This window comes from Brachyistius frenatus, unplaced genomic scaffold, assembly GCF_029030835.1.
Source record: "Brachyistius frenatus isolate BFR_SWC_R1_liver_20210118 unplaced genomic scaffold, ASM2903083v1 Contig_2, whole genome shotgun sequence".
Taxonomy (NCBI): domain Eukaryota; kingdom Metazoa; phylum Chordata; class Actinopteri; family Embiotocidae; genus Brachyistius; species Brachyistius frenatus.
This window is the reverse complement of record NW_027210601.1, coordinates 11707618-11776145: the sequence shown is the minus strand read 5'-3', so window position 1 is coordinate 11776145 and position 68528 is coordinate 11707618. Positions and strand designations below refer to the sequence as shown.

The following is a 68528-nucleotide window of genomic DNA, read 5'->3' as shown; positions in this document are numbered from 1 at the left end:
CCCCCTCCCTTACTTGGCATCATGAGGCCTCCGCCTCCTCCTTCCTTTAGCGCTCTGATTCCGGGGCCTCCTCCCCCAGAGCCGCCGCTCTTCAACAAAAAGAAGAAGACGATCAGACTCTTCTGGAGCGAGGTGGGTCGAAACAAATACTATTTTTAGTAAAATATTATTAATTAATATTTAATTAATTATTATTAAGGCTCGTCAGATTTTACACGACATTCATCCAGAAAGCGATAACTGTAGTTAGAACTTGAATTAGTCATTCAAGCAGTCATTCAGTCAATTAGCATTCAATCTTTTCTAATCACGGTGAATGATTTCATATTATAAACCATTAATTTGTAGCAGCTAAAAATTCAGACTTTCAGTTTCTCGACAGGAAATATGATCTGTTACTGATGTTTTTGTTTCCAGAATTATTCAACTTATGTATTTATTTGTGCAGAAGATCCTGCAGAGTTAAAAAACAAAAACAAAACAAAAACCATGTAATGGCAGCATGTTTCCATCAGCTAGTTAAGATTAGGGAGTCATCAGAAACAATGAGTCACTCAACATGTTCCTGATGCTGCTCTTTTTTGTGGTTCGTTGTGTTCACAGTCTCTCATTTACCTGTTTTTATTGTAGGAAATGGGAGTCCAACACATGTCTCCACCTAACGCTAACCTGTTGTTGTTCTGTTTGTGATCAGGTGCGTCCGACAGACTGCCAGTACCAGGCTAACAAGCGCAGTGGAGACTCAATCTGGACCAAACTGGAATCAGTGAAGCTGGACACGGCCAAACTGGAACATCTGTTTGAGACCAAGTCGAAGGAAATACCAGTTACAAAGGTAAATAACTAAAAAGGGCTCAGAGAGGTTTGGGACTCCAGTTCATAGTTTTCACTGTGATACTGGATGTTTATCTCAACTTCAGCCATTAGTCCCAACACACGATACACAGAATACTTTGTAAATGAATAGCTCTTACAGTATGTTGCACAAAAAACACATTACTTGCTGGAGCTGGCAAAATAAATAAATACTCGTCACTCCATTCAATCTTTAATTGATGATATTTTACAATGAACTTTGGCTTTCAGACATTTTGAAGCTCGTTTTTAGCTTCGCAAACACAAGTTTCTCTGTGAGGCCTGACTCAGCAAATGGCAGGAGAGCGTGTAATCCTTTAGCTGTCAATCACACGACAAATCCACCTCCTCTTCAAGCTATCCTGTCGCCAAGGTTACCCACTCCTAATTACTTACATCCTTTTGTGTCTATGGTTCAAGTCTCAAAGTAGTTTAGAGATTTATACCATACTTTATTTATTACTCACTCAGACTCATTTACAGGCAACCGCTTCCGGGCCAATGAAAAATTTAAACAGCCGGTATCCGGGCTGGAAGTTCAATTTGCCTGCACTACATTATATATGTAATATACTTTACAGTTTTTTCAGCTCATGATGTAAACTCCTCACGTATGGCAGGTGTCATGTACTCTTTTATTTTGTCCTTTTGGCATTCTTAGTTTAACGGCTGCCACATCATCCCAGACACCTTGCTAGCCAAGAAGTCTTAAACGTTTTGTGTGGATTATCTGCAGCACCTGAAAGCCGACGTTTAAAGGGTTAAGAGAGGTCGTGTGTGTTTTGATCCTGATCAAACAGGGGAGTTTGGAATCCTTTGCAATTCTCAAAAAAGCCTTTTAAATGAGGAAGCTGTGGTCTGCAAAGACGGGGAGCTGAAGCCAGGCCTCTCACACTTTGAACTCCTGAGCTGCTGCTTTCTATTGGAGGCGAACCTGTTGGTAGTTCACTTCGCTTTGGCTCGGCTAATGTGACAGTATGATGGTGGTCTGCGGCTATAGTATTGAAACAGCTCATGGAAAGCTCTCGGTTAAGAAAAAAAATCAACGGTTTCAAGGACCACCAGTGCACCGAAGACATCAGAGGGCAAAGCGAACGTTATGATGTTTCTACGACTTCTTTTTGCAGACTCTTCTTTGTTCCCTTCTTTAGGTTTTATTACCTTAATTAGATACGTAATTTAGATGTTAACTATTACAGACCGCAAGCTTCAAACCAATTCTAACACTTGTGTATCGTGAACTGTAACATGAAACAGCTCAGTAGAGGCAGAGTTGCACTGTGGTGTGAGTCCACTGGTCTCCATATGGTGAGTGTATGATTTCTAAGTGGCAGTAACAAGGTCTTAGCACCTACTCTGTTACACTGTAATGTGGTGACAGATTATGACTTCCTTCCTTTAAGAGTTCATAATGGCCTCGAGTGCTGGTGAGGTCATCTGCGCACATACAGTGAGAGTGTGTCTACAGACTAATGCAAACACCCACATAAACACATACAGTGTATACCAACCTGTAATGCTATTTCTTGCTCCCCCTACCACATATAGTTCACACAGCTGCAGCTAATGTAACCTGAGCGACGAGCTCTCTAATCCTGACAAGCCCATAAAGGAGACCAAACGGGGAAAGGAGACGGGAAGGGGGAGGTGGGGGAGGGAGATCCAGCACTGACCCTCTCTGTGTTTTTGTGTCCTAGAAAACGGCGGCCGACGGCAAACGTCAGGAGATCATTGTTTTGGATTCGAAGAGAAGTAACGCCATCAACATCGGCCTGACGGTGCTGCCTCCGCCTCGCACCATCAAGACGGCCATCCTCAACTTCGACGAGTACGCGCTCAACAAGGAGGGCATAGAGGTGAGAGATTCAGACGGTGGCCAATCAGAAGTGAAGAATCCTTTCTCACGCCTACAGTATCACCGATGTACTGCTCCGTCTTCTCCTCTCAGAAAATCCTGACGATGATCCCGACAGAGGAAGAGAAGCAGAAGATCCAGGAGGCGCAGCTGGCCAACCCCGACGTCCCGCTGGGCTCCGCAGAGCAGTTCCTCCTCACTCTGTCCTCCATCAGTGAGCTCTCTGCCCGACTCCAGCTGTGGGCCTTCAAGATGGACTACGAGGCAACAGAGAAGGTCGGTTTAACTCCACCCGTTGTTCTCAGTTGAGTAGCGCAGTGAGTATTCACCACAGAGAGATGCAGCACACATCCTATGAAACTGCATGTCAGTGCCTCGTTTGTGTGACGATGCATTGCAGAGAAATTCAACTTTGAAATTGCACCGTCGTTACACTCTGCCTGAAGTGCTGCGTCCATCTCCACCTCCGCTGAATTTCTCCCAAAGTCCCGAACGCTTCACAACGTACCGCATAGCAAAATTAAACAACAGAATTCACCCTTTCTGATAATACCTGTTGTTTCTCTGTACGACAAAGCTTTTTTTTTTTTTTTTTTTAAGCTAATCTGGTTTTAAAATCACAGTTGACCTCTGTACTGCCTTCTGACATTACATCCCACTTTGTCTGAATAACAAACAAATAAATAAACAATGTATTTGTGGGCTTACACTACAGCTGAGTTATCAGCACATATCACAGGGCTGTATGCTCCGAGTGTGAGTTCCTGGTTCGGGCCCCTGGCCACCCGGAGTCATTCATGACCTTTATTTTCCATCAGGCACTAAGCACCTATTTTTTTCAAATTGCTGAGTCATAGTTTACCACAAACATGGTTTCATATATTTTCAGATTCTAGACAATCTCCTCGACACAATTATAAAGAGATATCTCTACTGACTATATTTTATGATGAGAGACATGTAAAAACATAAAAATGTTTGTCTTCCCTTGATATAAAAGCTCAAATATAAAATCTCTTAGTATTATTAAATTAAACAAGATATAGCATGAATTGTTAGCCCCAACAATGACCAAGATATGAACTTAAAAGTGAAGGTAGTGAAATTACCCTGAAAATAGGCTCAGGTTCATAGGATTAAACGTGTCACAGTACTTTTAACCGCTAAAAGTGTTCGATAAAAGTGTAGAAGTTTGAGTTAAAGTGGTGTGTGCTTTTCATAAGTATGTAGAGGAGGAAATTAGCAAGTGAAAGTGGTTTTATTAAAGCAGAAACAGACGCAGCTAAATGAAGGTTGGAGTCAATGTGCACAGCATGTGTGTCTTATAGCCGTGTCAGTAAGTATCAACATCCCTTTAGTACAAACAACATCCGCAAAACATCAACATAGTTACATCATAACATCAGAACAAAATATGCACGCTTATTAGCAGCACCTCACCTCACCTTCCTCCTCCTTCTTCTTCTGGCACACCATGTTTTACTGGAGCGAAGAATGCAACCAGCAGGAGAAGTTCAAAGCCAAAACACCGAGAATGAGAAACACGCTGCCCCTCCGTTTGCCATCCTGCAAATGTTTTATGGCCTCCAGCAGGATGCAGTTGTCTTTAATCTCTCCGTGTAAGACACGATTCACGCACGTTCGGCGGAGCGACGCTCCCGACTCGCCTCCGCGGGACGGTTTTAATGGAGGGCAACATACCGTGCAGGCACACAAACACAACAAAAGGTCCACGTAATCAGAAGCACGTTTGACGGCGGAGACTTGACCAAAGCAGCAGCAGCAGCTTCGAAACAACCTCTCATGACCTCGAACAACAGCAGATGACTTGTGGTGGGAGGCGACGTGCACCTGTTCTCCGCTTACACAACTAATGAAACACACGTTTTCACGGGCCTTAATTAACTCAAGTAATGATGTATGTGTGTTTCCCTCCTCCCAGGAAGTAGCCGAGCCACTGCAGGATCTGAAGGAAGGTATGGAGCAGCTGGAGAAGAACAAAACTCTGCGCTACATCCTCTCCACGCTGCTCTCCATCGGAAACTTCCTCAATAGCAGCAACGTGAGTCACGACAGGTCCACGTCATCGTAGTGGGACATGATCGCAAGCTTCCTCCGTTTGTCGCAGTGGTTTAGAGAAGTTGTGGAGACAGTCGGTGGTTTTAATGGAGTGTAAACTGTCCAGGCTTGTAATTTATAGATTAGAAATGACATCAGAGCAAACGTACCTAATGATGATACTCCAAACGTATGCTGTGTTCAATCTCAGCTTATTTGCTTGTTGAAACAAATGTATGTGAAAACCATTTCTTTTTAAGTTTCTTATCACATTGGAATGCTTAAAAAAGAATATATATAAAATGTGATTTATTTGTGTTTATGTTTGCGTGTCCAGGCTAAAGGCTTCGAGCTGACGTATTTGGAGAAGGTTCCTGAGGTGAAGGACACGGTCCACAAGCAGTCTCTGCTCCATCACGCCTGCTCTGTCGTGGTGGAGAACTTCCCTCAGAGCACCGACCTTTACTCCGAGATAGGAGCCATCACGCGCTCTGCAAAAGTACGTTCACTATCGGAAAGCTCGTGTACGTTGATACTTTTCATCCGCAGAAGATGCATCGAGTGGAAAACCTGAGTTAAGCTCACTGGACTTAAAAAAGGTTTTTACTCAGGTGGAAAAGTAGTTGGAGCCACTTCAGTTAATATACCATAATATCATCAGGCTTCACCCAGGGATCATGTCAATTTATTTTTTTCTGGAATATTAATTGTGTTCTAAGTTACTGGGAAAAGATGGACTCTTCAGTCCCTGTCCCTAAGGAGACAGGGACTGAAGCGTCTGCTAACTTACGCTGTGGTTTTGAGTTTTGAGTTTTTTTGTTTGTTAATTCGTTTGTTTGCTATTAGCTCGCTCTTAATTTGTTGTTTTAATAACACTCAGCAGGTTTTAAAGTCTCTGTGGCGTTTAAACATTCAAACAACACATGTAGGAAAGTCTCATCAGCCAATCGTGCTTCTTTAAAGCTCCCATATTTCACACTTTTATGGTGTTTAGTTTGCAGTCCAAACAGCACAGTCGCTGAATACGGGCTGTGTGTGCATGTGAGTGTTTTGACACTTTCACAGTGTTTATACAGCACCTAGTCCTGCTTTATAATCCAGAGAAATGAAATGGATATCTGAAGTTACATAATATGGGACCTTTAAAAATATGACTTGTTGAGTTTAATGAGCTCTCAGTATTACATGAGTCAAAATACCTGAAATTGTTTCAAAAAATGAAAACTAGAACTCCTACAGTCACATTAAGTTATTTCTAAGAAGTTTCCATTAAACCTTTTTGTAGTCATTTTGGTCATTTGGTTGTATCACCATCTTTTCCATCAGGTGGACTTTGACCAGCTGCAGGAGAACCTGTGTCAGATGGAGCGGCGCTGCAAAGCCTCATGGGACCACCTGAAGGTGATCGCCAAGCACGAGATGAAGCCCCAGCTGAAGCAGAAGATGTCTGACTTCCTCAAAGACTGTGCCGAAAGAATCATCATCCTCAAGATCGTTCACCGCAGGATCATCAACAGGTACTTCGCTGTTATTTTTAGTTTGATTCGTCCATTTTACCACACAGCATTATTGTAAAATAGTCAAATATGAATGTAAAAAAGTGATAAATATTTTTTTTTAAAAAGCGATAAAAGATTACCGATTACGTCGTCTTCCTCCCAGGTTCCACTCCTTCCTGTTGTTCCTCGGTCACCCGGCCTACAGCGTGAGAGAGGTCAGCGTCCACAGGTTCAGTAAAATCCTCAGCGAGTTTGCTCTGGAGTACCGAACCACCCGAGACCGCGTGCTGCAGCAGAAACAGAAGCGAGCCGACCATCGCGAACGCAACAAGACCCGAGGAAAGATGATCATGGACGTGAACGCTCCTGTGAGCATCACACACACACACAACCTCTCACACAAACACCTCCAACTGTGCTCTCTCTTTCTTTATTTGTTTTCCTTCATTTTCTTTGATCTGTTCTTTGACTTTCACTCTTTATTTCTCCTGTAGTCTGATGATGAAGAGGAGGGCGAGGTATCAGCCTGTGTGCCAGTCTGCCTGCGCGCGCGCGCGCGCGTGCGTGCGTGCGTGTGTGTGTGTGTGTGTGTGTGCGTGTGTGTGTGTGTGTGTGCGTGTGCATGTGCATGAATCCATTAACTGCAACTAGATTACTTTTCCTCAGTTTTCACTTAACATCTGAGTGAATCAATCATTAAATGCACTTTAATCTTCACAGGTGTTTTTTCTTGATGCTTCAACTTTGGTGTGTTTGAGTCCAAAATACATCCAACTCAAGCTGCCTGATTCTGATCGTCTTCCGTTCTGTCTCTTCACGCAGTGCGGTCGGTACGGCTCGAGCAGCAGCAACAGCGCCCCCAGTGGCAGCCAGGAGAGCGAGCAGCCTCAGGGTCTGGGCCACACCGAAGACGCTGCGGAGCACGAGCACATGAAAGCGGTGCTGAGGACCGGCAGCGGCAGCGGCGACAAGGAGGGCGGCGTGGTGCCGGGCCTGCGGACGCGGACCAGATCACGACCTGGACGAGGAGGTGAGGACGACAGGAAGTGCCAGACAGGAGTTAGTTCACCTGAAAGGGTTTAGTTTGCTCATGTATGAACGTTTGTCGCCTGCTGGTGCAGGTCGCAGTATGCAGGCGTGGACGCCACCCGTAGACGACACGCAGATCTGCGGAGACGACGCCGCAGATGAAATCATGGAGCGCATCGTGAGGTCGGCCACTCAGGGACCCGGAACCAGAGCCCAGCCCCGAGAGAGGAGGAGGTCCAGGGCCAACCGCAAATCATGTACGACCCAACAGAGCCTTCACATCTATCCCAAAACTATTTTATTTACTGATTTTAGGCTTTGAGTTTGTAGTTTGTTCAAACTGGAAACATGACGAAGACAGCAAGAAAAAAAAAAAAGACATTTTTAAGTTTTCACTTGCGATGCACCTCAGTTTGGATGATGGTGACACAAAAAACAAACATGGTGAATTAGAACCGTTAACTGTTCATCTCAAAGACGCTTAACTTCTAATATTTGACTGACTGCGTTTCGTTGAACATGCATGAATTAAAAATGGATTTCGATGCAAAGCCAAACAGCAGAGACAATTCTTCATATGTTGTACGTCCATTATCAAACTATGATTTGTCCTATTGTATAGTAGAACTGACAGGTGTGTGTTGGACAGTTCTGACTGCAGAACAGCTTTTAGTATGAACGAGGACATTTCAGTATGTTATGAACTCATACGGTCGGTATGTCGAACAGCGAATGACCGTTCCATAACTCTCATCTCTCGTCACAGTGAGGCGGACTCTGAAAAACGGGCTGACACCGGAGGAAGCTGTCGCTTTGGGGCTGACTGATTCTCCAGACGCTCCGATGTGATCGTCCGCCTCTCACCCGTCCTCACTGCCGTGGAAACACAGCCGTGAATCTGACGTCTCCGTCAGCCTTCGCCACAATCTGGAGCTGCGTTCCACCCGCCACAAGCCCCGCCCTTTTAAGGTTTTTGCCAGCTGCTAAACTTGCCTAATGTTTCTGAGTGAAGAAGCTGCAGCCACGGCAGTGTTTTTTTTATTTCTTTTTTTTTTTTTGTATTCAGTACAACAACAACAAAAAATCTTCCAGAAGAAACAGTGGAGTATTTGTCACACAGAGACTGATGTATTCAATTTGGCTAGGAAAAGAAAAATCGAATTCAGTGACGCTGCCGCTTTTTATTTATCTAAACATATTTGAAATGTTGCATCAGTCCAAAGGGATAATTTGCTGTGACTTCACCATTTTTAATTTATCAAAGCTGTGAATGAAGATTAAGAGGAATTTTAATTTGTTCTTGTAGAGTTTTAAAGGATCCCAAGAGATCACACGAACAGATGTTTAATAAGAACCGTCCTACGTGAACATGCAGGCGTTTTGCTTCTGCAGCTGCACATGTGGCACGTGTGTTTTGTAGGAACGTGAAAGGTTTTCAATCTGATGAGTGCCTTTCATTTTAAAGGGACAGTGCTGTACCTTCTTCCCATCTCTCTCTCTCTCTCTCTTCGTATTCACCTCCTACTTCTCAGATGACTCCCACATGTCACACTCACAGGTCTGCCGAGTGCTGAATACAGTAAACGTTCTCAGTATTTATTTGCAAAGCTCTGACATCTCGCACCTTAACTATCAACTTTAACAGTCTGTCATGCTGAAATGAACGACACAGAAAAAAAATATACATTTTTATCTCAGAGGTACTGTTTGTAAAGTGTAAAAAGATAAAAAAAAGATATGGAGTTGGTTTTTTTTTAATATTAATAATCTTATTTTGAAGGACTTGCAGAGATTTCTGCATCAAACGTGTAAATGCCCTCGTCAGCTGCCAGGTCCTGAATACTGTAACTCTACAGTGTGCATGTTTAGTGCGGTTCTTGTATTATTTTTGTAATTTCTGTAGAAACTTGTATTATAGTCTGAGAGAAAAAGATCAAAAGAGGCTTTTTTTTTTTTCTTTTTTTTTGTGAATTGTAATTAAAAGAGAAGATTCTTGAGAGATAGCAGAAATATTTTGTTTTTGAGTTGTTGCTCCTTGCTGAGAGAAGGGGACGTTTGATTTGAGCTCTGTGGTCTCGTTGTACTTCGTATGGACTTGAACAGGTCAGCAGGGACAGGGAAAACATCACTGCATAAATACAACACTTTCACTTGAAATGCTGTGTATACACGTTCTGCAATAAAACCACAAAACCCTCTGAGTGGAAAAAGTTCACGTCATTACTCGTTTCACCTGCGATTCCCGTTTTGACTCGGGAGGTTCTGCCGACCGACCTTTGGATTAATGAGGTGCCATAAAGTGCTCGACTGCTGCTCACTGTGCAGTGATTGTGCAGATCGCTGTTCCACCTGTTGACCTCAGGATTGTGTCTGAAGCACGGTGCGACCATGGCCAAGTCGATGAGCCTGCTGTGGGCCGCCGGATCCGCTCCGTGTTGGCGCGTCATGATCGCTCTGGAGGAGAAGAAGCTGCACGGATACAAACACAAGCTGCTGTCCTTCGAGAAAATGGAGCACAAATCTCAGGAAGTCCTGGAAATCAACCCCAGAGGACAGGTAGGCGTCGCAGCACGCACGTAATCCCAGTAAAATGTACAACCATGGTCAATACCGACACATTTTTATTCCTTGTTAGTTGCAGATATTCAGATTCTAGTTACTTGTTCTACTAATGTAAGTTAGGATGAGCGTTGAAGATCTGATTCCTACTAAAAGAGAAATGGGCAAAAGGCTGAAGTAGCCAATCCTTTATTAGTTGACCACAAGCAGAATGAGGGAGTGTAATTCTAACCCTTCAGACTGACATGCACTTTAAACTTATTCTTCTCTAATAAACTAAGAAAATATAACCAAAAATATTTACACATGCAAAAAAACAAAACAATACTCTAAACCCCTCAAATCATCCAATTAGACAGGAAATTGTTGCTTTTAGTCCAATAGGGAAGGGAAAGGACGCCTTTTAGTGGCCAAATAAATTGTAACACCCAGAGTGCATTTACAGGTAATTTGGTCAAGTGGTAGATTTTCTGTGAACAGACTGGTCACAGATGATGTTGGAGTCGAAGATCAATTCATCCGAATTCTTTATCGGACATGCAGCACGGGAAGAAGTGCACCGTTTGCTGGACTGCAAAGTTCTTCAGCTTCTTACGGAAAAGAGTACAATATTTATACACTCACTTCACATAAACGTGGGATGGGACGTACTTTTCGGAATCAGTCACGCCACTACCTTGGCTGCAATAGTTGCGTGTCAGCTGACTAAACATAGGTCCATACATGGATGTCAGCTGGACATATGTCCACACATTTAACAATCACTTACTGTTGAGATATCAATTCATTACACAAAACAACTATTATTCACTCCTAGAATAGATAATAGTCCATTGATAAGTACAGAGCGCATGCATGCAGGCTGCTTTTAGCTTTGCTCTAAGCAACACACCATTCGTGTCATCCGGTCAAACAGAGTTTACTTGTGAAATAGCAGTATTGTGCTTACGTTGTCAGTTTTTCGCAATCACGCGTGTAGTGTTGCAACACAGTGGAAATATATACTGATACGTTTTGCTGAGACTGCTCATAAGCTCCTATAATATTACGCATAATGTTATCAATCCTAACATGTATATACAGTAGATATGAAATATCTCCACAGTCACCATCTAACAAACATTATAGCTAAAACCCCTAAACATAGGATTTATAGCTATTTATTGCACATGTGATTCTCACTTATAGTAATATATTATACATTTATTGTGAAGTGGTACAAATTTACAGTCATTTATTTTATATTTATAGTCATTTCTTGTACTTTTATAGAAATCTAGCACATATATACAGTAATTTAATGTGCCTGCCGGTTTTCCCATGATTCACTGCGGCACAACAGGTGCATGACACGGCTGATTGGTCTTTTTGCTGGCATCTCTAACACCTCCAGTCATTATTAAACTTAGTAAAGTTTAAAAAGAAAAATTCTTAATATAGGTTTTTCTTTTCTTAAATGTTTTAATAATTACTGTAAAAAAATTAAAAAACAGTAAAAAACATATGCAATATCATCATTATAGAAGTTGCCCTTTATATAATGACGCACTTGTGGCACAAAGTGTACTGCACAAGGACCCGCCAGACGTCCTGCCTTCTCATTATAATTTAATTATCACATTTTCTTCCTGGCAGGTCCCTGCGTTCAAACATGGAGACAACACACTGAATGAGTCCAGTGCAGCATGTTTATACCTGGAGGTGAACAGCAAAAACAAAATACATATATATATATCTATATCTATATAGATATATAGATATAGATATATATGAAACACGTTGAATATCATCCAGGATATTGTGTCTGATCTTTTCTTTCTCTCTGCTGGGACAGAATCAGTTCAAGTCTCAGGGCAACAAGCTGACTCCTGACGGTCCTGCAGAACAAGCACTGATGTACCAACGCTTGATGGAGGGAGTCAACCTCACTGATGTACTCAGTGAGTCACTCGAACACCAGCACAGAGCGTAGAGAGGTAACAGACAGGAGACCATCACACCGTGCAGGGATGTTTACGTTGTACGTCCTGCCTCAGATTCAGTGATCTACTACGACTGGTTTGTCCCCGAAGGAGAGAGACACGACTTGGCTGTGAAGAGAACCAGAGACGCTCTGACCACGGAGCTCCAGCTGTGGGAGGGTTACCTGCAGAAGGTATGAACACCACACGAACACACACACAGCCACAGACACACAGTCTTCACAGCGGTGCTTCCTTTATTTTCTCTAAGGTGGCTGCGGGCTCGTACCTGGCGGGGGGGGCCTTCTCCTTAGCTGATGTGATCGTCTTCCCAAACGTTGCGTATGCGTTTCGTTTCGGGTGAGGAACTCAGTTCAGTACTTCCTGGAAAATAGAGCCCAGTCGGGCTTTTTCATCGTGACCTTGTGTCTTCCTTTCTAGGCTGTCTGCAGGCCGCTACCCCAAACTGGCCAAATATTACAGCCTGCTGAAGGATAGGCCGAGCATTAAGACCAGCTGGCCCCCGCACTGGACGCCCAGCCCACACGGCTATGAGATCCTGAAGGACATCTGAGACACAAGAAGCATCGCCTACATCATTGTACATGTATGCCTGTAGGTTTGTTTAACTGTGAAGTTAATAAAAAATAAATATTTTTGAAACATGTTGCTTGTTAAATTCTTATTTTTTTACATGTAAATTCTTTCAAATGGGCTCACAGGAGCAACAAAACAGTCAAATTTGTCTTGTTTTTTTAGGTAAAGCAATGATGAAAGGGGAATTGTGGTTCCTTCTTCCATCTAATAGGTAACAATATGGCTTCAGAACCACAGAAATTGCAGAAAGAGCGAAGTTCTGAATCTAAAACCACGACCCTGAATTCTGTGGCCTGAAGTGTTGGTCAGGTTTAGGCGTGAAGAGTGAGATGGTCAGGATGATGGTAAGATATCAGGGTGGGTCACAAAATCTGATAGGTCCCACATTTAGGTGGAACTTTTAGAGTTTTCCTACCTGCTGGAGGATGATGATGATCCAACTGGAAGGAGAAAGCTCTGCTGTAGAGATCAGGAGGAATCTTGTCCCATTGTATTTGGAGTGGTATTGTGATCTTATAGGGCGGCTGTCGCTCAGGTGTTGTAGCGAGTTGCCCTCAAACCGTAAGGTCGGTGGTTCAGTCTGTGGTTTCCTCCTGTCCACATGCTGAAGTGTCCTTGGGCAAGACATTGAACCCCACGTTGCTCCAGATAGCAGGCAAGCACTTTGCACGTCAGCTCTGTTGCCATTGTTGTATGAGTATGAATGTGTCACAGGGTTTTGCAGGCCTCTAGTTTCACATTTTATTTCCTCACGCAAATTCACTTTGCCAAGTTTAAGTCACCCCAAATAACAGGATAAGTAGCTACATGAACACAATAAAAAGGAGTGCTCCCTCGCTTACTTAGATAGATTCAAGTTGAGATTGGCCTATAGTGGCCCACTTAGCTGCATTAAGAAATGACATTGCTCTCCATAAACATGTACCATTGTTTCATCCGCAGAGCCCAATGCCGACAGTTACACTGGAACTACCTTGTTCTGAAAAAATAGACAACTCAAGAATTGTCCATTTGTGACTTCCAGCACAGAGTGGAGACATACAACGATCAGAATCCCTGAAAATCACATAATGCATAATCGCATATTTATATTGGATGTTCTGTCCCTGAAGAGGAGAAACAGGGAAGCGCTCCAAACTTGAACTCTGGTAGTTGTAGTTTCTTCTTCCACCCAGTAGGTGGCAATATGCGCTTTTATTAAAGCTTGAAAAACCCATAAACCTTTGCAAGAGAAATACTCAATCCGCTTCAGTGTCTTCGGTGGTAGACGAAGGTAAGAGGTTCTTGCTGTTGTTAACTCTATTAAAAAAAAAAAAACAACAACATGGCGAAGGACATGACTCTGCTGTGGGGCTCCGGCTCTCCTCCCTGTTGGAGGGTGATGATCGCCCTGGAGGAGAAGAACCTGCAGGGCTACAACCAGAAACTGCTCTCCTTCGAGAAAATGGAGCACAAGTCGCAGGAAGTGTTGGATATTAATCCCAGGGGACAGGTATCAAACTAGTCTGTAGAAAATCACACTATGACTCACGTTAAAAATAATTTAAAAAAAAAAAACCTCCTCAAAAATCCCAACCTGAGTAACTTCACGTACATTAACCTGATATGCAGGCGTCGGCTCTGCAACGTAGGTAGCGCCAAACCCCAGCCAAGAAATTTCAGATTTAATGATTTCTGATACTGCATAATAAGCGGAGCTGCTTTAACTTCGTTGAAGGCTTTTATCAAATAGCAAGGATAGACTGTTTAATTCGGTTTACATTCCGTTCATTAAGCAGCTTTATATTTCAGGAATTCCTCTAAAGGCTGGCTAAGTGCCTATCTTCCTACAGGTTAACTACAGCGCCACACATGGAGGTAAACTAACGAATAAAAACAGAATTTCTACAGTAGATGAAAAATTACCATGCCGAAGTATACAATAAGCTTCTGTGTTGCATTGCTATCTTAGTTTGTGATTTATAAGTCATGTATTATGCGAGTAAGTGTCCGTTTTAAATGTAGTTTGGTGCACGAGTTTGCCTTAAGCAAAAAGAGTACACCTGCTTTTATTGTTTTACAGCCTCAAAACCTTCAAACCACACACTGTTAACACAGTGTTTTTTTTTTTTTTTAACACAATGAGTTTTATTAAAATATTTTATAATTATTAAATAATTAAGTTAAATAAGATTCCCTGTAAGTTACTGCACAGCAGGTTTTAATTGGCTCCCTGCATCATTACCATTAAAACATGATATATGATGACAACACCAATAAAAGTTAACCTGTCAATAATCTGTCTTTAACTTTTTCAGCTTCCAACTTTCAAACACGGAGACACTGTCGTGAATGAGTCCTACGCAGCCTGTTGTTACCTGGAGGTGAGGGACCTAATCCATCAACTAATAATATCAATTAACACCAGCCGTTTTACACATGCCAACACTAAATCCTCATCCGTGTGCGTGTTTTCTCTCAATATAGAGCGAGTTCAAGTCCCAGGGAACCAAACTGAGCCCAGACAGCCCGGAGGAACAGGCGCTGATGTACCAACGCATGTTCGAGGGTGTCACGTTCTACGAAAAACTCAGTAAGGAACATCAAAGTTTGTCGACAGACAGGGCGGAGGTGAGCGGGGTGTGAGGAGTTTCTCCTGGTATCTGCCCGTCTATGACGACGGCTCGAGTAGATGTCCTTCGGGAGTGGCGAACTGAGACGAACGAGGCGTCCTCACTGCTCGCTGTAGCTCCTTCCTCCCCGCTGCAGTGCAGCCCGAGTGGCAGACCCTGCAGCAGTGTGTCATGACTCTGGGGGAGTTTGTCACGTCCTTGTTGGTAGTCAGGCCCACAGTGATCGTCTCATCTGCCATTATGGTAGTGTGGGAGCTGCAGGTGGGAGTGCGGTCGTTGGTAAAGAGGGAATAGAGAAGTCGGCTGAGGACACAACCTTTAGGAGAACGGGTGTCGAGGATGACGGCGGGGGAGATGTGATTACCGAGTCTCTGGATGAGAAAGTCCTTGATCCACAGACATGTGTATGTAGACCGAGTGTCTGCAGTCTGCTGGCCAGTTTGTGGGTTGATGGTGTTAAAGGTTTGAACTGAAGTCATCCTAACGCAGGTATTGGGGTTTTCCAGGTGGGTGAGAGCAGTGTGAAGCGCCGAGGTAGATGGTATCTTCCGTGGATCGATTGGCCCGCAGGATTCCCATAAGTCAGGGAATTTGAAAAACTCTTCTCCAGACAGGGAACGTCGGAGAGTTTAATTCTTTTTTTTAAGGCCAAGTCACGGAATATCAGGTAATTTTGTTTGCATGTTAAATTTTAGTTGCCGTTTCTCAAACCAGAATCAAACCTGTTGAAAAACAGGTTTAGTTCATCGGCCCATGCCTGGCCGCCTCCCACCACTGTGCTGTGGCCCGTGGTGGTTTTGAGTCCTCTCTTTGTTCTGTTAGAGACGATCCTCCAGCTTCCTCCTGTTGCAGTCCTTTCCTTTCCTTATTTCCACATCATTGTGTGTGTGTGTGTGTGTGTGTGTAATCTTAATGTGCTTCTTTTTTGTTTTTTTCCAGATGCAGTGATCTACTATGACTGGTTTGTCCCTGAAGGAGAGAGGCATGACTCCGCTCTAACGAGAAACAAAGAGGCTCTGACCACTGAGCTCAAACTGTGGGAGGGTTACCTGCAGAAGGTGTGTGAGTGAGCGGTACACGTGAACTGACTCGACATGCGTCGATGCATTCAAACTGGCTGCATTTTTCTTTCTTTCAAGCTGGGCCCCGACTCTCACCTGGCGGGGCCGTCCTTCTCGCTGGCAGACGTGGTCGTCTTTCCGACCGTCGGCACTCTCTTCAGATTTGGGTAAGAGAGGCAGAGACGGGAACATGAAATAAGAGACGGTCTGCAGAGATCGCAGCTCAAACGCCTTCTACCTTCTGGTCTGTAGGTTGTCTGCAGAGCGCTACCCTAAACTGGGAGAGTATTACTCTCTGCTGAAGGAGAGACCCAGCGTCAAAGCCAGCTGGCCTCCTCATTGGCTGGAGAACCCCAAGGGACAAGACACACTGAAAGACATCTGAGTCTCACTCACACACACACACAATGAGTCGAAAAAGAAAGTGTTCGATTACCATTGTGTTCGAAATATATCTGCGTGAAATAAGTCCAATTATGTAGTTCTTGTTAGTTTGAGTCAAATCTTTGGCAAAAATAGCTGTTTGAGTGAACAGTTGAAATTGCACTAGTATGTTTTGAAATATGTTAATATAAATCCCAAAACATGTTTAACATTGAGTGGAATATGTTCCTTGTATTGCTCTTTATTAAAATCTCGTGCTTCACATGGTGTGTGATCGTGGAAGAAGGCCTGGCCAGGCTCTACGCTGCTGTGATGGGTTGTGTCGCTGTCAGTCAACTGGTCCCTAACATAGACTTTATATAAAAAGTTGACGTAGATTCCGGGTCTGAAAAAATTCGGGCCGATGTGGAAGTACCATAATGCGCAATACTATCAAGGGCCCCTAGAGGTCAGCTCCAAAGCGGCTCTGGCTCCATAGACTCTCATTCAACTTCTCTCATCAAATATGAAGTCATTCATTTTTTTTTCCACAAGTCATTATGATGTCAATTGCTAAAGTCACTCAAAATGCATTGTGTTTGGGGGGGGCGTGTCTGTTTGATTGACAGGCCTGTGGTGCAGTCAGGTTTCCGCAATCGGTGGGCGGGGCATCGTGCCCTCGGGTTCCCAATCAGATTGATTTAGAGTCACCATTCGCTCCTCCCCAGCTCGTCCCTACATGGTCACTTCTGGCTCCAAAATCTGAACACAAGGCTTCACAACAGCAATTCACAAACTAATGGGTGATGTCACCGTTAGTTTCCGCTTGGTCTCTAACCTTTCCTTAAACTAAATCCTGACCTCAACCTTAACCCTTGTGGTGGACATTCTTTGCCGGCCCGGATGCCCTGGTCCCTTCACACCACTTGTAGTCATCATACTCAGAGTCGTTGAAGTCGGATGCAATGTAGGTTTATTGAAAATCAAAGGTTTCAATAGACCGAGCGTTCTCGCAAGAGCAACTGAGGCTGAAGTGCCAAGAACCTCCTTTTAAACGGGTTACGGTCTGGACTTTATCTTTGGGGTTCCACATCTGCTGTCATGTGCTGTGAAACAATGGGTCCTGTCTAACGGCCTACAGTCCTGAGACCACCTGACATTCAGTAAGCAACATGTACTTAGATTGTCTACTATCCAACGCTGTCTCATGATTAATACACAGTCCAGTTATTCTCAGTTTGTACACTTTGTGCTCCAGCATTACACAAATCAATATTCCTATTGATTAAACATTCAAATTTAAGATTCAACCAACAACTTCGATGGTGAGTCCAAAAAAAATCCACCACACCGCCCTACAACAACCAATCACAGGTGCTCGCCTGGTTTTACAGGTCCTTCCTATTTGTTAGCATAAATCGAGTCATTTTCAAGTCAATTATGATGAAAAAGTTTAGAAAATTCATTGTTAAAAATATGTGTGTGAACCCTGGTACAGTATATGTAACGTCAGTGTTTCCTCTGAAGTCAGTTGTTTTGCTTTAATAGGTTTAAGTCAGCAGACTGGCTCTCTGCATGCACATTGCTTCATAAACTGATGTATTTGGACGTTAGTTACATCACAGGCCTAATCAAATATGTCACTGCTAAAGGAAGGGTCAGATTAAGGCAGAGATGGAGTAAAGTTGGCAGCGTTGTGTGTACGTGGTTCGATGGTCACAGAGAAAGCAATCGGTGTGTGCTGTATGTTTCCAATCACACATCTCTCTGTTACCATAGAAAAATGTTAAGGCGTGTTTTCAAGGACGCACCCCTTGTGTTTGATTATTTGAATGGCCGTCCTGGTTTGCTCTGCACAAAGGTGACTCGATTACACTGGGTCGTCATGACTTTGCATAAATCAGATGTTATCCAATCTTGCGTCCTCTTTGCATTAATTTTGCATTTCGTGTTAAATTCACGACCTCTTTGAGACCCATTGACAAGTGCTTTTTTGATAGATATGAACATTAGACTCATGTAGTGGCTATGTAGAGGTGTTGAACATGGGTGAAGATCCTGCACAGACATCCCGGTCCTTTGTCTTGGCCCTTTTATCCACCCAGACTTCATTCTGGCACTGTGAAGTTTGAACTTCCCCCTGTTTTTCCCCATCAGCCGGTGATCACAGCAGCATTTTTTATTTAATTCAAAATGGTTAAAATAACTGTCCTGTGCTGCCCCATCCAACAAACAGGAGAACTCGAGCTATATATTTTTGATTGTGACCGAATATCGTATTCATATACAACAAAGACATTTCATTTATCCAACATACTGATAATCACGTTCTTAAAACCACCGTACAAGCATCGGGGGTTTTTTCATATATATTTGCAAATAAAAGCTAAATAGTGGGGAAAATGGTCAAAATATAACTTTATGGAGCTGAACCAGATGATCTCCGCTTTAAAAAAAATGCTCATGCTACAGAACTTTCATATTATAAAGGAGACATTTAACCTACATTTTGTGCTCTGCATTCATCCATTCATTCAGCCTTTAATTAACAAGCGCCATGCACACACAACACAAGACAATAAAATAAATTTAGAGGGTGAAAACGGGCTTCACGTTACGTGCTCATCAACAATTCTGCAAGTCATGCATGTAGTAAATGTAGCATGTAACAAAACCGGGTGTATCGGCTGACGTGATGAGAACACATATCATTTTAATACCGTCGTTTTTTTTTTCTTTTGTGCTTCACTACCGTACACGTTCTGTCAAAAGAAAGTGTTGATGTACTGCTAGTCAAGCGAAATGAAAATACAATACGTACTCGAACACACACAGGAAATACCAGAGACGTTAGGCAGCCTGCATGCTGATGAAGACACAGATACAGTAGCAGGAATTTTTAATAAAACAAAAACACTCTTTCAGGTTGAACTGTCTGCACGTCCTTGAAGTATGAACAAATTCTGCTTCGATGTTTTTTTATCAAACGTCTCGGAAACAAAAAATAACAGCATGTTGTGAACGTGTAGCTAGAAGAAGGAAACTTCAGAGGAACCACAAGTTGTTCTTGTTATTCCTGTTGCAGTCTTTCATCCAACAAGTTTTTTTATCGACCGCTACAAAAAAAAAATAGTTTACCTCACCGCCCTGCTGATACCACCAACCGCTCAATGCACATTGTCTCAATTTCAAAGATGTGTGCAGGGAAAGAGGCACAAAGGAGCTGTCAGTTGTGAACAAGTTGGCGCTCGTACTTTTCTATTCATTGTCACCTGAAATGTAGATCTGAAAATGTAAGGATCATAGATCGATGGTGTCACTTACACTCGGTAGAGATACTATTGTTTATTGCGAATGACTTGTGTGTGCAGAGGTGAAGGAAAAGTGCAGAGTCACTGTGAGTTGTCAGCAGTCACATTTCAGGATGCACCACGTTCAACAGGACAAACAGCAAAGTGCTGCGGGAATAGGTGAAGATAATAATAGTGACTATGAACAGGGACAATATTGATGCATATTCTCATGCAATGTCTAACAGTAATAGTAAAGCCTACATAAAATAATTGCAGCAATGAAAAGATGCTTGCTCGCTAAAGAGAACAACAGGAATACACATACTTTTAACTAAGATTTTATTTTCTCGCGTGTGTTCCTGAAATTTTCTTCACCATAAAACACTTTTAATTAATTAATTTATTTATTTATTTTTTTCTGACTTCAAGTAAAAGCCTGTTTACAAGTGAGAATTTCAGTGTGTAGATGTTTTTATTTTAAGTTTCCATAACCACTCATAATTATACTCTTAGTGCTGGATTCCTGTTTCTTTTCTTCTTTTTTAACCACATCTTGATCTGCATGCCTGAGAACAAAGAGTTTCTACACGAAGCAAGAGAAGTCACTCCTCCTCTCATGATGTTGGTAATCCCCGCAGATACAAACATCTGGAGGCCTAATTTTTTTTATCATAAAATAGAGAATAAATTCAACTGTGCGGGTACTGAAGTGTCAGTGTGTCGCCATGTTGCCCCGAGAAAACAAAAAGGGAGGTGTTTAAGCTACTTGAGAAGGGGTGTGAAACCATCTTTTATGAGTCGCATATCTTTGGTGATAACAGAAATGGGATGGGACTTAATTCCACCAATCCGGGTCTGGTGGTTGGGGCTTGTTATAAAACCTCTCGTGCGGCGCCACGGAGTCACTCGTCCACTTCACTCTCCCCGATCACTATTCCAGCTGTCAGGTGTCGCTGCTCTCTGTGAAAACATGGCCAAGGACATGACTCTGCTGTGGGGCTCCGGCTCTCCTCCCTGTTGGAGGGTGATGATCGCTCTGGAGGAGAAGAACCTGCAGGGCTACAACCAGAAACTGCTCTCCTTCGAGAAAATGGAGCACAAGTCGGAGGAGGTCATGAAAATGAACCCCAGGGGACAGGTAGGTTCATGGCATTTACCTGGAAACCATTCAGGATCTCACATTACTTCATTCTGCTTCATTTTCCTGAAAAGCATTGAATCCTTTTTTTTTTTTTTTTTTATAAGAGATCAGAATGCGTGCAAATTATTTTCCTTTTACCTGATCTTTCTTACAGCTTCCTGCCTTCAAATGTGGGACCAATGTCCTGAATGAGTCCTACGCCGCCTGCATGTACCTGGAGGTGAGAACTTGACCGGCGGCCCCGAGTTAATATTTAATGCTGCAATATGAAGTCGATAGGTGGGAGTGCTTCTTGTGCTTGTATGTTCAACAATGCCTCGCAGCCAAACCGACACCCTACACCGCCGAGGGAAAGAAACCGAGCTTCATCCTGCTTTTCATAACAGTTGCTCTTTTCATGTCTCCCAACAACAGAGCCAGTTCAAGAGCCAGGGAAACAAGCTGATCCCCGACTGCCCCGCTGAGCAGGCAAACATGTACCAGCGCATGTTTGAGGGTCTCACGCTCAACCAGAAGATGGGTATGTTGGACCTGACAGGCCAATCTGAAGTAAAGCAACACATCCCTGATCACTGAAAAAATGTTGCATCCTTAAAATAATAATGGCTGAGATGATGATCCTGCAAAAAACATTGAGTTTTAAAGCCCATCCAGGCTACTACAGCTTTCTCTCGGTAGTATGACTCGGCCGTTGTTGTTGTTGTTGTTGCCATTCAGCAGTATGCCCTTCGGGGCTTTGACCTACACTGCACTTGGCAACATCCTCATACACCAACCTGCCACCTTTTGAAACTACTGAGACTTCATGTCTTCAGGCAGCCTCCTCAGAGGCAGCTCCACATCAGCGTCGCCCTCCTCGGGAGACCCGAGTCGTCCAAAACACACGTCGCTCCCTAATGAGCTGTGCATTCACACAATCAAGCCAGCCTTGGTGCATGAATGCTGTGTGCTGCGGGGCAACCCTCACAACAGGTAGTGAAGTTGAAGAGGTCACATGTTAATCCCACAAAGGATCACATGCTGAGACTCTGCTCGCCTCGCTTCATTTGGGTGCTTCATTTTTTTAATTTTTTTTTTTAGGGGAAAGGTGCCAAAATAAAAGAGCTGAACTCTTAGATTATTATATTAAACTTGTGCAAAACATGCCCATAGTCTCTTATAGGTAGACTGATTCCAACTTTTACTTTCCACAGTTTGAAACTTGATGTTACATAATCATCTCCTCAGTGGCCCCACCCACTGCTGTTAAAGGGAAGTGGACGTTGTCCAACGCTTGGGTAGATGTTACTGATACGTCTCGTAGCTCAGAGTGTCGCCTTCACATTTTGTTTTTAATGTTTTTTCAGTGGACGTGATCTACTACACTTGGAAGGTGCCGGAGGGAGAGAGACACGACTCTGCCGTGAAGAGAAACAGAGAGGCGCTGGCTGCTGAGGTCAAGCTGTGGGAGGGATACCTGCAGAAGGTAAACCTCAACATATAACTCACTAAATGAAAACATGCAGGGCAAAGGTTACAAAGCTGCAGAGGCTGAGTGTGCAATAATAATCTGGTGCTGCTCTGAAAACTTGTAGTTCAGCAGCACGACTTTGTGTTCTAGTTGTTGTTGTTGTTGTTTTTTTTTAGCAAAATTTAAAGTATCATTGAATAGTCTTGGGTAAAATTGTACAACTAAAGTTTGAACTTTCACACAAAATGAACCTCTAATCTTTGCAGGATGGAGGCAAGATCAGGTTTCATTTTAGTCACTTAAGAAAATAATTCACAGAGTAGTGGACCTTGATACCACTGTCACTCCGCATGTTAAATATGAAGCTGAAGCCAGGAGGGGATTTGCTTATCCTAACAAAGTCTGGATATGGGGGGGGACAAAAAAGATAGCTTGGTTGTACCAAAACCCTTAAGCTTACTATAATTATTTGTTTTTAATTAAATCCATTAAAAAAAAACGTGTTGTGTTGGTCTTAAAGCTTATTTCTCGTAATGACAAAATTCTGCACATCTTTAAAGGCAGATGCACCTATTATTAAATATTCAGTAAGCCAAGCTATAGTCATATATCAAAGCTAATGTTTGTCACTATTGTGATTATTATCTTGTTAGGCTGTGGGACGTCACTGCGCGCCCTCTAGATTAGGTTATTGTCGTTGGTTGTAAGATCAACTCTTGTTCTCTCCTACAGGGACAATGCTGTTTCCTGGCTGGAAAAACCTTCTCACTGGCTGATGTGGCTGTTTATCCAAGCATCTGCTATCTCTTCCGCTTTGGGTAGGTGCATCAATCAGGCCTGTATCACGGCAAAGCATGTAATACACCCGCCAGTCCACTAGACGGTACTGTCAGCGTTGACTTTTAATCTCATCTCGGCAAGAAAAGTAGACTCATCGTCATATGACAGAGGTCAACCGACCAAGTACATGCAAAAGTGCTAAAGACCTTGTTCGGCGGTAGGTTGGAAAACGATGGACTATCACTCAAGAGATAAGGTTTTGAGTTGGCAAGAAAGTGATAAGAATGTTTTTGTTTTTTGTTTTTTTTTAAAGAAAAGATCTCTAACTACTTTTTTTTTTTTTTTTTAAACACCATGGCCAGGCAAAAGCATGACACAACATGGTATGCTGTAGTGGACTGGCAGGTGTATTACACACTCTGCTGTGATATCAGGATGGATTAATGGACCAAAAATGTCTAGATAAATAGAGTAATAAACTGCATCGACTGTACAATTTGAATTTTCACACCAGCTTTTGTTTTTTCTCTGTAGGTTAAGTGAAGAGCGTTACCCTAAACTGACAGCCTACTATAACTGTCTGAAGGACAGACCCAGCATCAAAGTGTCCTGGCCTCCTACCTGGCTGGAGACACAGGGACAGGACACTCTGAAGGACATCTGAGCCAACAGTCAACACTTTTCATATGTAACCACTCCTTACAATGCACTTCTAACAGATCACATTTTTTTTTAAACTAAGCATTTGCTTCTACCATATTGGGTAATATAACATAATTCGTTCATGACTTGTGCTGTAAACAAAAATAATAAAAACTGGATTTAAATTTTGCCTTCTACGGTGTGCTTTATATTTTTCACAGAAGTCTGTCAGAGGGGAAGTACTGTAATTATTTTATAGCTGGAATGCAGGAATTTTCTGAATAAGTGGACGTTGTTTACAGTCACACAATTGTTCATGCAAAGCTATGAAAGCCAACACCAGCACCAGATAAAGCTCTTTGTATTTGTGTTTTATAATCTAATATTCCTATGTCATCTTGCTGTATCTTATTTTTTACTTGTATTAATGGATTTGTTTTCTAGTATGAACTACAAATAGAATTTGTCCTGTGACGGATCAACAAAGGTACATATTGTATAATTTTATCTTGGTGCCAAAACCTTGAAATGTTGGTTTTAATCTGGACTCTAGAGCAGTCAATACACATGAAAGGTCAAACATCACTTGAGGACAGCTCATTTAAAGCTGTAGTTTATTTTAAACTATCGGTATAACAGTGCTGAAAAGTCCAATTTGATTTGAGAACGTGTTGAGAACATGTGGCCACTCGTGCTGTCATGTAATCAAGTGGAAGCCAAGCTATGGCTTACTTACTTATTGCATATAAGGGTTGCTAACTACAGTATATTAGACTGCTGCTAGTGAGTCATTAAATGTGCCAATCAGTTGTGCAAACAGATCAAATGTGCATGTTGCAAAACAGCCCTTTGATCAACTTGCATTTTCAGAACTACTTTATAAACTAGAGTTGTGCTTCAGGAATCTCAGATCTTGTGCAGAGTATCAACAGAACAAAGAAGATGGTCACCCAACTGATTTTGATGGGTCTGCTCTCCCTCTGCAGCCTCTCCTCTAGTCAAGGTAATACACAAACTGAATATTGTAATGACAGGACTATTTGTATTTGGCTACTTGTGTATGAAGTTTTTATTTCACCACTTTGAGAATTTGCTTCTGCGCATGTAAACAAGCCTGTGTCTCCTTTTCCATTTCTTCAGAATGTAACAGTGAGCTGAAGGTCAACCTGGATTTCCCAGGAACAGACATAGCGCGTCTCTACTCCCCTGATGTGATGCACTGTCAGCGGCTGTGCACCGAGCATCCCTCCTGCCTCTTCTTTACCTTCATTCGATCCGATTGGACCAGAGATGACGGGTATGACAGTCACTAGAGACCTAAGTAACATTTGTGAAAAGGGGTGTATTTGATTTTAAATGCCTTCTGAAAACAAAGTGCTGAAAGTCAAAGGCAAATGTATTTACAAGTAGTTTGGGTTTTTTATTTAGAACTATTACACTTCTAAAAGTGAAGAAGGTGCGTGATATAAATAAGAAATCAAAGCATGGAGCATACATTTTAATTGCAAAGACTAATTTACAAGTATTTTTTTCTGTAAGTCTTTATTTGCCTATTATGTAATATTTTGAGTACTTATTTGTCTTATTCCTGTGGTCAACTGTTTTTTTTGGCTGCATCTACAATGACCTACTTTCCTCTTTTACTTTTTAAAGTTTTAATTGAAATATACTCAGGCAAAACAAAATAAATATTATAGTAATTTTTTTTTTTGAATTGCCTTTCTTTGCAGGCACTTCCACTGCTACCTCAAGTCCACTTCCTCTGGACAGCCTAATGTTGAGTCTCCTCTGCTGGGTGTCACTTCTGGGTTTTCCCTCAAATCTTGCAGCCCAGTCCCACGTAGGCTCACCACCATCACCAAACCATAACAAAAACAATTGATCATTATATAATGGATGGTGATATTCTTCTAAACTTTCTGTGTCTGTGTTTCTGATGTTTGCACCAGAACCTTGTCTGTCTGAGGTGTACCAGGACGTCGACTTCCTTGGGGCAGACTACAGAGCCCTCTTCACAAGCGACTATGAGGAGTGTCAGAGAGCCTGCACGGAGGACTCTGGCTGTCAGTTTTTCACTTTTGTACTAAAGGATTTCAGATCGGAAAGTATCAGGTAATCACATTATGTTAGATTGTGAGTTATATTGTCTTTATTCGGGGCTGATCTGGAGTCAGAGGGAGAAAACTCAGTGGGGTGTTTGTGTGAAAATCAGTTTAGAAAGGTGTTCACTGAAAGAGAGGAGGAATTGATGTTATAAAACTTTCATATGAAGCTTCCGTTGCAAAAATAAATAATATATTTGCATTAAGTTACATAGATAAACCTTTGTGTGCTTAGCTGATCTTGAAAGTTAAAAGATTTGCCTGCAGTTTGGAGGGTATACTCATTGACATGCATTTGGAGTCCCAAGGAAGATATCATTCACTTTTTGGTTGCCTTCAGTGAAAGAGAGGACGGTGGGATGTTACGACATGCAAAAAAGGTCCCTAGCAAGAAATAAAACCGGGGACAGCGCAGTTGTATATACATCTTAACTATTAGGTTAGTGCGCAATAGTGACTCTTTTAAAGGGGCAATTGTGTCATTTAGTATCAGTCTTCCATATTGGGGGACTCAGAGGAGTTATAGAAAAAAGAAAAGAAATATACCTTCTTTTTGATCAAACTCAAAAAATTCGAGACATTAAAAAAACGTTTAAAAATGTCAAGTCTCCATGCCCAACCTCACATAACCCTAATGATGTCACTGTGAGATCATCAGGGGTATTTTCATAACCTTGACAAAACCTGAGTAGTCTCAGATTTAGCTGTAGTGATCTGGAGTGATGTATTTTGCTGTCATTCAAAATTGGTCCCATTTCTCTCTTTTTTTTTTAGGTACAAGTGTCACCTTAAATTCAGCTTCAGTATACCAAGGACTCCTATTGTAGAAAGAACGGCTGGTTTAGTTTCTGGATTCTCCCACAAAACACAAATGTCTCAAAACTTCAACACAGGTACACAAACAGTCACAGCCAGAGTTGTGGTTTTATAATTTTCTGCGGGTGGTTGTGCATGTGTTCTTATTGTATTTCCTGGATTTTGTACAGCATGTCAGAACCAGCTGTTTCCAGGCACCGACATCCCAGGACAAGACAACCAAGTGCTGTCTGCTGCCTCTCCTGAACACTGCCGGGCCCTCTGCTCTGCTCATCCACGCTGCAACTTCTTCTCCTATGTCAGGTAGGCTGTGTTTGACTAACCGTCTCAGAGTTGAAACTTTTCTCTCTCTCGTGTGGCAATAAGGTAAAGTTAGTCCAGTAAAGACGATACAAGTAGTTTGATTATATTAGCCCATTCGTTGTTCCAACATCAGTATGAGTCCTGACGTTGTTGTTCTGCTTTTCTGTCAAATCTCTACTTTTTATGTCAAAATTGAGACACCGTTTAATTCAGTTCATTTTCCTTATTTTTCCAGTGACAATTTCAACTGTTACTTGAAGACAAATGTTCATGACATGGTGATGAAAGCCAAAGTCGGAGTCACATCAGGGATACCAGCACGCTTCTGTCAACTTGATAACAGTATGTACCGCCAATCGACACAAACACTGTGAAAAAGGACGCAGACCCTCACAGACAACACAGTCAAACTAGCAGCATGGCACAATGGCAGCTGGTCACATGGTCAATCCAGCTTTTCACTTATTTAGTGAAATATCTCAAGATCTGCTCTATTGATTGGCATAACATTTTCAAAAATCACAGACATTTTAATAAAGCAGATATCTTTAATATTGAATAAGAAATTACAGTTTGAGTAATACATTCTGGTGACTGGATTCTTACGATGAGAGCACCCCCGGAAACCAGACGCTGGAGGTGGTTGAGCAGAATATATGGATTTCAAATTTTTGATTTGTGTAGCGCCAAATCCACTTTTTAAACAGGCCCCAAAAATATTACAATTCCCACATGAGTGATAGCTGAAGTCAGGAGCTCTGAAAAGCCAGAATGACACAATTATAATAATATTTAAAGAACAGGGACACAAAACTGATTGGCTCAAAAAACACAGGCACGCAGAGAGATCTTTAGTCAGGGATTGTGACGTCAAGAATACGTGTGAAAGCGGAAGTGATGAAAATAGAGCAGCAGAAAAAGCAAATCGACACAGGAATGAAGATGAAACGTGAGAGAACAGATCTTCCTTACTGAACTTACGCATAAGCTTCATTTATAGTTTCTACACAATGCATCCTAATGATGTTGGTGATGCTCTTCAGTGACTTCCAGCACAACAGTGAAGTTCACATTTGTGGTTTAGATTGAAACATCTCAACACATGTAGAAAGGTGACTCTTATTTTAGATTTATTGTTCTAAAATCTAGGATTACAAAGGCTGTGATCTTTCAGCACACAGTATGTTTATCCATACATCTTTTCTGTATCTTGTAAGTGTTGTTGATTTGCAGGCGAGCAAAAGTTTAACCCTGTTTGTCTCTGATTTCAGACTGGATTAAGGTGAGTCACGAAGGAGTAGATTTCCGAGGTTCCGACATTCGCAACATGCTGACGGACGATGCTCAAATGTGTCAGAGGATCTGCACTGAAGATCCTAACTGCCAGTTCTACACTTACGTCAATGAAAACTTCTTTAACAGTGGTTATTGGTACGGTATTCTTTGCACACTCACGCAACACAAAGGAAATTATAGCAACATTTCAGCCAATACCCAGAAATCCTGCAACTTTTCACATTCATGAATTAGATGTGATTGTAGCCCCAATTTTTGTCATTTCCAGACAGCTGTATTCATGGTGCTTCATTCAATGCTTGTTTTGTGTTGTAGGCGGCGCTGCCATCTGAAGCGTGTCATCACCATGCCTGCTCCTCCCAAAATCACCAAACTGGACAATGTTCTGTCCGGCTTCACCCTGAAGAACTGTCCTACAGATGTTTAAATTAGATTTTGAAAAAGTGCAATCTACAGTATGTAGCTGCATTTACATGAGACCAGAAATATCCTCTCAGTTCTCATTATTTGGCTTTCACTCTTCCCTCTGACAATGGCTCTCACTCTGTATTTGTGTCTTCTTCTTCTCTGCTGTTCTCCTAACCTATTTTTTTTTCTTTAATACTGAACATGCTTAACATGTTTTTAAAATCCGTTAATTTCTATTGAAGCAGCAGAGGATGGTTTTTTTTTTTTTTGGTGTAAACCAGAGAATAAAACAGACTAAAAATCAATTTGCTTTCCATCCTCTTTAATAATTTTTAGGTCAGTATTAACAGACCAAATACTTTAGCTTTTAACAAGGAGAATTTTTTTACAGAGATTCAGTGTGTCTGAAGTGAGAAATGACATACTGTATATTTATAGTACAATTACACTATTTCCATAATAATAAAAGTTCCTACTTTGAAATAAGACATTTTTACTTGGGGGAAATATTTATTCGTTATATATATATAGGGCCTATTTATTCAGCTCGCACGCACATACACATACACAGTCACTGTCTTTCAACTTTCATGTCATTCCCTCCTCCCTCACTTTAACCTTAACCTACACAACAAAGCGGCGGGTCTGTGGGTCTCTGGGACAGCCAGTTAGCAGGGTTGTTTCATGTGCAGTCTATGGTTGGTGGTGTTAGTTAGGCACCTGTTCACCAGCAGGGGGCAGACGCTGCTGGGATCTACACCGTTTCAAAGACAACGGAAAGTACAGACGTCAATCATACGTTTGATAGAGATTTTTTTTTTTTTTTTTTTTTTTAATCTTTTCTTTTAAACTAAATAACTACAAGTAAATAAATCTGATGGGCCAGATGAATATTGCGGAAGGACATTCAGACTGAGTTGATAAACAGAGTGATGTATTTCAAGGACTATTGACTTTTTTCTTAGACTGGGGTTTTCAGGAGCTATTTACAAAGTGTGGGTAACCAAACTGTATAAAAAAAAATAAAAAAAATCTTATGTAGCCCGAAAATCTCAGAATCTTTTATACAATACAAAAAATATATACCCATTCTTTCTATTTTCTTTAATCATCATTAGCACATTTCCTTGTGCCCTATAGAGGAGACTAGTTAATTGTCAGATCAACCTGCAGAGGGTGGTGCTCTTACATTGTGAAAATATAACGTGATTTTTACAGTTTTATTAAGCATTTTCTGTGGACTGTCCTGCTGATAGTGAGATGTTTTGCTGACTAAGATGAACACAGGTGAGTCCCATACAAGTCCAACTCTGATTTATGTTGGTTTAAACACATCAAACTTTATATTTGGATGGTTTACATACCAGTTTCACTTTCCTGTAACCAGCGTACAATTGTTCAGAGCACAACAACTGTCTCTTTAGGCTCGTGGTCACCTGCCTTGCTGGAAGAAAAAAAAAACAGTTTAGATCAGAATATTTTTCATGCTGGTCTAATCTGGTTAGAACAAATTGTACTCTGTCTTTCATATGTTTCATGTCCATCCACGTTGACTTGTGTTGTTCGTGTTGTTGAAATGCAAAAGTTGGTTAACAAATTCACCATCAACAAGTGTTACAGAAAGAAAACAACAAATACACAGTTGTTTGACATGCATGTGGCTTTTTGAAAGTATTCTGAATATACATGATATACATATTATATACTATAACTGACTACATTACATATTGGACAGTGTTGTCAGTATTCAGCTGTCACTATTTTTTTTCTGAATGATTTAGCCCAACCTCTGGTCATTGGTTGGTAGTTTTGCCTTGACCTTGTTGGCAGCCTGTGAACTGGCCATTGTCATAGACCCCTGTGCTATTTAAACCCTGTCCCGTGTTTTTTTTAAGTTGTATTTTTGGATTGTTTTGGTGAGGTACACGTAAAACATTTTGAATTGATCTATTAACTTTTGATTGAGGGAAAGTCATCCTCGCCTCTGAAGTTCCTCCTGGATTCCTGCAACTTCTCAGTTTTGACAGCAGAGGTCACTAAACTATCGTCATCAACCACCGCTGCTCACACTTTGCTCAGTGTATTCTACTTTTTGGACACTCACTTTCCCATTGGGACTGCAGTTTACAAACAAGACATGAACGCAGATGTATTCACACCTCCGAGTCCAAATGACGTGTCAGATATTGAACGTCAGGAGGGTGAGGACCCCTTTTATGAGCACAGCAATTATCAGATATTTATAAGTATCTTTTCACTCACCCTGGAGTTAAAAGCAAACGTTGTTATTCACTGGCACAAAGAATAAACTACTTTATTACTGTACAAGAGCTGTTTTCCACAATTAAATGTCAACACTTGTGTTTCTTCTGGCTCAATACAGTCTACACCTGATCCTCAGCCCAAGACTGGCTTATATAAGGCATGATTGTCAGGAGAGGAGGAGGAGGATAACAGCCAGGATCATCCGTGATGTGGTAAGTACATAGACTGAGGACCCGGGCTGTGTGCTGGGCCACACATTTTTCACAAGAATATTGTTTTGTTTTGATGTTTTTGCTGCAAAAGGGATAACAGAAATTAAACACTTTTTTTTTTTTTTAACAGTTTGAATTTACTCAGATTAGTACTGTTGCGACCCAAAAGGAAAAACTTAAAAGCCTTGATCTCGATTTGGGCTTGAGATTTGACATTTCTGACACAAAGCCTGAGTTGTCTGTGTAGGAGGAGGGTGGAGGGGTGGGCTGAGCGCTTTGCAGCAGCTTATTCTCGTGGAATCACCAGGATCTCAGGATCTATCCGGAGGGTTTAAAGCCCTGTCCCTTTCTCAAGTGTGTCTGCTCTTCCTAAAGTTGTAAAAAAAAAATACTCAAACATTTGATCTGGCTTCTCCCTGAAGAGGTCAGAGACTCGTGTTCAAAATAAAACTGCACCCATATAATAAGTTAAAAGGTTAAGCAGTGAGGCATCAGTGAGTTAACTGAGGAAAAATGTTCTCTCACTTCCTGATTTTCTTCCCTGTCACTTCAGCATTTCTTCCTCCACACTTGAGCCCTCCTCTTTTCCTCATGCATCTTGTAACATACATCCCCTTACCACACACACACACACACACACACACACACACACACACACACACACACACACACACACACACACACACACACACACACACACACACACACACACACACACACACACACACACACACAGCATCTCCCTCCTTCTTTCCCTGACGTTCCCTTCCCTTCCCTCCTTCCTCCCTGCTGCCTCCTGCCTCCTCTCCCCCCGTGGGAAACCCTGCGCAGTGTGACTGTGGTCGTCCTTCCTGGAAGCTGTGGTGACTCTGGCTCCTCCGCTCATTGGCTAGAATAGTGCCAGCCAGCCAGCCTGTGTGTGTGTGTGTGTGTGTGTGTGTGTGTGTGTGTGTGTGTGTGTGTGTGTGTGTGTGTGTGTGTGTGTGTGTGTGTGTGTGTGTGTTTGTGTGATGTCTGTGAGTGTATAACAATGTGTGTGTGTGTGTGTGTGTGTGTGTGTGTGTGTGTGTGTGTGTGTGTGTGTGTGTGTGTGTGTGTGTGTGTGTGTGTGTGTGTGTGTGTGTGTGTGTGTGTGTGTGCATGCACCCTCCACAAACATTCCACCACCATACCGTCCGTCCGTCCGACCGCCGGCCGGCCTCGCACGAGAGCCACGCCGTCACCGCGGTTCAGTCCTGACGCCAGCCCTGAATACTCACATTACACACACACACACACACACACACACACACACACACACACACACACACACACACACACACACACACACACACACACACACACACACACACACACACACACACACACAGACGCAACGTGTGTGCACACTGCATAAACAAAACACTCAGCAAAGAGCACACACACACACACACACTCGCGCGCGCACACACACACACACACACACACACGGGAGGAGAGCACATGGGACTGGCTTAAGCACACACTCGCACACTCACTCAAATAAACAATATGCACTTTGCGGAACACACACACACACATTTTTGGTCCGCAGACCACAGACATTGCATCCTGAAGTAGATCAAAGCGTCCTCCAGCAGTAAACACACACAAGGCTCTTCTCCGCTCCCTCGTCCCCGCTGAGCAGTTTTGGTGAAGCACGGCACAATTACGCTGATCTCCTCGGGAAACAACTCGTCTACTGTCGTTCATCATCGTCCCGGGGGGGTGGGGTGGGGAGGTTCTCGCGCACCCCTGTGCGCACCGGCCGACTCTCCGTGATTCACACTAGATCCTCTTCCCGTCCTTTTAAACCCTCACCGTCCCTCTCATCTCCCCTTCACCCCCGTCCCCCCCCCCCCCTGCCTCCCTCCCTCCCTCCCTCCCTCCCTGTTATTGAACGTCTACGCCGAATCAGTCACTCGACCACAGCCCTTCAGATCTTTCTTCTTTGTTTTCCCCCTCTCTCTCTCTCTCTCTCTCTCTCTCTCTCTCTCTGTCTCTCTGTCTCCCAAGTCTCTCTCGCCTTCTTCTCTCCTGTCTGTCCATTGTTGAGGAGACAGTGGCGCAGACAAACAGGGAGAGAAAGATATCCGCTGGCGTACCACAAGATTGGAGAGAAAGAATGGCAGAGAGACAGCCAGCGGAGGAGAGGAAGATGCGTGGACTGATACGAGGGCGACGCTAATTACAGGGGACTGACAATTAGAGGGTAAAGCGACGGGTCTGTTTGCTTCGCCGCGGCATCCCAAAAACATCACCATCTCCCACCATGTTTATCCTCTGCCGCCGCAGACCGCGGATCCCATCAGCCATCACTGGAGACAGCTTAGATACCGAGGGGGTTACGGCTGGGGAACATGCAAGGCAATGTTTGCAGACATGAGTAATACGGATAAATGAGTATCACGTCGGTTTTTCTTTTCTTTTCTTTTTTTTTTTTTTTTTTTGCCATTTACATTGACGGATGATACAGCTGCAATTACATGTCTGAGAAAAAAAAACAGTGCAAACATGAACAGAGGTAAAGGCACTTAGTCTTTATAGAGATTTTTTTTTTTTTTTTTTCAAACATTCCTCAGAAGTGGAAAATGTAACGAATAAATGTTTTGGAAAATAAGAAACATCACAGTTCAAAGATCAGTAAAAACTCAACCCCACTCTGTTGAGCTGTATATATGGCTCTGTTGGACACTTCTTTTTTTTTTTTTTTAATGTGTGTTTGTCAGGCAACATCGTGAACATGGATTTATATAAATCTACTCCTTCTCTTTCCGTCATGATTCCATTTTATATGATTGTGATCATCTGAAACTTCACCCACAGTCTGATATGGCTTTTAAAATCCCTCAAAAGTAGAGACAATCATTACAAGTTCAACACGTCTCCATAGTTGCAACATAGTGCACATGGGGAGGTCCATGTCCACGATACAGAGTTCATTTGGAAAACAAAAGTGGAGTTGGGCCTCAGAAAGCTCCGATCTCAGTCCCCCATCCCTGGGCCGCCTTGGCTGATCCGCTCAAGCTCCTGCGCTGCGGTGTGGGAGATCCCAGGGGTGCAAAGGGCCTGAAAGAGACTTGCGGAGGGGCAGAGGATGATGAAGTAGAAGAAGAGGAGGAGGTAGAAGGAGAGGAAGAGGAATGGGTGGTGAGAGGTAGAGGCGAGGCCCTGGTGGTGCTGTGGGGAGACGGGTGGGTCGGTCTGGAGGTGGCCATGGCCGGAGACGCTGTGAGGGAGGGTAACCTGTGGACGGCGGCCAGAGCTGTCGGCGCGAGGAGGGACGGTAGGCCCTGCTGGCACCCTGCCAGAGGGGCGAGGCGGAGGGAGGCGGGCGACGGGTAGCTGCCCAGCAGGGCCAGGTCCCTCCGCCCGCTGGGGAAAGGAGGTGAGGAGGAGGCCGGCGAAGTCGCGGAGATCTGAGGGAAGGACGCCCACGGCCACGGAGGGAAGGGCAGGGTGGAGGCAGGGGGGGTCTGCAGGAGAAGAGGGTCGAGCTCACTCGCGCAGTGGGAGAGGTGGGAGACCAGGCGAGCTCCAACAGGGTCCGGGGATTCCCCCTCCAGTGAGCTGAGGTACCGCACTACCTCTCCTACACACTCCCTGAAGCCCAGGGTCCTGTAGTCCACGGCCAGAGCTCGTGCATCGAAGTAACCTGAGAGAGGAGCAGAGTTTAGTCATGCACTGAATAAAAGTCATGGAATGCAATCCGTCATGAAAACATACCATGGATGCCATGTTTTTCTTACTCTTGTCCCCCAAAAAAAGGAAGACAATAATGAACTAGTTGTCTGCTTTTTAAATTCATTCCTGTTTCTTTTGTGTTCATGTTCCATAGAAAATGGATGACAACCAGAAGAAGTTCATCTTTAACAAGCAACAAACTCAGAGGTGTCACCTTTCCCTCCCATGGCATGCAGCAGTTTGAGGTGGTCCACCGTCATTTGCAGAATCTCTGCTTTCTCCAACTTCGATGAACCCTGCAACAAAATTTAAAAAAAAAAAAAGAGCCACGTTTTATGGAGCTGTTTTACTGCTCGATTTTATTGTCTAATGATGCAACAATTCTAATTATCTTTACTGTAGTTACCTGTTTTTCAAAAGCACTGGGCACCAGTCTCCGGAGCTCCGACAAGCTGTGGTTGATCCTGTCTCTGCGTCTCTTCTCTATGATCTTCAAAACAAGAGGAGCAGCGGGACATTAAGAGCCGAGCTCAGAGACGGGACTAAAAGGATTAAGATCCAAAGCTGTAATCCACTCACCCCTCTTCTCTTCTTTCGGGCCAGAATCTGTGAGGCGCTGCCTGGAGACATGGACCCGGTGACTGGGCTGCACCATGGAGATCAAGTAAAAGAAGAAGAAGAAGAAGAAGGCATGAGGGCGATGTGGAGGATTACATTGGCACAGAGAGAAGACATGGTAACTTTGATTCTGCTGCATATTGTTATTATTACCCTGCTTAATACGACACAGAGGCAGGATGGCACATCAGCTCCCTTCAATCGAATTAGTTTTTTGGGCCGAGAAAGACAGAGGAGTGCCCGGGAGAGGAGGGAAGATGAGATTGTTTTCTTTTGTTTTAATGCGTTTCTGGACATTAGTCTCAGTAAAATGACATGCTGTTCTCCTTTCCATCTGAGCGAAAGCACTTTTAGAAAGATGATTATATAGCCGCGGGGCAATGCTTTCACTCGCATGGGGCTCCAACATGCAGCATGGGATCAGAGCTCCTCCGAGTACAGTCACTCAATATGGATTGTGTTTGTTTGCGAACTCTCATTTTACAGGCCTGAAAGACCCTGACAGCTTGGAGTTCCCTTCAAACTGCCCCACCAGAGACTTATTGTGTTTCTATTAGATTTTAACATGAAGGCTGCCAATTTAGCTGTGTGTTTTTGTTTAGGTTTGTGTTTGATGAGGCTGACTTGAAAAGGCAGCGCTGTCTTCTGTTTGCATGTCACCACGAAACCGTCTTAAGTGTTACTGGCTTGCTCAGTGCTGTGTGATGTAACCAGCGCTGCTGTGAATGTGTTTTTTGTATGCTGTAGATGCGCAGTTACAAACACACTTTGATGAATTTTCCTTTTCCTTTTAATCCAGATGTCTGTTTTTCCTTTCCACTAATTAACCTAAACAACAAAAGGATCTAATGACTTTTAAAGAGAGTGCAGAATCATTTTACTGTTCATCAGACATTTGAAACAAGTTACATGCAATGCACTGCAGTTTAATAACTTGTGGATCACATTTGCATTCAAAGTTCCTCTTTCTAAAAGTATTTCCATTTGTAGCATACGTTACGCCTTTTGGTTTGAAGTTCCCAGCGTCTGAAGCTACATATTTTCAGTTATATGAATGATGAACAAAAACACGGAATACCAAAGTTTCCTCTGCAAGATCAAAACTGTAACACAATGAAGCTGGAAACCTTTTGAAATAGCCGTATTTTTGACCGAGTAATAAACTTCTTAAATCAGCTCACTGCATTCATTCACACACTGTGTGCATCAAATGTTCCTAAGAAATGCTAGAGGATATATTTAATGTGGAGGTCGTCCCTCTCTGTTGCTTCAGTGTTAATTTGACAGTTCACTTTTTGTTTTGTTTTATGTGACATCAAAGACGTCCAGAACAGGAAATGTTTTAAAGAATAGATTTTCCTACACCAAATTCTGTCATGAATACATTTTGAACTCTGACTCGCAATGAATTTGATCTGAAGATATTTTCAGATTAAATATTGACAATTTAATTTAAAACAAAACACATTCAGAAACTTCTGCTCATGCCTTCAGGCCCCGTCATACTGTCACTCTTTCACACATGACAGGCCGCACATAATTTGTAGCCTATACTTATTGTAATGCATGTCATGCATGCAGTTTTTGTTACCGACAACTGCACTGCCTGACATGCACATGCAAAAGTAGCAAAAAGAAGAAACAGAGAAAAGGAACAATGAATATGTTTCTAAACAAGAGAGATTTTGCTCATCTGGGCCTGAAACTCAGTTAAGACGTCAGTTTTAAACTGGCAGCTCAGGTTTATTGGAATGTTATTTTTATTGATTAAATTATTTCAGAAGCTTTGATTTAAATGGAAAAACTTTAAATAATAGGAATCCAAAATGTTTCTTGTCCTTTTAAACCACACACACATCTAGGATTTAACACTTTCCTCACTGTCTTTCAACAATTTTTTTTTGTTTAAAGCTATTATGTTCAGAGTAAATTTGTCTTCGGCTGCTCCATGCAGCTGTAAACTATGTGACGTCCCCCTAAAGGGCTCCTGATTGGAGGACTCCTGTTCCAGTCTCAGGTGTGGAGGTTGGTCGGATGCTCACCAGTAGCTGTCTTCTTGTCCCACGTCAATAAACTCGTCTGTGTCCGAGTCCGGGGAGCTGTAGTCGTGAGGTCTCTTCATTGCTCAGCCTCTTCCTCGCCGGCTGGACAGATGATGATGATGATGATGATGATGATGATGATGATGACGGATGGGTAGATGGATGTGTGGACGATGGAGTGATGGATCCGCGTGATGTCGTTGGTCGCTCTCGCTGCTGCGTGAAGGCAACACACTGTAGAGCGCAGCACTCACCCTGCGTGCCCCTCACTCTCTGCGTCTCTTACGCTGGTACTTATAAAAGCCTTGTTGTCCTTAGTTACTTCTTGTCACTTGCGTTTGTTTTTTTTGTTGTTGGTGGTGTTGTTGTTGTTGCTTCTTCATGTGTTATCTGTCCACTCCTCTGTGAGTCAGTGGTGCCACTTGATCAACCCCCAAGGGCCCATGACAAGTAAGAAAATTCACGAGCTGCTTTAGTCTTTTACTCTATCACTGGCATCCAATCAGCGTCTCTCTCTCTCTTTTTCTCTGTTATTTCTCCCTTGGCTCTCTCTCTCTGTCACAGCCACCCAATGACAAAATAGGACTTTGGCAGTTGGGGCAGGGTTGCCAGTTTTGGCTCCCCCGCCTCCTGTCCCTGTCCCTCCTCCCTCCCTTTAATCTGCCCTTCCCTGGCTCGTCACCCTCCTCCCCTCCCTCCACCCCACCCGGCCCCATCTTTCCAACCCCCTTTGCTCAGTCATCCTCAGTCAATTAGCCTCCAATCTCATCCTGCTCTCCTTCCTGCCTTCTCTCTGTCCTCCTTTCTCTCTCCTTTAATTATGCTGCTTTGTGGAACAATGGCGGAGGGAGGGGGGGGGGAAGGGAGGGAGGACGGGAGGTGCGAGGAGTGTGTGGGAATTATGAAGCGTGAAACCTCTCCATCGTCCGCAGCGGAGTGTTTTCAGCGATGCACGAGGCTTGACCCTCACAGTCACACAGGTGACCTTTGTGTGTGTGTGTGTGTGTGTGTGTGTGTGTGTGTGTGTGTGTGTGTGTGTGTGTGTGTGTGTGTGTGTGTGTGTGTGTGTGTGTGTGTGTGTGTGTGTGAGAGAGTGAGACAAACGGCAGAGAGTGAAACCACGTTGGCTAGCTTGTGACCTCTAAGGCAGTGGTCAATAATCAGCTGCACAACTGATACAAATCAGAAAATCATGCATATCTGCACATTTATACTTCGCATTTTGTATTGTTCTTTAAATAGGGAATGTGTTCATTATTAAACATTTTACTGAAAATTGGCTTACTAAACTGCCAGCTATACTATTTGACAGTTTTCATTTCATTTCGAAACAATTTCAAATTTGATCACAGGGTTCACTAACCATGCCACCACCGACTGTATATAAGTGGACGTGGCTTCTGGGGCTGAAAAAAACCAGGTTGATGTGAAAGTGCCTGAAACTGCAATAGTATTAAGGGCCACTAGGGATTGACTCCAAAAAGCCTTGAGCTCCATAGACTCCCATTCAACTTTCTCTCATGAAATATGAAGTCAGTACAGTTAAAATTGTGTCATTCGCTAAAGTCCCTGCTTCTTTTTAGTTTTCTGGCGGTCCATTTGAAAATAATCTCATCATTAATTAGATATTAGTCCTCAAAAAGATGTATGTTTGGGGGGAGGAGGGGGGGGGTGTCTGTTTGATTGACAGGCCTGTGGTGCAGTCGGGTGTACGCTATAGGTGGGCGGGGCAAAATCTTGTCAAGTTTCCAGTCAGATCAAGTCAGATCCACCACTCGTTCCCCCCCAGCTCGTCCAAATACGGTCACTTCTGGCTCCAAGATAGCAAAATGGCGCCTGACAAAATCCAACACTGTTGGTTGCCGTATGCGTGCAACGACTAAATGTTAGCATTTGAGAAAAAAGACAACTTTTGATATACATTTTGGAGTAAATGACATTCGGAAATTCTGCTGATATAGATACAAAAAAACCTAAACTTTATTTTTCCCCAAAGGAAAAAAAATTACAGCGAAAACACAAGGTTAAAACACGAGCAAAGACATTCATACCCGCCGTCCTCCAAACTTTTTTAATCAATGACGTCATCTGGCGGCCGCCGGTGTGTGCAGAGACGAGGGCAGGTACCGAGGGGTCAAGAGAAGAATCAGCCCAGTGAGTGTCTGAACATCTGGGCTCTTCACTGGACAAGATAGCCCTCTCTCTCTCTCTCTCTCTCTCTCACACACACACACACACACACACACACACACACACACACACACACACACACACACACACACACACACACGCTCCTTGCAACACTTAGCGCTCGGTTCCGCTGCCACCGTGGGAAGATTGCTGGTGCAGATTGCCATGGAAACATGCGAGCCAGGCGCCGGTTGTTAGGAGCGATGCCTGACTGACCCAGCAGTGTGTTGCATATGTGTATGTGAAAGGACGGAGCGAGGCCAAGTGGCATGCCCCCTTGCACACAATGCCCAGCTGAGAGCGTCTCTTCCTGCCCGGCAGACTGGAAGGGTGTGTTACTTTAAACACACCACAATGCATGAGGGCGAGATCTTTGTGTACACTTTTTTAAACAAGTAAACTGTCTTTTTTTTTTTTTTTTAACATGGTCGTGGGCCTATAAGTCTTAATCAGCTCCTAAAATCTGGTGTATTTTCATTTGTGTCTTACTTTGAATGTTTTTCTAGCTTTTCGTCTTTACCGTGCGTACATTGGCTACGACTAAACCTCATCCGCCGGCAGTTTGTCATATGTGTAAAGCAGTAAACTAACAGAAAACATGTGCATGTGCGTGTGTTTGTAATACCCAAGTGTCAGTAATCAGTATGACCGTCACCGGGGGGCTCGCAGTGTGGGAGGAATATGAGTCAGGACGAACAGAAAAGACGAATACGATTTTCTGTCCCTCCAAACACCCCCCCCCTCTTCCTCCTCCTCCTCCTCCTCCTCCTCCTCCAATCCACATATCCTTTCATTACCAATCATTCCTTAATTCAGATCTGGATCTCATTTCAGCATCAGAAAAAAAGGAGCCTGAAAGGAAAAAGACATCTATGAAGTCAGGCTTCAGTCTTCTCTGTTGTTATTTTTATCACCCACCCACCCATTTCTCTCCTTCTCTTCAAAGATTAAATTTTCCTTTTAGCTTTTTTTTTTTTTTTTTTTTTTTTTTTTTTTTTTTTTTTTTTTTTTTTTTTTTTTTTTTTTTTTAATGAAATCACTCTGTACACGGCCGGCCACATCTCCCAGCTATTTTAGGATGAGGCAAGCTGCATTAAAAGCATTACAAGAAGTGGAAAGTAATTAAGAAGATGAATGAATAAATAAATACATTAATTATGAAAATGGTTTCATGACCAGGATTTGTGTGTGTGTGTGTGTGTGTGTGTGTGTGTGTGTGTGTGTGTGTGTGTGTGTGTGTGTGTGTGTGTGTGTGTGTGTGTGTGTGTGTGTGTGTGTGTGTGTGTGTGTGTGTGTGTGTGTGTGTGTGTGTGTGTGTGTGAAGGGAGGGTGACGAACATAAGAGAGAAAAGCGAGAGAGGGAAAGAGAACTGGCACTGGATGATGGGATGGAATTCTTTCAGATTTCTGGCGATCTTGGTCGGCCACTTCAAGTCCTCTCCCTCCCATCCCACCAAACCACAACACGGCAAAGTCCCTTATTGAAATTAACAAGCTCATACTTTTACAATTTGCGCACACGCACACATGTGCGACTCAAAATATGAACGTGTGAACGCTCAAGGACACACACACACACACACACACACACACACACACACACACACACACGACACACACACACACACACACACACACACACACACACACACACACGAGGCCGTCAACTGATTCATACACACACACGGAGCTCCCTCACACGAATGTGGACAGGACAGGACACCACAATTTATAAGGCACAAACACTCGGCCGCAATTATTGTTTCTGATGCATGACTATTGCTATTGTTTGAAAGTCTGTGAGATGGAACCGGCTCAGCAGGATATTTTGTTTGTGACTTTTTCTTCGCGTTCACGTCAGACTGAATAACTGATCAGATATGTCTGGCTGCGCGGCTAACTTTGATTATTTGTACTGTTTTTCAGCAACTGGAAACCAACTCCCCCCCCACCGCCCCCCCCAGAAAATGTAGATACTCCACTGTAAGAAGACACTCAAAGAATTTAGGCCTGTTGGAAGAGAAAAATGGTCAAATGTTGAACATCAGAACAATCGAAGATACATTCTTTTCAGTGCAATTTTAAACGCAAGAGTGTATAGATATAATCTATAAAAAAGGACCCAAATAAAGTCAATTGTACAGTACCTTCCAACAGCAAGGACATTTTAAATGATTTACATGAGACACAAAACCCATTTTATCAAGATAAAAGAGAAGGACATCATTAGAAAAGGTACAATTAGAAAAGAAGCTATGAAGCTGGTAAAGGCAGTCACATCATTTACAAAATGGCAGCTTTTTATTAACGAATTATTTACAAAGTTGTTTTTGCTTAAGACCAGATCGATAGATGAGATTTTTTTCTGATTAATAAAAAGCTATTTAATCTTTCAGTAACTCGATGAAAAAGAAAATCCTCTAATTCACTGCAGAAACAAGTGATTAGAGGTTGTTGCCTAATATCAAAATAAAGGGGGAAAAAAACAACTGTCATCAAGTGTGTATCCTAGAATTTGTGAAATATTTCTAACCACAAACTTTGTTGTTACTGCTTCGACTCGTGCTCTGATGAAACCTCAGGCTGAAATGCATCAGCCGTAATATTTTAAGAAAAGCTGCATTGACATTGATTGCTCTTTTTTTGTGTGCCACTGTTCCCTACTTTCACGAGTGTTGTAAAAAGTCTGTGAAACAGACCGAGTTGAAAACACAACAGTTTATAACAATGCGCAACGTCCGAATACGAGGTGCAATCAAAAAGTTCAGAAACTGCTCCTGTTGCGCACAAAGTGAGCGCAGCTCGGCTACGTGCGCGCAGCGGGAGGAAGCAGTGACTTCTGTGAGTAACTATTCCACCTGCCAACAGCACAATGAAAACCCGCCGGCAACAAGGCAATCTTCACTCCCCACCCCAGTAACTTCTTTCTATTTTCCAAATTGACACATCATTTGACAAGTGATGGTGAAGCTCCATGGTCGCCCTTCGTTACTTCTTGTCACGTGTGTTAGTTTTGTTTTTGTTGTTGTTGCTTCTTCATGTGTTTTCTGTCAGCTCCTCCGTGAGTCAGTGGTGCCATTTCCATGGTAAAGTCGCAGATGCGCGCGCACCAGTTGTCACAAAAATGCACGTAACACAGATGCTGATATTGATGAGGTGCTGTAACTTACTCACAAAAGTTATAAACACTATAACATGATAAAGCAATATGAAGTTTGAGAATGCTCCAATTAAAATATTTGGAAATGAATAAATTGCAGTGGCGTTTGTACAACTAAATGTCTTTTATCTTGCAAGGTATTCCAAAAAAAATGATGGATGTCATCAAACAGCATTAAGCAAAAGTAATGTTTGTTCACAGTCTGGAGGCTGTGTGGAGGATTTGTGAAGGGCCAAATGTGGTCAAAGAAGCCTCGCATGGTGCCGTGCTGTATGCAAGCGCTAGTGACATATGCCCTCAAAATCAGTTGAATCCTTATTGCTATGAGGCCGTTATAATAGTCCGCCTGTGGCCGGGCCGCTCAGTCACTGGAATCAAGATTGGATTGGCATGGGAACTGGCACTGGAGTGGCTTGGCACTGTCCAGGCTGGACCCATGAGGGAATTATCTGCCCCTCAGACACATGAGGAATGCCTGGAACCTGCACTGGCACTGGCTGTCTGGCCGTCTTCGCGATTCACTCGGAATCACCTGAATATACGAGGCGTTCCTGGGAACGTCAGGTTTGTTCCTACAGACTGTCTTTGGAGCTGCATTGTGTTTTTATGTCGTGACTGAGCCGATACGAGGTGTGAAGAAACTTGAAGAGAAACCCTGTTAGACACAGAACGTATATACGTTTGAAATCGTAGCTGCTGTGGTTTGAGGTGTCAAGAGGGCAGGAGGGCTGCAGCAATGGGTCACGCTGTCTGTCAGGGAGCGAGAGACGTAGACAGAGACCAGGGAGAGAGAGAGAGAGAGAGAGTCCTCCCTCCTCATCCGGCTCCCCCTCTGCAAAGATAAATAAAGAGGCTAAAAGCCGAGAAGAAGAAGCAGAAAGGAGCTTTTGTGCCTTCCGAGTGGGGTCCCTTTCATGGCGGTTCCCACAGCACTGGGCCTGTGATGACATTCACCATGTTTCACACACACACACACACACACACACACACACACACACACACACACACACACACACACACACACACACACACACACACACACACACACACACACGCTGATGGGCCCTGTGACTGCGGTGACTTTCGCTGGTGCCGGGCCCCAGACGGGACGGCGAGGGCCCCGAGAGCCACAGGCGGCCATTGTGCTGTCGCCGCGGAAACCAGCCTCTTTATGTCAGACATGTTTTTCTGTTTGTTTTCTTTTTTATGCCTTTAATGTGGCCAAGGGGGAATGTTTCCCCCTCTCACCCTCCGCCCCCCTTCACTGCTCTGCGTTATTTCCCCCCCAATACCCATCTCCTCTCTCCTCCTCCCACCGATCCATCCACATTTGTTTCTCCTCTTTGCCTCCCTTTCCCCCCTTCTGTTGTCTCCCCCCTCCGTGTTTCCCCCTGGAGATCGTCATTTGTAAAGCTCTTTGCTTAGACAGCCCATATCTTTGTCATGGTGTTGCGGCCTCCCTCTCACTCAGCTCCTTTTTATCTGTACTTCATGAGGTTTTGGCACAAACTGGCACTTTTTTCTTCCTGCGCAGGAAAAAAACCCAAAACAACAGCAATGTGCAAAACTAAAACAACAAAAACTATCCTCCAAAAGAATCCTGCCTTTCCCACGCTGAGCCAATTTTCTTCACAAGATTAAACAAACTAACCAATAACAAAATGAAAGAAAATTAAGGAGGGAAGAGGAGGTGGAAGGGGGAGGGGGACGGGACGGGACGGGACGGGACGGGGGGAGAGAGGGGGGGGGGGGGGGACGGGGGGGGGGGGCGCTGTTGATGGCAGAAAAAAAGTCTGGTTATGATTTGAGAGGATGCCCAAAAGTCCTCGATGAGAAAAACAAACCTGAAAACAGCCAACTGTTACTATTTTTAAGCACGTGAGGAATGTCGCTCTGTGCCATGACTCAAAGGCACGCTGGCCCTCATCCGTAATCAGTTCATTCTGACTGCACTCCTCTGCCACATCACACGCAGGACGCAATCTTTTACGAGCCACAGGGAAAGAGGAGGAGGAGGAGGAGGAGGAGGAGGAGGAAAAAAAAGGGGAAAGTGAAGAAATGAAAGAGTTCTGGGCTAATCCACGCTGCCCCCTCAGCCAGGCATGCGACTGTGCCTGATTGGGACGGGTGGTGGTGGGGTGGTGGGGTTTAAGACTCAAGCTAATATTAGCTGCTGTAAAACTAGTTTTATTGAAACATTTTGACTTGCAAGCTGACTATCACTCAACTTTATGGAGGGGACTAATTTTTATTGCGTGGAGTCATGCTTAATTCCTCGATCAGCTTTCATCTAGAGGACAGGCATTGGGTGTAAAAGACCAATGAAAAGCATTCATTCAAGACAGAAAAGAGCTGCTCTGATTTAGAGATTGAGATGGATTGGATTGTGGATTTGTTCACAGGAGGTCTGACAGAGTCGTAAACCCTGGAGATGGTGCTCCATCCCTGCACCACGCTGCCCCAAACATTCACAGGCTGCTGCCTCCCTGACAGCATCTCACTTCCCTAAATCCCTCGTATAACGTTACACCTCAGGTTGCCTGGCCTTATCAGCCAGGCATCCTGCCGACACCTCGCTGTGACGGCAGCTCGGAAGAGCAAGCGTAAGCCCTTAAAAACCAGCATAAAAACCTGCCGCCACTGCACCTCGGGGTCATTTTTAACGTTCCTGGAAGGGGATTATGGTGAGTGTGCAGGGAAAGAAAGGGAGACTTTGATGGAGGAAGGATGTGGGTGATGACGGAGATCGTTTTCATGTCTCGAGGGAGCTGGGACCACTTTTATTGGTCTTGGTAGTGGCTTTTTATTATTGGAAATTACTTGAACTAAAGTAAGGGATGCACTCAACGCTGAATCTAGATTTCTGTCTGCGTTTTTTTTTTAACTTTGTGACGCCAAACTCAGACGTTCAATAGAACCACTAGACTTGATCCAATACAAAATTGGATCAAGACAGCTGATCTATAAACTTGCATAAAAAAAAATTTAAAACATGAGAAACCGATATGACCCGCTGTTGAATAGAAGAAACATACCCACAGCCCTGCCATCAGTTCAACCAGGTTCTAAATATGTTTTTTAAGAAGGGATTAAATTGGGTGTTATTTTACACTATTAATCATATAAAAGTAGTCATTATTGCATTTTCTTTAACATAGAATGTAATTGTCAATTTAGATTTGTTTTGTCAACTTTACATATGTACTCTCTCCTACTTGAGAAGAAGTGTTTGTACCATTAAAACCTCATTTAAAGCAAAGTTTTTCCAACTCTTACATCATCCATCATTGAAGTGTGTATTCATAACTTCAAGAGAAAGTGTTTGAACTGCAGATTTATTATATTTGCCAGCTATTCCAACAGTTTTTTCTTTTTCCGTGTGCTGTTTCAACTGTTTTATTGTTACTTTTGGCTAATTATTTGCTCATTGGTTACAATTAGTTTGCTATTCCTCCCTTGTCTGTTCACTTGTTTGACACTAATTTGAACTTTTTCCGCTACAGTGTTACAACTAACCTGATGGGAAGTTCACTGATTATTGTAAAGTTGCTAAAGATTATAATCACAACTTTTTGTAATCTTCCTATGTTATCATCTTAAAAACGAAATGTTTGGATACATCTTTTGAATTAAATCACAATTAATTGAGTTTTCCTCTTACACAGTTGCAACTAAAGCAGGGCACAAGTACAAGTTTTACAGATATACTGTAGAAAAAACACATGTGATGCTAACTCTGCTCATGAGATAACTCCTTAGCAACACTTAGTTCATATGCTTATGTAAATATGCGATATTCTCTGTTTTGACATCAAACAAACACCAGAAAATGCTGTGACGAAGCTTGGATGGATGCAGAAGCTCTTTCATAAATCTACGCACGACAGATGTTCATGCACAACTGGCTTGTTGAAGGCATACTTGTACAGTGAACTAATTCTTTTCAGTCTATGTGCAGCTCGTGCAAAAACACTCAACACACAATCATGTCTTTCTCAGACATGAAAACTGGGTTGAGGTCAAAGCTTGGGGACGACTAGCTAACCGTATATAGTACACGCAGGCTTTGATCTTTGGACTTGGCTGTGGCAAAGACAGCCAGCCTGCGCCGAGGCCCTGTGTTACCGGAAGCTTGTGGTGTGGGACGGCTCCATTTACTACTCTGTTCTGGTGCTAAATATACAATAATAAAAAGGCTGGCAGATTTATTTCAGACTCATACACTTCCTCTTCAGTGAGGGAAGAAAGGACGAAGCAAAATGCTCTCCATATTACCGGAGAGCATTAAGTGATAATTACAGAGAGAGATAGACAAAAAGAGAGAGACGAGGTTTCCCCCTCTCGCTCTTCTCTTTCTCTTTCTCTGCCACCACAGAGAGTGGTGTCTCCAAACTAAAGAGGGGCGCCCACTGTATTAGACTCCCAATGATTGGCTATGATTGCATTATCTGCTCCTATGAGGGATAAAAGGACAGAAACACACACGTACAAACGCACCACATATTGTATTTCATTGTTCAATGATCACTGCCTCCTCAGAGGTCAAACATTTCTTTTTTTGAACACATCTGTAGACATGAAGCCATGAAAGAAAATATGATTCAAATTCAAACATTGTCTTTATCTTTTTCAAGTTAGTTTTCTGACACACACAAGCACACAGACGCAAACACAGACACACACACACACACACACACACACACACACACACACACACACTCATGCTCCCATATGTACTCGACTTCACCACCAGTCCACCGCACTCCTCTCAGAGCTCTTTGATCCCCGGTCGAGGGTCCTCTCCGCGGTGCCTCTGTCTGAATTCCAGAGATTCTGGGATAATTCAAACGTTTCACGGCACATACTTGGTCCCCCCAGGAGACAGCGGCGGAGATGGAAAATGCCACCACGGTCCCCAGCTCTCTCTCCCTCCATTGTCCCTACTCTTTAATCAGGCCCTCTCTGTGGCTCGCGCTGCCACCGTGGTGTGTTGTCTCAGCCTGGGAAAATGCTGGCTTAAGTGGCTGTTATGTGCTGAGGCGCAGACCACAGGGACCCAGAGGGGTGCTGCTGGAGCCCTCTGTGCCAGCCGTGGGTCTCCGAGCGGCTAACACACACAATGAGTGAGGTCCCGAGTCTGGATGCAACCTTACATAACAGCCATCGCTACATCTATTTACTTTTTGTCTGGGCTTCGATCAGTAAATCATTCGCCATCATAATCACAGCCGTGAGCCAAAATCCAGTCATAAATCAGGGCTGTTATTTGGTCCTATGGTGTCGCTGAGTGTAAACCGGCATTAAACTGCTACACAGTCAGGGCACTCCAGTGTGGCTGCTTGGCTGTGAACGGTCTGTAAAGAGGGAGTTTCCTGCCCGGAGTCAACAGATGACCAAAACAAAGGCCTTGTGTTTCCCTGAGTCACAGCGAGAAGAAGGTCAGCAACCAGAGCTACCTTAGAGTTCAACCCAAGTCAGCTTTGTTTTGGGATAGACCCGTGTTAGGGTCGGGCAGTCAGGGTCGACCGACAGTTGGCCTTGGCTGCAGCCGGATGCAACTCTCCGTTAGGTCAAGTTTACGAGACCTGAGTGAAACCCTACTGGTTTATATTTAGTGCTTATAAGCATGAATAGAGTTTTTATGAGCTGCCATAAATTTCAATTTCAAGAAAAGGGTGAGTGTGGAGGCTCATGTACGCCTACCCTGTGGTTTCTCTGGGCCACCACGAAGCCTTTGTATTCGCCCTGTTTGCCATGGGAAAATATCTGAAACAAATAAGTTGCCTGGTCGGCACCCATCAGTGTAAAAACACTTCTAAGAGCTGTGGATTGTGCTGCGAGGGTGTGGTGCAGTGCTCAAGGAACTACTTGTTTACTCTTACTGTGTCCGAAAATAAAAAAAAAAGGAGCTATTTTCTCTCCAAAATGGAAGGCAAATAAACAAGTATTCTTGAGCAGACAATGTGGGCAGGCGCGAGCCGCCTGTGGTCGTGCAGCGGCATGCTGGGCTCGGTATGAGAAGGAAGCTGACACTCGGAGGTTCTTCCCCCCCAAAACATCATTATCACCACCATCACTGTCATCATCTGCATAAATGAGCCTCTGCAAAGGAGAAAGGCAGACATAATTTAAACTGTGTCAAAAATACTGTTTTTGATGGAGGGAGGTTTGAGTGAACTGTTTTCTCCGAGGTGTAAAATCATGTGAGACTATTAATAGTGCTACAATTTTAGTGAGCTCTCTGAGGTGATTATTTGTTTTACATTTTTTTTCCTACTATAAACTTGTCAATGTAGAGATAATTGAAAGTTGATTAAGTTAGTTTGCAACTAGTACTACCATAATGCCGGGTGATTTCAAAGAATTCACAGATGCATATGAACTGCAAACTTAATGCACAGTGTTGGAGAAACACTTAAATTTAGGCCTACATAATCCTGCTATTTCGGCAAGGTACGTTACAAAATGACTCCACATCCAAAGAACAGATTTACCGAAACCGAATTGGGTTTAAAAAGTGCGCTTGTTTGATTCTAAAAGCTCCATAAAGAACAATTTACGGTACTTGCAGAGAAGGGCCACGCCCCCGTCGGCTGCTGATTGGGTGAATACAACACGTCACTGTTTCGCGAAAGCGGAAGTTGTGGGCACGGGACAATGAGCCTCGCTAATCGCCGTCTTCGTGCTGTGGTAAAGGACAGGTTAAAGTGACGACACAGGTGAGTACACGTGGCCGTTTATTCAACCGGTTGTTTAGCGTCCTCCGTGACGTGCGCTCTGTCCCGTCTGTCAGCTGTTTAGTTTCATAAAGTCCCGCCAACTAGCCGCTGAGTGCTAACAACACACGCTAGCCCGCGATCAAAGCGCAGCGAGCTCAGCTGTCTGGTTTAATGCGCGCACGTTTAATCCCCTAAACCCTCCGCTTTGTGGGGAAAGATTCAACCTCTGGCTACAACTGGCCGGTGCGTTCACAAACCTCATGCGTACTAGCCGAAACACCTCCGTGGTGAGTCTTTCTTTTTGTTTTTTTAAAGTGCAGTAATGACTTGTTGTTTACGTAAACAATGTGACACGACGTGACAGGCGGCTCGGAAGTGGTCAGGTCGTTTTACATCACGTGTTTGTCAGAAGCTTTTTTTTTGTTATCTCCCCCCCCCCCCCCCCACGATGCCCTCCAGCCCAGGTGGAGACATGGAGGTGCCCTGCTACCTGCCCAAGCTGCTCTTCGAGCTCAACGAGCAGCGCAAGCGGGACTTCTTCTGTGACTGCAGCGTCCTCGTGGAGGGTCGCGTCTTCAAGGCTCACCGCAACGTGCTGTTCGCGGGCAGCGGCTACTTCCGGGCACTCCTGGTTCACTACCTGCAGGTGAGGATACCCGTCCACCTCCGGTTGTACCTCCGGGAGCAGACGGGGCGGGTGGGGGGGTCGGTCGGTCCTGGTCCTGGTCCTAGTCCTGGTCCTGGACCTGGTCCTGGACCTGGTCCTGGTCCTGGACCTGGTCCTGGAGGGTCGCTTCGTCTGAAACAATCAATGTGGTCCCGAGTTATTGAAAGAGCAACACTTCCCTCTGCAGCCAAGGCTGACGTGCCCTTGAGCAAGGCACTTAAACCGCTGCTGCTACTTTGTGTGGCAAAACATTAATAAAGGTTATCCTTTCAAGGGGAGAAGGGCAACTTGGATTACATTTAACACTTGGCTAAGATCAAATATTTATTATTGTGTTATCAAGGATTACTGGTGAACATAAAGGAGCCAGATCACTTTCTATGGAAGCACTAAAGCAATATATAAGAAATGAATGAATTTCCCACGTCTGGATGTGCTGGAGCTGAAATGAAGTAAACCAAAGATTGTTAAAAAAAGAAAAGGAAAACAATTTTGCTTCATCGACAAAGTGAACACAGTCAGCCTCTGCTCTCATTAAAACAAAGCAATGCTGGTTGACCAGAAATGAACCGGAAACCCAGAATAACTGGATGTGATGTTTTTTGGGGGGGAAATGTAGTCTTATCAGGAGAATTAAAGGAGTGTTAAATTAGTTGAGGTTGCACTTTGTTTTGTGCATTTGAATTATTATTATTATGATTTAAAAAGCATTTAAAGCAATTATTGTTACAGAAGATGTAGCTCATGTGTTCTGTATGTGTGCTCTATCGTAGGAAGTGGTTACATATGAAACTATTAGGTAGTAGCTTAAAAAAAAAAGAATTCCTTCAATTTATCATTTTTGCCAAGTCTCCCAATTTTAACGCAAGAAAATCACTTAAAACTGAGCAAATTGCATCGCGGCTCATTTGTATTTTCGATTAAATGTAGTCCCAACTGTGTTAAACTTTTGAACACATCTCTTTTCAGGACAGTGGACAGCGCTACAGCACAGCCTCGTTGGACATTGTAACAGCGGACGCCTTCTCTCTAATCCTGGACTTCCTCTACTCGGGCCGCTTGGCCCTGAACAGGAGTAATGTCATCGAGGTGATGTCGGCGGCCAGCTACCTGCAGATGACTGACCTGGTGAACTTCTGCAAAGGCTACATCCGCTCATCTTTAGAGATTTGCAGCAAGGAGAAGGAGAGTAACACGGTGAAAGAGAACCAGGCAGAGGATGGAGCGACGGGTCCGGCAGACAGTGGCACTCCTGCTGCAACCATCTCCGGTGGTGCGGGGGGCGCAGAGCCTCATTCGCAGGTCGCAGAGGCCGACGGAGGGTCAGATTTAGGCCCGGAGTCCGTGACGTCGGCGAGAACTCCCTTATCCATCGCCGTCACCACCCCTCCGTCCTCCGGCAGGGACATGGACAACGCTTACCCTTGCAGGGAGGAGTTTGTATCTGGCAGGGAAGGACAGAAGTCGCACATGGATCAGACGAATCTGTCATCCTCCCCATTGTCTGCTCTGACTCCAGAGTTACTGAACCCTAAGATAGAGTACGACCCCGACGAGGAGCTTATGGAGTCCCCAGACACTAAAGACGTGTCGTCGTCTCCCGGTCCTTCTCTTCACAATAGCCATCATGGCAGGCTACTTCTCCCAAGTCCTTCTCCCTCCAACGAACGCTCGCCCCTGGGATATAGCCCTTCCTATAATGCCAGGCAGCTGATGGAGATGCTGGCCAGAGGTGAAGGCCAAAGTCCGCCGGGGGACAGAGGAGGGCAGCGCTTCAGCCAAACATTAGGTAGCAGCCCAGGAGGAAGCAGAATGGATGAAGGCTTAGGGTTTGTGGGATCATCTATGATGGAGATCCAGGCTGATTGGCTTGGAGACGACACAGGTAATTATCAGGAATAATCTAACCCCATGCAAATGGACGAGGATGACATTTATGTCCCTGCTGGCTTCAAGAAAAACACCTCTGCTAGAAATCAAAACCAAGTTTGATTTGTTGGCCTCTTTCTCCCCCTGCAGCTGATGGCTTGGTAGTGCCGGTGAAACTCCACAAGTGTCCTTTCTGTCTGTACACCGCCAAGCAGAAAGGGATCATGAAGAGACACATACGTTGCCACACGGGAGAGAGGCCCTTCCCCTGTCCCATGTGTGGCAAGAGGTTCACACGGCAGGAGCACCTTCGCAGCCACGCCCTCAGTGTAAGAGCTCGGTGGGGTTGAGCTGCAGTGTAGCCAGCCTGCTTTTAAATGTGTTGCACCATAGGCCTCAATGTAAAAGCTAGCTTCTAATGTAAAAGAAGAAGGAATTAAACCATTTGCTATTTTAGGAAGTTTTTTGAATTTTTGAACTGACTGTTTGTGTGATGGTTGCAAACAGTCAGTTCAACCAAAACCCAGTTAAATCATTCTCATAAAAAAAAAGAAACTTTTTTTTTTTTTTTTTTAATTTTTTTAATTATGATATGATAAAATATGCGTTTGAATTACTGATGTTTGTAAGTATTTCATGGCCAGCCTACAGGTGAGCAAGAATGTTTACATTCAGCGAATCTAGAAAAGTCTTAATTTGCTTTTCTCACGTGCAAGCCGTATAAAATCGGAGGCTGTTTAGCTAAGAGAATAGGATGATATGGAACACCCAGTACAACAACTACAAATAATGTCGGCAACTGTGATACAGAAAAGAAAATTCACTTTTGAACAACGTATGTCCAGTAATCAAATTATTAAGATAAATATTAGTCATATCAGAGAATCTGTACGTTTCCTGACTGAAAAATCCAGAATGCAGGAAGAGTCTTTGTATGTTTTTATTTAGACGGAGTCTGTGTGTGTTCAATTCAATTCAACTTTATTTATATAGCGCCAAATCACAACATAGGTTATTTCATGGCACTTAACACATTAAAGTCCTTACAGCAAGACATTACAATATTATACAGAGAAACCCAACAATTCAACAATTCCCACATAAGCCAGGAGGGGGGAAAAAAACCTCCTCTTTAAGGGAGAAAAACCTCCAACAGAGGGAAGGAAAAACTCCCTTCAACAGGAAGAAACCTCCGACAGAGGGAAGGAAAAACTCCCTTCAACAGGAAGAAACCTCCGACAGAGCCAGGCTCAGGGTCGAGGAGAGCAGAGAGAGAAAAGGACAGCATAGAGATAGAAGAGAAGAACTGTTGGTGGAGACGGCAAGCGCAGGACAGAGACATGCAGCTCCATGACGGGACATCTGCAAAAGAAAGAACAGAAACTACGCGACATGGAGACAACAGACAATAAGAAGAAACTATGGGAGAGAAAAGGGATGGTGAGGTACGAGTCAGTTAAAGAGTAGGAGGAAAGAAAAGAAGCTCAGCGTGTAACGAGGTCCCCCAGCAGCCTCGGCCTATAACAGCATAACTAAGGGTTGGTTCAGGTCTACCTGAGCCAGCCCTAACTATAGGCTTCATCAAAAAGGAACGTTTTGAGTCTAATCTTAAAGCTAGAGAGGGTTTCTGAAACCTCAAACACAAACTGGGAGCTGGTTCCACAGGGGAGGAGCCTGACAGCTGAAGCTCCGCCTCCTATTCTACTTCTGGAAACTCTAGGAACCACAAGTAGACCAGCGTACTGAGAGAGAAGTGCTCTGCTAGGATTATATGGTTGTATAAGATCTCGTAAGATCACTCTTATTAATTTACAGATTAATTTTGTCACGAGTTGTTGGTGTTTTGTCAGGAGGGATGAAATGTTTTTATATTTCGTAATTACATAATTTGTCTAACCAGGTAGTTTAACGTATTTCTGGAAAACCACATCAGACACAAGTTTATTTTTCAAAGCAGAGTATTTTATTTGTATATTTTGTTTGGAAGAAATTGTAATGAGAGATGGTGTAGTGAAAATGATTTGTGCCAATGCTGCAGAATTATATAGTCAACAATACATAGTGAAGATAGAATAGGTTGCTCGAGACCACTTTAAGCCAGTAATTGCCAGCAGTTAGTTGTAAACAATAATTAGCCGTCTCATTCTGTAATTGAATGCTGTTTAATTCAGCTCTTTTTTTTTTTTCCCCCTCCCATTGTGTTTTGTTTTCAGTTAGGTAATGAGTGCAGTAAATCTTTTTGGTTCCTACGTTGTTACTCTTCACCTGTACTGATCTAAACGTCAACACTGTCCCGACACAATGATTCACGTACTCCCTGTGTCCGCAGGTCCACAGACACTACTGGCCAGTATCATGTAAGAGCTGCCGGCGAACTTTCACCGGATCGGGCGTCTCGCCGGGACTCCGGCGCTTCGGCATCTGCGACAGCTGCAACTGTGTGACCACCACGCACGATGACCCCGAGCACCCCTCCAGCCAACCAGAGGCCGTGGAGCGTGCGAACGGGGGTGCAGATTGGTCCAGTTTTATTGACGACGTGGACGATGTGGAGGTGGAGGTGGGCAGAGTGGAGGACTTGGTGGAGAAACAGATGCTTGGAAGACAGCTGGCTGTCTGCAGTGATGTCAGTCACACACTGTGAGTTTGTTTCCACTGCACTCAGAGGAGGAAACCTTCCCGTGAACTGTTCTACTGTTCAATGAACTGTGGCCACCCTGTTATCGACAGTGCCGTGCAAATTACTGAGGATTAGTCATTTGTTCCTGCCACTACTTACTTCACTTCAAAGTAATAGAATTACTTTTACCCATAACTGCACATAAGAAGTAATTAGATACTTGGGAACTTAACTTTTGCATTACTCTTAACACGCAGCTGAATTATTTTCATGTTGCCTCCTTGCCTTCTCTCACCGGACTGCTGAAGATCTCTCACTCAGTCCACTTCTTGCGTTGTGCCACCGACGTGTCGACTGAGTGTCTGCCTACCCCTCTTTCAATTTAGAGGGAGTCTGTGGCTCAGTCGGTAGAGCGGGTTGCACACTAATCGGAAGGTTGGTGCCTCGATCCCCAGTTCCTCCTGTCCACATGCCTAAGTGTCCTTGAGCAAGACACTGAACCCTAAAAGAAATTGCTCCCGATGGTGTACCATCGGTGCATTGTAAGTCGCTTTGGATAAAAGCATCAGCTCAATGTAATGTAATGTAAAGAGGGTGGTTCTTGGCCTTTCTCCCTTCGTTGCTCTCCCCGTGGCCTTTGTACAGGTCTCCTGAGGCTTGTGGCGCCCGCTGCCGCCCAGGGCCGTTGTCCTGGGAACCAGCGGTTGCCCTTGCGAGACGAGATCCACCTACACTGGGTTTTTCTCCAGACCGAACAACCCTGTGTCCCCCACCACCTCCACCTAAGCAACACAGTCCCTGCGGAGATTGACAGATCCTATGTTGAGGCTTCATTTGGCTGCTATAATGGGCAGTTGTCCAATACTGTTCATACACAAGACAGAAGTAATAAACCCACTTAAATTTCAGGAATTGTAATTGTGTCATTTTGATTTAAAAAACGTGTTACATTCTTTTTTTTTACTGCCTAAAGTCGTGGAATTACCGTAATGCATTTAAAGCGTTACTCCCAACACTGGTTATTGATCTTAAATTATTATTGTAAGATTCCTTATTTATTGCCTAATTTTAATCCACAATATCCAGTCTCTTTAACTCCTACAGATATTTTGCTCCAGTGATTTGCCTTGCAGGAAATAGGTTCACTGTTGTTGTTGTTTTTTTTTTTAACTCTGTCATGGATGTGGTCTTTCATTTCCTGATCATGTATTTGCACAGCTGATGAAAAAGCCAAATTTCTCCATGTTTGTTCTACATAAAGAGATTGTGCCTGTCACAGAGAAGGATTTTTTATGAACTTTATAGAAGACAAAGTAGCTTGTTTTGTCCTAAAAGATTACAGTTCGTAGATGAAGAAACTTGTGGGGACACCGGGGGGTGTCGTTGCAATAAATGTGGTGTGTAACTGTGAACATGGCCTTATTGTCCTTCATCTTAATTTTGGGTATTCATGTTCTTTTTTCTTTTTTTTTCTTGCATTTTGAGAGCCATCAGTTAATATTGAGGTACAAGGTAATTTCCCTGTTGCTTGACGTTTAAAGTAGCCTGTGGCGCCCTCCAGTGGCTCAGCCCTTTATCAGGAAAAAAGGTAGTCAGCTGATTCTTTAGTGCACAAAATAAGTAAATACTGACTCAAAACTAAACGGGATAGAAGTGATAAGGGTTTCAACAATTTCTGTTATGCAGGTCCGCATTCAGGCGTAATACACGTGGGCGTAGAGTCAGCTGTCACATCGCACTCTGCTGCTATTCTTGCTCACTTCAAGGGGAATCACGACATGAATTATTCACTCCAACCATGTAGAGTATAACCTCCAGAAAAACAACCATCACACATTTTTAAAGTGTTCAAACACAAAAAATGATATTCAAATGTGTGCCTTCCATAAAAAACAACAACAACAACATAAAAACAAACAAATAAAAGTCCACCATACTTCCTTTTTTTTTTCTACAGGTCCCAGTAGGATTTTAGAGTAGTACTCCAAATGGAAACTGAAAAAAAAAAGAAGCATTGTCCATTCACGAAATCTTCCTTTGTAATGCTTGTATTTGCATGAAATTTGAAAACAGTAATTTGGACATTTGGTCTTTCATGTTGTTATATCATGATATTGTAGCTTGGATTACTGCTTTGTTTACAGCACATTTTATGGGTCGTGATGTTGATTGTTGCGCGGCTGTTTTTCTCCGTTTACTTGAGGGTGTGAGTTAAAAGTCGAGGCTATCACTAAGCCGACTGAGGAGGGCGACAGTAAGCCTTTGTTGTGTGTAATGTGCTAAAAAAAAAAAAAAAAAAAAAAAAAAAGGCTCAGAAGAAGAATGGATATCCCCGACAGTTTTGTTTTGGGCAGCCGTGCTCCGTGAAGCAGCCTCCCCGGAGGAAGACGCGGTGCCTCATGGGGAAGACGCGAGATTTAAGCGAGCTCGAGAGGGGTATGATCGTTGGTGCCCGTCGCGCCGGGTGCAGCATCTCCCAGACGGTCAACCTGCTGGGCTTTTCAAAGACAGCGGTGTCTCGAGTTTACAGGGAATGGTGCGAGAAGCAGAAAACCTCCAGTCAGCGGGGGTCGTGCGGGAGAAAGCGCCTCGTCGACGAGAGCGGTGAGAAGCGGCTGGAGAGGATGGTGGAGGCGAACAACCAGGCGACGAGCGTGGAGATCCAGGCCCTGTACAACAGCAGCGCGCCGGAGAAGCCCATCTCCCTCACCACCACCCGGCGGACCTTGAAGAGGCTGGGCTACAGCCGCAAGACGCCCCGGCGGGACGCGCTCATCGTGGCCGGGCTGGAGGCTCTGGCCGTGTACGCGTCATGCCCGGAGCAGCTGGAGACCTCTGAGGACTTAGGGTGTGACAACCGAACTGACTCCGACACAAAGACGCAGTCCTCCGCGGACCATCAATGCAGCAACAAAAATGATGCTGACACATGAATTTGGCATAAAAACGGCATTGTTCCAAGATGGCGTCCTATTATTACGCAAAAAGTTGTCCTCAATTGAGCATTTCTAATATAACCTGAGAATATTGAGGATTTTTCTTCTGAGAAAGAAAAGACCATGTGCCTAAAACACCTTTGTCCTTTTTCTTTCACTTTACTCAGACATGACAAAAATTAGTCTTGGGAGTCAGAACATTCCTTTATTTTATGTTTTACATTTATGTCATCAGTTGTGCAAAACATTTTTTTTTAGTTGCCTTCAAATCCATTAAAAGAGATCTGTATCCAGATGTTCGATTATTTTATTATCTTTTCGTTCATACAAAAATCTATGTGGTGCAGGGAGTCAATTTGTCATTACACTGTTGAATTGGAGGTAATGTGCCCACTGAGCTGAGGGTCCCACTTGCTTGAATCACTCTGGATGAATCTGAAAAATCACATCTCCGTCCCTTCCCACTTGATATAGCCAAATCATAAACATATCTTCCCAGGATAAGTAGAAAACCCCAAGTATATTCACAAGGTCTGAGATTTTCTTAACTGATCAAACTTGCCTGTGCTTAAATAAAATAGTTTTATATTTTCTTTGGTTTAAGGGTTCATTGTGTTGGATTTAGAGGGGTCTGCAGGCAGAAATGCAGTAAAATATGCATACTCATGTTTTGAAAGTGTATAATCAGCTGACACAAAGAATCGTTGTGTTTATGATTCCCCTTCTGTGGAGCCCGTCATGTCGCACCACCATATTTAGTCCCCCGGACCAACCACAAACTGGTAGGGCCCTTTGCTTATTTTGCAAACAAATCACAGTGAATCATTAGGAATGGGGATGCTGTTTGCATTTGTATTAGTTTTAGATAGATTCAACTTGGACTGAAGTAGTCAATAGACCCGTGTTCATTACCAGCATTCATTCGGCCTGTTTCGAACCACTGAGACCAATTCTTCTATATTCATACCTGGGAATTTTGTTTGCTATCTCACCAGCAGTTTCTTTTAAAAGCATTTTTTTCCCCCTCAACTTGCAGTTTTAGCCAATGTCTGCAATCTTATCACATAAAAGTTGCCTAAAGGATAATAAAGAAGAAACTCAAACAAACTGAATTTCAACAATTCAGGTTGACTTAAATCCTGAGCAGTAGTTGGTGATAATGTACCTGAACTTAAATGACAACCACATACTGCAGTGATACCATTTGGTTTGGAGTCAGTGTGTGACGTGACATGGAAGCTTTACAGGGGAAAATGCAGATAAAATAAGTACTAAAACCCAATAATAACAGTTGTGTCTCATGTGTCCAGCGTAACCTAACACAATTTAACATTGGTTTGCAGTCAGTGGGTCAAATCACATGAAAAAAAAACAACAACAATATGCTTTCTATATATAAAATAAACGCTCATTCGATATTTGAATAGATGAGCAACATGAGACCATTTGAGCTTAATTTTTTTTGGCAGTACTATTTTCACTTATATGGGCGAGTCAGCAGGAAATGATATTGGTTTTATGTAAGGTAATTTATTGATGGTCCCTAAATAAAAACCAAAGAAGTAAGATCTGAAACTTAGCCTGACTAAAACTAGGAAATTCAGGATTCACAAACCGGATTCAGTGAAGTTTAGCATTTTATTATTCGATTTTTAAAACTGCTGGTGAATAATCTTTCAACTGATTGATCAACTAACTGTTGCAGCTCGAGTTATAGCCTACATGTCAACTTTCCCGGCACCGTCTGTTTTGAATAAAGCTATACTTTAAAAAACAAAACGAAACAAAAAAAACAAAACAACCAAAAACAGTCACGTGACAAATCACATGATTACAGTCACATGATGGGAAATAATTCACTTGAATGGTCACAACAACAGTGAGAAGTCCTTCAGATTGTCCGACGATCGTCTCTTAGTTCATTGAGCAGTTTTTGGAGGTACAGTATAGTTAACTGTTGACCTGCCGGACTGCCTCGTTGCACACAGCTCGAGGGCTTCATCTCGACTGACCTGCTGTGAACATGCTCAGCCTGCTTCTCCTTTTCGTCGGGTTTGGTTCTCAAACGTCGGCTCGCTACACCGCGGACTGGACCAGTTTGGACGCCAGGCCGCTGCCTCCGTGGTACGACGAAGCCAAGCTGGGCATCTTCATCCACTGGGGAGTGTTCTCCGTCCCCGGGTTCGGCAGTGAGTGGTTCTGGTGGCACTGGCGGGGCCAGCGGCCCCCGGACCAGAAGTGCGTGGACTACATGTCCAGGAACTACCCGCCCGGGTTCAGCTACCCGGAGTTTGCTCCTCAGCTTCACGCTCAGTTCTTCCAGCCAGAGGAGTGGGCGGACATCTTCAAAGCTTCTGGTGCAAAGTGAGTAGGCTGTACTCGGGTCTTTTCCATCATTAAAGCATATTTATACTACGCTGTAATAATACCCCACTGCAAAGTAAAGTCCTGCATTCAAAACACATCTAAGTGGTATCTGAAATTTTACTTAAAAGTAGGCTATCAGAAGTAAAAGTACACACGATGCAGTAAATACTCCCTGTCAGAGTTTAAAGGATAATAACTCCTATCTATCTATCTATCTATCTATCTATCTATCTATCTATCTATCTATCTATCTATCTATCTATCTATCTATCTATCTATCTATCTATCTATATGATGTTTTTGGATCAGTATCACTGTCATTGTTGTTTATTTTATTACTGTAGTTATTTAATGTTTTGAACATCTTACTTTATCTGTTGTTAGTTAAATTTCAAAGGAATGCAACATCATCTATAAGATGATCATTATGTTTGCAGCATTGCTGTCCTGTGAGAGCCACGTTGCTCGAAAAAGTTCACAAGCTTGGAAAAACTGCTGTTTTCAGCTTTGTGACATTTCCCGGCTGACCCAAGAGTTTTTTTTTTTTTTTTTTTTTAAAGAGCCCAACTGATATATCCGCCGGACGACTTTAGCACATGTATATCAGTATCGGGATTTGGTATTTTGGTGTATATTGGTCAATGTGAAAACTTTATTTTTAAAACGTAATGCAGAAAGATCGATAGGAATTTTTTTTAGTACCCAACATCAGCACAAAACATCCAATATCAGTGTGGCTTTATTTTCTTAATAGTTTATTTAGATTACAAAAAAGTAGGAACCTAATTTTCAAAATGATCACTTCAGTTTATCACAAATCAGAAAATCTGGAGATCTGGACAGGAGCTGCATTAAAAATTGAACTCTGAAATTGAACCAAAGCTGTCATGCAAATGTGGTGTCGTAATAATAAGCCTTTGAGCTGGAGTGGAGGTATAAAGCTAAAGTTCAAGTACAGCAATTTTTTTTTTACTGAAGTACAGTACTTGAATAAATATACTTAGTTACAGTTTCAGCACTGTTATCTGCTCAGAGGAAAAGAAAGTGTCTCACATCGTGTATGTTTCACTCACCACCTTCGTTACAGATATGTCGTCCTGACAGCCAAACACCACGAAGGATTCACTAACTGGGGGTCTCCGCACTCCTGGAACTGGAATTCTGTGGATACGGGTCCTCACAGGGACGTGGTGGGAGACCTGGGACAGGCAGTGCGCAACAGGTGGGTCCTCAACACGTTCAGTGATGAAGCTCAGAGAAGCTGGTTGCTGTCATGTCCGTGTCATGTGAGCCACCGGCTTTATTCCACAGTGTTCATATTATGTTCAGTATGGATGGATCTGCCTATTTGTTTTGTTGATTACGTGATTCATCCTTTTGTCACTTAAATGAAAGAAAACATGGAAAATACCCAATTTCTTAGAGCTCTTCAAATGTTCAAAACCTACAGCTGTTCATTTTAGAGTCATCCGTGATGCAGAAAAGCATTTCAATTATCACACGAGAAGTTACAACCTGCAAATGTTTGACAAATGATGCAATTATCTAAATATTTGCCGATTTAAATGTCTTTCACTTGAGGATTCTTCTTCTTGTTGCAGCTCCGTGGATGACCGGTCTGACATTTGCTGAAAGACGTCGTGGTAGATTTGAAAGGTTTTTCATTTCCCCATTCAGGTCGTTGCACTACGGACTCTATAACTCCTTGTATGAGTGGTTCCACCCTCTCTACCTGAAGGACAAGAAGAATGGATTCCAAACGCAGGAGTTTGTGACGCATAAACTACTTCCGGAGATTTATAACATGGTTGTGAGGTCTGCTGTGCATCGACTGCTTTCACATAACATACTCGTATGCAACATATTTATATGATATACATCTATTAGAGGACGGCTTCACCGTAGCACATTTGAACTTCCTGTTGCATTGCAGATACCGACCTGAGCTGATCTGGTCTGATGGGGACTGGGAAGCACCTGACACCTACTGGAACTCCACCCAGTTCCTGGCCTGGCTCTACAACGACAGCCCTGTTAAAGTAAGTGTCTTCGTGACAAGGAAGTGATACGTAACTATGCAACAATGGGGCACACTTGCTTTATTTTAAAGCGAGATATTGAACCATTAACTGTTTCAGCCTGCTACTTCTCGCCCTCTCCCCTGACGTAGGACGCCGTGGTGACCAATGATCGATGGGGAGCCGGCTGTGCCTGCAAACACGGTGGTTACTACAACTGTGAAGACAAGTATACTCCCGGCCAGGTGCCCAAGCACAAGTGGGAGAAATGCACATCTGTGGACACGTTTTCTTGGGGTTACCGTCGAAACATGAAGCTTAATGAACTGATGGACTTGCCCACTATTATTGAGGTGAGGACAACACCTGCAGACGTTTCCTTCATAAGAATTTGTTTTCTTTGGTATATCCCAGTCTTACATACTTTTAATCCCCGCTGGCGTGCGCAGCTTTCACGAGGTGACTGTAGAAAAGTAAAAGACGCCATTTATATCTTAATTTAAAGTGTGATCATTGATTCATTTTATTCTTTATAATCTGATTTATTGATCCATTTTCCCCATGCAGGCTAATCTAAGAAGTATTTTTTTTTTAAATTTACTTGTGTTAAGTTCAACTTGTTTGTGTATTAATTGTCCAGAAAATACGGAGCAAAGCATCCTGTGAGTCATGAACATGATGGAGTCACCTTAAACTCATTTAGTCAAATGCTAGGCAAAATATTGATGTCGATATTGTGATATGAGCTGACATATCGTGTCATGTCATGATATGGCAGGTGTGTTGTCTTTTTCCTGCTTTTAAAGGCTGCATTACAGTAAAATGATGTCATTTTCTGAACTTCCAGACTTTTCCAGCTGTTCTTTTTTTTTTTTTTTTTCCTTTACCCACTTAGTCATTATATCTACATTACTGATTAATATAATATTATATCAAAAATGTCATATTTTGTGAAAGCATCAATTGTCATCCCGACAATATCTCGGTATTGATTTTGTGTATGTCGCCCAGCTGTAATTTGGTTTGAAAGCGTTATTAATGCTGGTGACTGACTGCCTGCTTCCTCTTGTGTCTGCGGTTGCTGTGCTGCAGGATCTGGTCCGCACTGTGGCTCTCGGAGGAAACTACCTGCTGAACGTGGGTCCCACACCCGATGGGATGATCCCCGCTGTGTTTGAGGAGAGGCTGAGGGGTGTCGGAGCCTGGCTGGAGATCAACGGAGAGGCCATCTACGCCTCTAAACCCTGGAGGCTCCAGACAGAAAACACCACCGTACCAGTCTGGTAAGAAAGAGGGAGAGTGTTTAATCATACGTTTGAATTATAAAATTGTCTATTTCACAGCCAAATGATGTGGGAACACAGATTTTTAAAAAAAATTTTTTTTTAAAGTTTTCAACGTAGAAGAAAACTTAACACTTGATAAATGTTTATTGATCTGATGATTTATAAGCAGGTATTTGATGTAGATATTGTCTCTGTTGTTTATAGGTACACATCTAAAGGGACCACTGTCTACGCCATCCTGACAACCAAACCACCAAAACCCACATTACAACTGTTGGAACCCAAAACATCAGCAACCACTGAGGTAAAGGAACGGAGACAATACTCTCTATGTTGTCTTCAGAGATTGTAAAAACTCAACAGGGTACCCTCAAAAATGTAATGCTTTCATATAAACTATTTAGTTTTGACTAGTTAAGTATAATAGAGGAGCTGTACTTGCTTTCCACCATTGTTACTTTTGTCAACAAAAACTATGATGAAAAATATCCGTTTGACAGCTTGCTTTTCATGATAAAAACAAGACTAAATTAAAAATAATAAGAGGAGAACTATGATAAAACATTTTTCTTTGACAAATAAACACAAGATTGTGCAAGAAATTTCCCCTCGGGGATTAATAAAGTGTATAAAATCAAAAAAAAAAAAAATAGAAACATTAACTATCCACTGTTTAAGGCAAGATTCAAAGTTCAAAGAGAACTGCAGCGTCAGTGGATTCTCACAGTGCAGTTTCAGATTAGTAAAAGTTTTCTACAACACCTGACATTCAGTGACATCAGTTCTTCATCAATAATACTATCTGACGTTATTGGCTTTTGAAAGTAGCAAAGTTATGAACCAAACTCCATAAAATTAAAAACGAAGCGGCAACAAAACAGCTAAGACAAACTAGTAACATGCAGGCAATAGGGATGGGTCATGATTTTTCAAAAAGTCTAATATTCATTCAAATATTTAAAAAAAAAAAAAAAAATCATTTGGTATATGTGACTATCGTTCTTATTTCCTGTTTTTACCGGTGCCTGGTTGTAATGCGTTACTCCCGTCAGAAGGGGGCGGCAATGTACGAAAATGTGGTCCAACCAAAGGCAGTGATCTCAGTCTGAATCAAACTGAATCATGATTCAGTTTGCTTTTGGATGGTTCAGACTTTCAGACCGTGAAGTAGAGACGGGCTATTGTCACCAATAAACCAACAGAAGAAGGAAAAAGAACTGACTGTTAAAAATGTGCCCTTTCAGCACAAGTTTGAGAAAAGTTTGCCCTCTCTGGGTTTTCTGCCAGAAATGGTTCGGATTAGGGAAAGAGGATAGAGGTTGTATTCTGGTAGCAAGGTTTACAAAAAGATAACCAGGAAGGCAAACTTCTCCTGACTTCAGTAGTACATGGGGAGTGGCAACGAAATGCATCTCTTCATTCATTTTTTTTTTTTTTTTTTTTTTTTTTACTCAAATGGAAAAAGATGCTGGCAGAATTGATAACATGGCAGTGTCGGACACACCCATGTCAACAATACTATCCATGTCAGGTAGAGGGAAACGCAGCCCACGTAGGCGATGCCAGGGCGTAGGTATGTCATGCAAAGGTCTTTAGTGCACTGACAAAATTGCAAAGTCAGACCACGTCTAATCAAATGTATACAACGTAATAAAAACATGAACGTTGGCTTGGACTCCAGTCCAGACTTTCAGGTGAGAAAATGTCCTACAAGTAATTTACATTAATATACATGAAACTTAAACAGAATCAATGATCTTTGTCTCTCTTCCAGGTGACCTTGTTGGGGAGTCCTGAGCCGTTACCATGGTCACCTGTCCACCCGACCGCTGGCCTTGCTGTCCTTCTGCCTGAGCTGCCTTATACTCCTGGTCAGGCATGGACACTCAAACTGGACAATGTTCAGTGAACTTCAAGCACCTGAAGTGTTGAGCCTCCATAAGACTGAAAGGTTTTCATTTGGTAAACTCAGGATTTTAACACGTTTGTAGGCTAATGGAGGAACTGGCGCACTACGGCTGAAAAGACAAATGTTTGTAATGAGTTCGTATTTTTGCCAAAAGGAAAGTATGCGACACTCCTCTTCAAAGGTTCCTTTGCTTCCCTGAGGACTTAAGGTTTAATGTGTCCCTGACTCTTAATTGTGCTCTCTTGATTGTCAATGATTGTGTTATTATGAATGAAAAGTCAAATCGGCTGTTGAGCTTGTGAAGCTCTATCAAAAACAAACCACTTGAAAAATTAATCATTTCTGAAAAAACAATTAAAGGTTCTATAGAAAGCACTTTTTTATTTTTTACTTATTTCTAATAAAATGGTAGACTAAAATATAACTGGATTTGTCTGATTTATTGTTGTCTGGAACAAGAAAAACTCACCTTTTTCTGCCATGGCCTTCGCTTTGTAGGTTTGAAAAGCATTAAAATGCCTCGAAGCCAGGTCAAGAACCAAAGTCATTTTGCCATTTGTTAGATAATACTTTAAGCCTCTTTAAAGTCTCATCACTTCAGCGCTTTCTGTCCTTCGGCCGTGTTGTGCTCAAACACAATCACATCTCTAAAAACTCAAATGTCATGAATTTCTGTAGTCTTAGCTTGCATGTACAAATCTTTAAACGCATGAAAGTACACTACATACGTAGTATGGCCATACGGAAACAAGATGACTCGTGAGCACTTTTATTTTCAGCAACTCCCTGAAGTGCCTCACTGGGCCACTTTTTCTTCTTCCACACTTTCACATTTTAGCAACTGCTGACGTTTGATTGTGACCTGCTTTTCTGACCCCGAGGTTACTGCTTCATGTTCGTAAATCTCCGCTGCATACTTTATCTTAAGTAGGAGTTCCTGTAGTGGAGATGGACGAAAAATATCCCGGCAGTGTGTCAGTCTTTAGGACTAACCTGAGAAGAGATTTCCCACAGGCATTGTGTATTTGACTGCACATGCCAGCACTAAATTGTTCTGTCCTCTCTTTTAGTGTGTTTTAACACGCGTGTGTGGTCTGCTCAGTAAACCATTTGCATTGTAAATTTCTACAGGCAGAGAGAGACACAAAGAAAATGGAAATTCTCTTTGACCTCTTTTTGTATTTTTGCTCTGTGTTATCAAGGTTATTACATTTGCACTGCAGAAAATGTCCACTTGTGAAATGATTTACACTTGAGTTTAGACCAAAATGATTCTATTGTAAATTGCGATTGCAATGTTAAGATAATGCCACCAGGTGAGAAAACACTCATTTGACCACAGACTGCCAAAAATTCAAATTTTTTTGCACCTGAAATTTATTTCACTCGACTCTTGACTTTTTTTTTTTTTTTTTTTTTTTTAAGATTCTGAAAATGTATTTTGTCAATCAGCTTATGTTTAGAAATGGTCTTTCAGAAACACATTTTTCTGTTAAATTCCACCATAGATTCCAACCAGATGCTGATTAGATCAGCAACAAAGACTGTAAATGGGGGAAACTGTTAGCCTGACCATTTCAAGATAACCAAGCCCCACTACAGGCTGCTTTTATTGCTCAAATTTTAAAACATCGTCTTGTTTGTTTAATCAGTTCAAAACCTGAAAAACTACTGTACAGCCTTGGCCAAAAGTTTTGAGAATGACACAAGTATTCTCTCGGAGGATGTTTTGGTACCATTCTTTATTCATGACTGTGTTCTTTGGCAAAATTGTGAGTGATCCCACTGGTGGAGCCCCGAACCTGCAGCTGAATCAACTTTAGGAGACGGTCCTGGCACTTGCTGGACTTTCTTGGGTGCCCTGAAGCCTTCTTCACAACAATTGAACCTCTCTCCTTGAAGTTCTTGATCTGATAAATGGTTGATTTAGCTGCAATCTTACCAGCAGCAATATCCTTGCCTGTGAAGCCCTTTTTTTTTTTTTTTTGCAAAGCAATGATGACTGCACATGTTTCCTTGCAGGTAACCATGGTTAACAGAGGAAGAACAATGATTTCAAGCACCACCCTCCTTTTAAAGCTTCCAGTCTGTTATTCTAACTCAATCAGCATGACAGCGGGATCTCCAGCCTTTTGTGGCAGGGCTGAAATGCAGTGGAAATGTTTTTTGGGGGATTAAGTTCATTTTTATGGCAAAGAGGGATTTTGCAATTAATTGAAATTCATCTGATCGCTCTTCACAACATTCTGGAGTATATGCAACTTGCCATCATAAAAACTGAGGCAGCAGACTTTGTGAAAATTCATATTTGTGTCTTTTTCAAAACTTTTGGCCAGGTGTGTGTCTTTCCAAATCATATCCAATCAACTGAATTTACCACAGGTGGACTCCGATCAAGTTGTAGAAACATCTCGAGGATGATCAGTGGAAACAGGATGCACCTGAGCTCAATTTTGAGCAAAGGCTGTGAATACTTATGTAAATGTGATTTTTTCATTTTAAATTTTAAATAGATTTTCACAAATTTAAAAAAACTTTTTTCATGTTACCATTATGGGGTATTGTGTGTAGAATTTTGAGAAAAAATATTAATTTAATCCATTTTGGAATAAGGCTGTAACATAACAAAATGTGGAAAAAGTGAAGCGCTGTGAATACTTTCCGGATGCACTGTATATACTATACTGTATACTACAATACATTACTCATATCTATAAATTATCTTCATTTTTAGGACAACTATCCAACTTTAATTTAGATTTAAAGTCCATCTTCTCATCCTATTATTCAAATAATTTTGTTAAGAATGAATACTCAAGCTTAAAAAACTCTTTATCAAAAATACTTGACCTAAAGGATATTTGTTCTGGGCCTCTGTTTTTTTTATGGTGCTCTTGTCCTGAATAGACTTAAACTCTTATTTTTGTACCATCTTTACCCAGAATGATTGTTTTTCGTGTACATGTAAGATTGCAATAAAATGCAATATGATATATTTGTGTAAGTGCACTTCATTTACAGTTCAGCTCTTAAAGCTCTTATACCTCACCTGACATCTGTCAGAGGAGATTAAATATCAGGTTTATAAGCCATAATTACATAAATCAGAGTACCTTTATTTGTTAATTGCAATAAATTGGAGGACTTTAAATACATTAAACATGTATCTGTATATATAGATAATGTTATAAAACCTTCATTTAATTAGCAGGCTGGATTGAGAATGGAATTAATTGAAATAGAATTACAGTCTGGGAGAAGACTGAGA

At 42.8% G+C, this 68528-nt stretch overlaps 8 protein-coding genes across 14 annotated transcripts in view; 7 read left to right on the top strand and 1 right to left on the bottom strand.

Annotated features, from left to right (window-relative positions):
- fhod3a (formin homology 2 domain containing 3a) overlaps positions 1-9293 on the top strand; it is a 57399-nt gene extending 48106 nt beyond the window's left edge. For 3 of the 4 annotated variants that reach the window (XM_069699550.1, XM_069699541.1, XM_069699523.1), the window contains 12 exons: positions 1-132; positions 695-835; positions 2553-2711; positions 2804-2986; positions 4653-4772; positions 5106-5267; positions 6095-6285; positions 6431-6635; positions 6762-6785; positions 7090-7297; positions 7389-7553; positions 8063-9293. The exon at positions 1-132 is cut by the window's left edge and continues 602 nt beyond it. In XM_069699550.1, coding sequence (XP_069555651.1) covers positions 1-132; positions 695-835; positions 2553-2711; positions 2804-2986; positions 4653-4772; positions 5106-5267; positions 6095-6285; positions 6431-6635; positions 6762-6785; positions 7090-7297; positions 7389-7553; positions 8063-8145 — 1773 coding nt within the window. In that variant the 3' untranslated portion in view covers positions 8146-9293. The remainder of the gene's footprint in view (positions 133-694; positions 836-2552; positions 2712-2803; positions 2987-4652; positions 4773-5105; positions 5268-6094; positions 6286-6430; positions 6636-6761; positions 6786-7089; positions 7298-7388; positions 7554-8062) is intronic. The other variant, XM_069699532.1, reaches the window with a different exon arrangement.
- A 290-nt stretch (positions 9294-9583) lies between these two features.
- LOC138621465 (glutathione S-transferase A-like) lies at positions 9584-12422 on the top strand. The gene is made up of 6 exons (XM_069699563.1): positions 9584-9852; positions 11491-11556; positions 11690-11795; positions 11892-12010; positions 12088-12176; positions 12258-12422. The coding sequence occupies exons 1-6, from the start codon at positions 9685-9687 to the stop codon at positions 12388-12390; spliced, it is 681 nt and encodes a 226-aa protein (XP_069555664.1). The 5' UTR covers positions 9584-9684; the 3' UTR covers positions 12391-12422.
- Positions 12423-13652: 1230 nt separating this feature from the next.
- Positions 13653-16732, top strand: LOC138621421 (glutathione S-transferase A-like). The gene is made up of 6 exons (XM_069699471.1): positions 13653-13905; positions 14711-14776; positions 14880-14985; positions 15965-16083; positions 16165-16253; positions 16339-16732. Exons 1-6 carry the CDS (start codon positions 13738-13740, stop codon positions 16469-16471), a joined length of 681 nt encoding a protein of 226 aa, XP_069555572.1. The 5' UTR covers positions 13653-13737; the 3' UTR covers positions 16472-16732.
- A 3901-nt stretch (positions 16733-20633) lies between these two features.
- LOC138621238 (glutathione S-transferase A-like) lies at positions 20634-23940 on the top strand. Its single transcript, XM_069699131.1, has 6 exons — positions 20634-20880; positions 21038-21103; positions 21298-21403; positions 22230-22348; positions 23066-23151; positions 23648-23940. The coding sequence occupies exons 1-6, from the start codon at positions 20713-20715 to the stop codon at positions 23775-23777; spliced, it is 675 nt and encodes a 224-aa protein (XP_069555232.1). The 5' UTR covers positions 20634-20712; the 3' UTR covers positions 23778-23940.
- A 712-nt stretch (positions 23941-24652) lies between these two features.
- LOC138621368 (plasma kallikrein-like) lies at positions 24653-29168 on the top strand. The gene is made up of 9 exons (XM_069699359.1): positions 24653-24758; positions 24896-25052; positions 25486-25595; positions 25705-25867; positions 26632-26750; positions 26844-26976; positions 27212-27318; positions 28248-28407; positions 28588-29168. The coding sequence occupies exons 1-9, from the start codon at positions 24698-24700 to the stop codon at positions 28697-28699; spliced, it is 1122 nt and encodes a 373-aa protein (XP_069555460.1). The 5' UTR covers positions 24653-24697; the 3' UTR covers positions 28700-29168.
- Positions 29169-33692: 4524 nt separating this feature from the next.
- Positions 33693-37641, bottom strand: heyl (hes related family bHLH transcription factor with YRPW motif like). Its single transcript, XM_069699435.1, has 5 exons — positions 37520-37641; positions 35439-35505; positions 35266-35349; positions 35074-35155; positions 33693-34830 (listed from the first exon to the last, which is right to left on the bottom strand). The coding sequence occupies exons 1-5, from the start codon at positions 37597-37599 to the stop codon at positions 34145-34147; spliced, it is 999 nt and encodes a 332-aa protein (XP_069555536.1). The 5' UTR covers positions 37600-37641; the 3' UTR covers positions 33693-34144.
- On the top strand, positions 35334-56156 carry zbtb8b (zinc finger and BTB domain containing 8B). Of its 4 annotated transcripts, none has more exons than XM_069699266.1 (5): positions 35334-35595; positions 50048-50234; positions 51225-52140; positions 52275-52453; positions 54454-56156. In XM_069699266.1, the coding sequence occupies exons 2-5, from the start codon at positions 50061-50063 to the stop codon at positions 54766-54768; spliced, it is 1584 nt and encodes a 527-aa protein (XP_069555367.1). In that variant the 5' UTR covers positions 35334-35595; positions 50048-50060; the 3' UTR covers positions 54769-56156. The 4 variants fall into 4 exon arrangements, with proteins under 4 accessions (XP_069555367.1, XP_069555391.1, XP_069555383.1 ...); XM_069699290.1 differs by having other exon boundaries at positions 54462-54573; XM_069699282.1 differs by lacking the exon at positions 35334-35595 and adding an exon at positions 49512-49588 and having other exon boundaries at positions 50053-50234.
- A 3428-nt stretch (positions 56157-59584) lies between these two features.
- LOC138621229 (tissue alpha-L-fucosidase-like) lies at positions 59585-66675 on the top strand. Its single transcript, XM_069699118.1, has 8 exons — positions 59585-60044; positions 61135-61269; positions 61725-61862; positions 61981-62086; positions 62218-62418; positions 63158-63348; positions 63556-63655; positions 65126-66675. Exons 1-8 carry the CDS (start codon positions 59704-59706, stop codon positions 65258-65260), a joined length of 1347 nt encoding a protein of 448 aa, XP_069555219.1. The 5' UTR covers positions 59585-59703; the 3' UTR covers positions 65261-66675.
- Positions 66676-68528: the final 1853 nt, after the last annotated feature.

Coding starts and splice junctions, on each gene's coding strand:
- LOC138621465 (XM_069699563.1), top strand. CDS start 9,685: ATGGCCAAGTCGATGAGCCTGCTGTGGGCCGCCGGATCCGCTCCGTGT. Junction 12,011..12,087: donor GGGAGGGTTACCTGCAGAAG/GTATGAACACCA, acceptor ATTTTCTCTAAG/GTGGCTGCGGGCTCGTACCT. Junction 12,177..12,257: donor GCGTATGCGTTTCGTTTCGG/GTGAGGAACTCA, acceptor CTTCCTTTCTAG/GCTGTCTGCAGGCCGCTACC.
- LOC138621421 (XM_069699471.1), top strand. CDS start 13,738: ATGGCGAAGGACATGACTCTGCTGTGGGGCTCCGGCTCTCCTCCCTGT. Junction 13,906..14,710: donor ATATTAATCCCAGGGGACAG/GTATCAAACTAG, acceptor TAACTTTTTCAG/CTTCCAACTTTCAAACACGG. Junction 14,986..15,964: donor CACGTTCTACGAAAAACTCA/GTAAGGAACATC, acceptor GTTTTTTTCCAG/ATGCAGTGATCTACTATGAC.
- LOC138621238 (XM_069699131.1), top strand. CDS start 20,713: ATGGCCAAGGACATGACTCTGCTGTGGGGCTCCGGCTCTCCTCCCTGT. Junction 20,881..21,037: donor AAATGAACCCCAGGGGACAG/GTAGGTTCATGG, acceptor TCTTTCTTACAG/CTTCCTGCCTTCAAATGTGG. Junction 22,349..23,065: donor GGGAGGGATACCTGCAGAAG/GTAAACCTCAAC, acceptor TCTCTCCTACAG/GGACAATGCTGTTTCCTGGC.
- LOC138621368 (XM_069699359.1), top strand. CDS start 24,698: ATGGTCACCCAACTGATTTTGATGGGTCTGCTCTCCCTCTGCAGCCTC. Junction 24,759..24,895: donor CAGCCTCTCCTCTAGTCAAG/GTAATACACAAA, acceptor CCATTTCTTCAG/AATGTAACAGTGAGCTGAAG. Junction 25,053..25,485: donor GATTGGACCAGAGATGACGG/GTATGACAGTCA, acceptor CTTTCTTTGCAG/GCACTTCCACTGCTACCTCA.
- heyl (XM_069699435.1), bottom strand. CDS start 37,599: ATGAAGAGACCTCACGACTACAGCTCCCCGGACTCGGACACAGACGAG. Junction 35,506..37,519: donor GGACAAGAAGACAGCTACTG/GTGAGCATCCGA, acceptor TCCATGGTGCAG/CCCAGTCACCGGGTCCATGT. Junction 35,156..35,265: donor CCAGTGCTTTTGAAAAACAG/GTAACTACAGTA, acceptor ATTTTGTTGCAG/GGTTCATCGAAGTTGGAGAA.
- zbtb8b (XM_069699266.1), top strand. CDS start 50,061: ATGGAGGTGCCCTGCTACCTGCCCAAGCTGCTCTTCGAGCTCAACGAG. Junction 50,235..51,224: donor TCCTGGTTCACTACCTGCAG/GTGAGGATACCC, acceptor ATCTCTTTTCAG/GACAGTGGACAGCGCTACAG. Junction 52,454..54,453: donor TTCGCAGCCACGCCCTCAGT/GTAAGAGCTCGG, acceptor CTGTGTCCGCAG/GTCCACAGACACTACTGGCC.
- LOC138621229 (XM_069699118.1), top strand. CDS start 59,704: ATGCTCAGCCTGCTTCTCCTTTTCGTCGGGTTTGGTTCTCAAACGTCG. Junction 60,045..61,134: donor TTCAAAGCTTCTGGTGCAAA/GTGAGTAGGCTG, acceptor CCTTCGTTACAG/ATATGTCGTCCTGACAGCCA. Junction 61,270..61,724: donor GGACAGGCAGTGCGCAACAG/GTGGGTCCTCAA, acceptor TTCCCCATTCAG/GTCGTTGCACTACGGACTCT.